At 37.7% G+C, this 72,089-nt stretch overlaps 1 protein-coding gene across 1 annotated transcript; it reads right to left on the bottom strand.

Annotated features, from left to right (window-relative positions):
• Positions 1-32,603: 32,603 nt before the first annotated feature.
• FAM241A (family with sequence similarity 241 member A) lies at positions 32,604-70,138 on the bottom strand (the record flags this gene model as incomplete). Its single annotated transcript, XM_082653732.1, has 2 exons — positions 32,604-35,282; positions 69,965-70,138. 2 exons carry the CDS (start codon positions 70,136-70,138, stop codon positions 35,037-35,039), a joined length of 420 nt encoding a protein of 139 aa, XP_082509858.1. The 3' UTR covers positions 32,604-35,036.
• Positions 70,139-72,089: the final 1,951 nt, after the last annotated feature.

Genomic DNA, 72,089 nt, shown 5'->3' with positions numbered 1-72,089 from the left:
TCTACCTTATCTACGCAGAGACAGCATCAGATTCCACAAGTCGAGGGCTCAGTTCCACAGTACTCCCTAATCCCTCCCTACTCCAGATGCCAACCGCAAGCCCAGGTTGTTACCTGTGCTTGTGACCAACCGGCTGTATATTGAAGGTTCCCATGAACTCTTCCTTTGGTTTGATTAATTTGCAAAGCACCCCACAGAACTCAGAGAAACATTTTGTTTACTAGATCACTGGTTCATTATGAACGGCTATAACTTAGGAATAGCCATTCCTAAGATGGAAGAGACGAATAGGGCAAGATATGGGAAAAGGGGTGGAGCATCTATGCTCTCTCTATAGTCACAGTCATATTTTTACATTTATTTATGGATTTAAAAAATAACCTAGGTGTATCTTTTATTCTCTTTTTCCTTTTATTCTTTTACTTTAAACTGTACATTAACATTAAAATATTTTTCCTACCAAATATTTGCCAGTTTTATTGAGGTATAATTGACATACATACACTGCACATATTTAAAGTACAATTTTATAAGCTTTGACATATGTATACAGCTGTAAAATATCACCACAATCAGGCCTATCAAAGTTTAAAGTAGACCTGCCTCCCATAGATCTCAAAGCCTCCAGAGGTTTTTGTTTTTGTTTTTTTATTGCCGGAGCACTTCTAGAAGTGTTTTCAAAGGTGGTCTTTATGTGATGAATGTTCTGATGCTTATGTGCATGAAAGAATCATTATTTCAGCCGCACACTTAGATAATAGTTTAGTTTTATGTAAAGCCCTAGATTTGAAGTTCTTTTCTTTCAGTACTTTGAAAATATTGCTTCATGTTCTTCTTATACCTTTTAAGTGATTATTTGACTCATGTCTTTTTCTACAACTATACTGTAAACTCCATGAAGGCAGAGGTCATGGGGTTTTTGCTCATCATTGTATCCCCTTGTGTATCCAGCACAGTGCCTTGGTACTTAATAGGTGCTCCTTCACTTTTGTTGAATGAATGAACAAAGGTTTAGGGTGAAGCAAGACTAGAAAGATATTTGGGATGTTTTGGATGGTCTTGAAAGCTAGTTGAAAAGTTTGTATTTAATTTGGCAAGCAATAGAGTTACACAGAGTTTTAAGATAGTGTTCCGTAGTGACATAATTAGAGCAGCCCTTTAGGAAGCGTATTCTGACAACAATATATTAGATACATTGGAGTGCTAGAAGCATGGAAACCAATTATAGTACTACAATAACAATGCAGGCTAAACAATGAAAGCCTGAACTCAGATGCTGGGTGTGGGAATTGCAAACTGGAGACATATTTGAGACAGGACAGGACTTGACAAGGGTAGTGAATGATTTTTAAACTTCAGGTCTGGATGACTGGGAGACAGTGTTCCATGAACAGAAATAGGAGATTTGAGACAAGCAAACAGTTTAGATGAGACACATGTTCTGAGTTAGGTTTGAAATGGTTTTGGTTTGAGGTGCTGATGGGATGTTCAGGAAAAAGCCGAAATTGTGGCTGTGGAGCTCAGGACATGGTTCACAACTAGAGATAAGATCTTAAACAGGGCTAGCCATCTATGAGCCAGGGATAGCCAACCTGCTACTGACTTTTGTATGGCCCACAAGTCAAGACTGTATTTTACATTTTTAAATGCTGAGAGAAAATTAAGAAAGAGTAATATTTTGTGACACATGAAAATTATGTGAAATTCAGATTTTAATGTTCATAGTTTTATTAGAACAGAGCCACACTTGTTTCTGTATTGTCTATGGTTGCTTTTGTACCACAAAAGCAGAGTCACATAGTTCCATCAGACTGTATGGCCTGCAAAGCCTGAAATATTTACTGTCTGGCCTTTTACTGAAAAAAATTGCCACTGTATACATACATTCCTGAGTTGTCAACTGTTGTCACTCTTTTGCAAAGCAGTTTGACTAGAACACAAAAAAATGATAACAGCTGTATTAAAATAACAAAGTTATGGACTTTTCTCTCCTTTTACAAGTTCAAGTATTTTAACAAGACATTGATAATTTTTCTTAAAATAAATTTTATAAAAAATCCATTCAAGTATTTCAGGCAAATGCAAATGTATTTACTGTTTGAATGAAGAGCAGAATTCTAGGCCTGTAATAAAAATTGGAACACTTCATTAGGTCATACCAAGCAGAATTTTACACAAATGAAGGTGACTGTAAGATGTGGCAGGGAAAGGGGAAACTAGATTCTCCTTGTTCAGCCCTAGGGAGGGGCTGTGTTATAAATGGATCAGTCACCTGTGGTTGAAGGCCCAGGTCTTAGCTTTAAGGCACAGGAATTCAATTTTTCAGTTATCTTGGAGTTGGTTTTTGATTGCATTTCTTCCCAATAAGAAGGACCATCTGGGCTTCCCTGGTGGTGCATTGGTTGAGAATCTGTCTGCCAATGAAGGGGACACGGGTTCGAGCCCTGGTCTGGGAAGATCCCACATGCCGCGGAGCAACTGGGCCCGTGAGCCACAATTACTGAGCCTGCGCGTCTGGAGCCTGTGCTCTGCAACAAGAGAGGCCACGTTAGTGAGAGGCCCATGCACCGCGATGAAGAGTGGCCCCCGCTTGCTGCAACTAGAGAAAGCCCTCGCATAGAAATGAAGACCCAACACAGCCAAAAATAAATACAAATAAATAAAAAATTTAAAAAAAAGACAAAGTGAATCTGATTCAAATGCTTGAATTGGTCAATCAAGTTACCTTCTGATATGAATAAAGTTGATAAATATTGACAAACATTGCTCTTTGGCTTTCTTATTTTAGACCCTATAATGATCATTACTCTTCAGTTACATAGCATGACACCATTATAGAAAACAATAAAAAATACCCAAAGTTATATTTATATTTATTCCCTTTGATAAAATTAAGGAGCAGTTAATTTGGGAGAACACTCTAACATTGTGAAAGTTAACTTAGAGAATGATTTTTATTAAGCTCTTCCCCCAAATTCTTGAGAGTTCATCCTTTTTAGGAATTACATTTTCATATTTTCAGCTTATAGTGAGTATTTAATATATTTTGTGATAATTCTTCAGCTATTTTGCCAAAAGGTAAGAGTTATTTCCCTTTTAGCATGGTCAATAACATAGATAAGGAATGTCACATCATTAAAAAATACAACTTTGTAGGATTTGAGGTATATAGAATTTTTTCAATATTTAGTGTGACTTGAAATATGTTTTAATATTTTCTGTGGTAATTTTTTAGCACATATTTTCTGGCATGATATAAAATGGCAGCTGGAATGGCATAAGTATTTCTATGTCAGACATATCAAGTTTGAGGGACAAGAGAGGACAATATGAAGAAGTCCATCTGTTGGGAATGTGGCCCTAGACCTGTGGACAAAGGGCAGACCTAGAGATGCTAGAATTGAGATTTGAGGCAGAGCAACAGATGAGGTCAACAAGAGAACCTGTAGAAATGGAGGAGAGGCTGTATGATGTGAAAGTAATATGTATAAAAGTATCTGCCACAGCGCCTGGCACATACTACGCACCTTATATATGGTCAGTGCTATAGAGTGGACTGGCAGTCAAGGAGCATTGGGGTTATGCAAAGAAAAAGAAGCCAGAGAGAGTGGTTTAAGAAATAGGAGAATCTTCAGCAAAGAAGCAGGATACAAGATTAACATTCAGAAACCAGTTGTATTTCTTTACACTAATAATGAAATATCAGAAAGGGAATGTAAAAAGCAAACCTTTTAAAATTGCACCAAAAAAAAAAAAAAAAAACAAACCTAGGAATAAACCTGGCCAAGGAGGTGGAAGACTTATACACTGAGAACTATAAAACATTAATAAAGGAAATTAAAGGGGATTCAGAGAAATGGAAAGATATCCCATGCTCTTGGAATGGGAGAATTAATACTGTTAAAATGGCAATACTACCCAAAGCAATCTACAGATTTAATGTGATCCCTATCAAATTACCCATGACATTTTTCACAGAACCAGAACAAATAATCCAAAAACTTATATGGAACCATAAAAGACCCAGAATTGCCAAAGCAATCATGAGGAAAAAAAAGCAGGAGGCATAACTCGCCCAGATTTCAGACAATACTACAAAGCTACAGTAATTAAAACAGTGTGGTATTGGTACAAAAACAGACATACAGATCAATGGAACAGAATAAAGAGTCCAGAACTAAACCCACATACCTACAGTCAATTAATCTTCAACAAAGGAGGCAAGACCATACAATGGGAAAAAAGCAGTCTCTTCAGCAAATGATACTGGGAAAGGTGGACAGCTGCATATAAATCAATGAAGTTAGAACACACCCTGACACCATGCACAAAAATAAACTCAAAATGGCCTAAAGACAAACATAAGACATGATACCATAAAACTCCTAGAAGGAAGCATAGCATAGGCAAAACATTCTCTGACATAGGTTGTATCAGTGTTTTATTAGGTCAGTCTCCCAAGGCAATAGAAATAAAAACAAAAATAAACAAATGGGACCTAATCAAACTTACAAGCTTTTGCACAGCAAAGGAAACCATAAAAAAACTAAAACTAAAACTAAAACTAAAACAAAAAGGCAACTTATGGAACAGGAGAAAATATTTGCAAATGATGCAACTGACAAGGGCTTAATCTTCAAAATATACAAACAGCTTATACAAGTCAACAACAAAAAAACCAACAACCCAATTGAAAAATGGGCAGAAGACCTTAATAGACATTTCTCCAAAGAAGACATACAGATGGCCAGTAGGAACATGAAAAGATGCTCAACATCACTAATTATTAGAAAAATGCAAATCAAAACTACAGTGAGGTACCACCTCACACTGGTCAGAATGGCCATCATTAAAAAGTCTGCAAATAACAAATGCTGGAGAGGGTGTGGAGAAAAGGGAACCCTCCTACACTGTTGGTAGGAATGTAAGTTGGTACAGACAACAATGGAAAACAGTATGGAGGTTCCTCCGAAAACTAAAAATAGATTTACCATATGATCCAGCAATCCCACTCCTGGGCATATACCTCCCAAAACTATAATTCAAAAAGATACATGCACCCCTATGTTCATAGCAGCACTATTCACAATAGCAAAAACATGGAAACAACCTAAATGTCCATCAACAGATGAATGAGGAAAGAAGATGCGGTACAAATATACAATGGAATACTACTTAGTCATAAAAAAGAATGAAATAATGCCATTTGCAGCAACATGGATGCAACTAGAGATTATCATACTAAGTGAAGTAAGTCAGAAAGAGAAAGACAAATAACATGATATCACTTATATGTGGAACCTAAAATATGGAAACAATGAACATATCTACAAAACAGAAACAGATTCACAGGCATAGAGAACAGCCTTGTGGTTGCCAAGGTGGGGGGAGGGAGAAGGATGGACTGGAAGTTTGGGGTTAGTAGATTCAAACTATTACATTTAGACTGGATAAACAACAAGGTCCTACTATATAGCACAGGGAACTATATCCAATCTCCTGGGATAAACCATAATGGAAAAGAATACAAAAAAAAGAATGTATATATGTGTATAACTGAGTCACTTTGCTGTACAGCAGAAATTAACACAACATCGTAAATCAACTATACTTCAATAAAAAAATAAAATTAGAAATAGAATCTTTTTATTAAGGGCTGGAGTATTTAATAAAATTTCTTCATCCTTGGGGTCTTTTCTCCCAGGATTGAAATCTAAACAAGTATCTGTAATAGCTGGTAATAAAAAGACTCAAAGTTCAGTTGACAAGAAAATTAACTTCTTTACACTGAGTGAAGTTAGCAACATTGGCAAACAAGAAGATTGCAGAGGTCATGGGATGGAAATGCAATAATCAGAGCTTCTGAGTTAATTATTAGGGCAAATTCCTCACCACTCTTTCTAACATCCTTCTGCTTTCAGAGGTGAAATCCTTTACTTTATAAATACAGTTTATCAAAGACTCTTCTATTTTAGAATAAATATTAATTATAAAGCAGTTTCTAGAATATGAAGCCTAATCTCTAAAGTGTTTCAATCTTCAGGCAATTATTCAAAAACTTTTTCTTCTGGAAAATTTCAAACATATACAGAATTAGAAAAGAAAATAATATTAATCTCCATCTGCCATCACTCATTTTGCCAGTCTTGTTTCATCTATCTCCTTGCACATCTCCCACGGCCAAAAAAAAAAAAAAAAAGTGTCACTTGCATCCTAACAATGAGAAAAAAGCCAGGTAATAACTTATCAAACCCATCAGAGAACTGAGGTTGCAAGGCAAACAGGTAAATTCTAAAGGGTGACAAGTCTCGCCATGGAGAAATGGCACAGACAACCTGTTTCACCTTTTGCAGAGCATAGACAGAAGAGGTTGTTGTCATAAAAGCAGAAAAAAGAAAACAGTTAAAGTTTTAACAAAACCTTAAAGCTGAGTGGGGGCTACCCTGACAGTTTAGGGTATATAGGAACTTTTGAGTCATTAATTTGTCAATTCTTGTCCATTGGTCTCTACCTGGTGTTCACAAAAAAGACTGTGGGTAAAATCTTGGGTACAGGCCAGGAGATCTAAGAGCATGCTCCTTGGTGAAAATCTGTCCACTTTCTAGACTTTTGTCACATGCAAAGTAAAAGCTGTAAACCTCTGGGGAATGGGCAGGAAACCATTCTACTCCCAGGGCCCAGGCATAGGTATAGTGCTGCTGAGGAAGGGACAGAAGCAAAAGCCATATGCCACAGTGAGAAGGACAGGAAACTCCTCTGCCCAACCACGAGTCTTGTACTGGGAAGAAGAGCTGTATGCTGCTGGAGAAGAGGCAGAAAACCTTCTCCAGCCTAAGACTCCCAAGAGTTTGATTCCTAGAGCTGGGAGGGACAGAAGAATTGGGAAAGCCTACACCTAAACACCTGGGTACACATGACCTGCCTAAGGCTGAGGATGGGCAGGAGAAATAAGAACCCTCTACATCCCACCATAAACTACCCATAAAGTAACAAACAATGACAGTCCACTGCTGGAGAAAAAGGAAAAAATAACAAGGTGGTAGGTTTAAATTCAGTCATATAAATAAGTACATTAACTATAAATGCTTCAAACATCCCAACTTGATGGCAGACATTGTTAGACTGAATTGAATTTGTAATTAAAACCCTCCCTACAAAGAAAACTCCATGCTCAGATAGCTTCACTGGTAAATTCTACCAAACATTTAAGGAAGAAATATACCAATTTTACTCAAATGTTTTTGGAAAATAGAAGAGAAAGGAATACTTCCCAACTCATTTTATGGGACTAGCATTCACTCTGATTCCAGATCAAAGACATTTCAAGAAAAGACAATTTAAGACTAATATATCACATAAACATGGATGTTTAAATATTAGCTAATAAAATCCAAAAATATATAAAAAGGATAAAACATCATAACTAAGTTGGATTATCCCAGGACTGTGGGGTTGGTTCATGTTCACTAATCAGTGTAATTCACCATATCAATAGACTAAAAAGAAAAACCATATGATCCTCTCAATAGATGCAGGAAAAAAAAGTATTTCATGCCACATTCACAGAAAGATAGACAAGATGAAAAGGCAGAGGGCTATATACCAGATGAAGGAACAAGATAAAACCACAGAAAAACAACTAAATGAAGTAGAGATAGGCAACCTTCCAGAAAAAGAATTCAGAATAATGGTAGTGAAGATGATCCAGGACCTCGGAAAAAGAATGGAGGCAAAGATCGAGAAGATGCAAGAAATGTTTAACAAAGACCTAGAAGAATTAAAGAACAAACAAACAGAGATGAACAATACAATAACTGAAATGAAACCTACATTAGAAGGAATCAATAGCAGAATAACTGAGGCAGAAGAACGGATAAGTGACCTGGAAGACAGAATGGTGGAATTCACTGCTGTGGAACAGAATAAAGAAAAAAGAATGAAAAGAAAGGAAGACAGCCTAAGAGACCTCTGGGACAACATTAAACACAACAACATTCACATTATAGGGGTCCCAGAAGGAGAAGAGAGAGAGAAAGGACCCGAGAAAATATTTAAAGAGATTATAGTCGAAAACTTCCCTAACTTGGGAAAGGCAGTAGCCACCCAAGTGCAGGAAGCGCAGCAAGTCCCATACAGGATAAACCCAAGGAGAAACACGCTGAGACACATAGTAATAAAACTGGCAAAAATTAAAGACAAAGAAAAATTCTTGAAAGCAGCAAGGGAAAAACAACAAATAACATACAAGGGAACTTGCATAAGGTTAACAGCTGATTTCTCAGCAGAAACTCTACAAGCCAGAAGGGAGTGGCATGATATACTTAAAGTGATGAAAGGGAAGAACATACAACCAAGATTACTCTACCTGGCAAGGATTTCATTCAGATTAGATGGAGAAATCAAAAGCTTTACAGACAAGCAAAAGCTAACGGAATTCAGCACCACCAAACCAGCTCTACAACAAATGCTTAAGGAACTTCTCTAAGTGGGAAACAAAAGAGAAGAAAAGGACCTACAAAAACAAACCCAAAACAATTAAGAAAATGGTCATAGGAACATACATATCGATAATTACTTTAAACGTGAATGGATTAAATGCTCCAACCAAAAGACACAGGCTTGCTGAATGGATACAAAAACAAGACCCATCTATATGCTGTCTACAAGAGACCCAATTCAGACCTAGGGGCACATACAGACTGAAAGTGAGGGGATGGAAAAAGATATTCCATGCAAATGGAAATCAAAAGAAAGCTGGAGTAGCAATACTCATATCAGGTAAAATAGACTTTAAAATAAGAACACTCTTTGACATAAATCACAGCAAGATCTTTTTTGATCCACCTCCTAGAGTAATGGAAATAAAAACAAAAATAAACAGATGGCACCTAATGAAAGTTCAAAGCTTTTGCACAGCAAAGGAAACCATAAACAAGATGAAAAGACAACCCTCAGAATGGGAGAAAATATTTGCAAATGAATCGATGGACAAAGGATTCATCTCCAAAATGTATAAACAGCTCATGTAGCTCAATATTAAAAGAGCAAAGAACCAATCCAACAATGGGCAGAAGACCCACATAGACATTTCTCCAAAGAAGACATACAGATGGCCAAGAAGCACATGAAAAGTTGCTCAACATCACTAATTATTAGAGAAATGCAAATCAAAACTACAGTGAGGTATCACCTCACACCAATTAGAATAGGCATCATGAGAAAATCTACAAACAACAAATGCTGGAGAGGGTGTGGAGAAAAGGGAACCATCTTGCACTGTTGGTGGAAATGTAAATTGATACAGCCACTATGGAGAACAGTATGGAGGTTCCTTAAAAAACTAAAAATAGAATTACCATATGATCCAGCAACCCCACTACCGGACATATACCCAGAGAAAAACATAATTCAAAAAGACACATGCACCCCAATGTTCGTTGCAGCACTCTTTACAATAGCCAGGACATGGAAGCAACCTAAATGCCCATCAACAGACGAATGGATAAAGAAGATGTGGTACATATATACAATGGAATATTACTCAGCCATAAAAAGGAACGAAATTGAGTCATTTGTTGAGACATGGATGGATCTAGAGACTGTCATACAGCGTGAAGTAAGTCAGAAAGAGGAAAAGAAATATCGTATATTAATGCATGTATGTGGAACCTAGAAAAATGGTACAGATGAACCAGTTTGCAGGGCAGAAGTTGAGACACAGATGTAGAGAACAAACGTATGGACGCCAAGGGGGGAGAACTGCGGTGGGGTGGGGATGGTGGTGTGCTGAATTGGGTGATTGGGATTGACATGTATACACTGATGTGTATAACATTGATGGCTAGTAAGAATGTGCAGTATAAAAAAAACAAAAAAACAACTAATACTAAACTTTCTTTGGGTTATTTGTATAGAAATATGTTAATGTAAATGTTTCAGACATTACATGAAATTTCTAAAAATCTTATAAGTTCTGGTATAATGTTATAAGTCATAATTCTAGTTATTACTTTAAAATGTATATCTCAGAAATAACTAAATTTCCTTGTCAATTGCATTATTATGAACTTTCATCAAATCTTTAACCGTGGTCATTTTTAAGTCTTCTGTCATTTACAGACAGTCGTGGGTGTACTCTGATGCTTTTGCAAAAATGTTGCCATAAAAGGGTTTAATCTTCAAGGAATTCATGGAAAAGACTCTGACAAGTACAGTTTTTTGGTAACTGACTATACTGCTGAACTGAATGAATAAGCATTTTCAGAACTCTAATGGAAAACTGATGAATTCATAAAAGTGCTAACAAAAGATCAAGATAAAAAAATTAATTATATGGGACTGAGTGAACTGATGAGGATGATTATAATTTTTGTGACTTTCTGTTTGAATAATAATAAAAAAAATCCCACAAGGACTCAGCGGCAAAAAATATACAAATCAATTTTCACTGCAAAGTAAAGGAGCTGCTACAGTGGAGGATTACTGGACTGAATGTCAATATTATGACATAGTATGAGTTTGTTTCGTGTTTGGTAATTGCAATCATTGTTGCTTCTGTTGTGGTCATCCATTTGCAATGCTTGGTGTCAGTTTATCTCTTGTAAAAAAAAAATACAGTGTGTGTGTGCGAAAAAAAAATTAAAAATAAAGTTAAAAGCAGAAAATAAATACTTAAGCCATTACTCCAACAACAACGACAACAACAAAAGTATTTCACCAATTTAACATCCATGCATTATAAAAATTTTCAGCAAACTAGGAAAAGAAGGAAACTTTCTCAACTTGATAAAGGAACTATAAAATACCTACAGCTATAATCACACTTAATGGTGAAAGAGTGAATGAATACTTTTTTGCTAAGATGAAGAACCAGGCAAGGATGTTGGCTTTCACCATTTCTATTAAACTGGAAGTCCTAGACAGTGAAATAGACAAAGAGGGGGAGAGAGAGAGAGAGAAATAATATATATGCATATTGGCCATAGGCATCCTTGTCTTTATTCGAAGATGACATGAACCTGTAGATAAAAAACCCAATGAATCTACAAAAAAATACTAATGTCAATAAGTGAATTTAGCAGAATTTCAGGATATAAGGTCAAAATACAAAAATCAACCATATTTCTGTATGTACTACAGCAAGCAATTGAAATTGTAATAAAAATATGCTATTTAGCAAAGTGACAAAAACCATGAAAGATTTTGAAAAATTCCTATTTTAGTACTGTATTAAGAAGTGACAGTAATACAATTTTGACTTCTTTTTTTTTTCTTTTTAAAGTGAGAGTCTAGGTTTAATTCTCAGGATTACCTACGTGAGGATAGTACAGAAATACTTTGGAATATCTGTTAACATTTAGCTAGAGCTGCCACCTGCAGGCAAAAAATAAAATAGCAATTCACTGGGCCTTTTTTCTTTTTGAATGGGATTGAATTCATCATCAGTACTCATTTTTTCTTTATTTAAAATAATAGGGTGGGACTTTGGGATTGACATGTACACACTGCAATATTTAAAGTATATAATCAACAAGAACCTACTGTAAATAAAATAAAATAATCTAGTTCCCTCTTCCAATGATTTACCAGTCTTTCCTGATTTTCCTTTGTTGTTAGTTTTTTTAATTCCCATTTTTTCACTTGTTCTTTTGTCAACATCATCCTCTTCACCTCCCTTGTTCAACTATCCTCCACACCAAAAGACACATGTGATAAGATTTCTAAACAATAATGATTGGATTTAGGAATTTAATTTTCGATTAGTTAGTATGTACATAACCCTAAGTCTTGCCATGTGTAAAACATTATTTATCTCAGATTTTAGCCTCCAAAGACTAGGAATGTGCAAATTTAGCTGTTTCTTTTTCTTGTTTCTTCCATGAATTATGTTTTAAGCCTTGGATTTAGCTTTAAGAAATATCAGTTTAGAGTGAATTTCACATAAAGTCATGAACGTCTTTTACTATTTCCCTTAATCTCTGGGTTTTTCTGAGATTAAATTGCCGCCATTAATTTTTCCTCATAGCTTCTTTGTTCTTGAGGCTATTTTTCTTTGATTCTACCCATTAGGTAATAATTAACTGGCATACAGTATGATGCTCCATTGACTGGATTTAAATATTCTAGTGTCAGTTGCTTTTATTTGTTCTTGAAAGGAAATATCTTAATTTCTAATAAGGATAAAAACATTTGTTTAGGACATAAAAAATTGTACTTTTAAATATTTAAAGTATTAGCAGTATGAATTAGTCACTTTATGCTCTGTTATGCTATGCTAGCTAACAAATTAATCCTCACACTTTAGTGGCCTAACAAAATAAATGTTTACTTTTCATTCACAATATAGTTCAATAATGATTGAGGTGTCTTCTTATAGAACTGGAACATGCACTATTCAAAGTTGCTTTGGGAGAGAAAAGAGGGCTTGAAAAGGCGACTCAGCTTTTAACTGTCTCGGCTTGAATATGACATCACTTCTGTTTACAATTTATTGGCTAGGACTTGATGTATGGCCCCAATCTAACTGTAGGGAAGGCTATGACGTATACAGAAGCACATGTATATTTTAGGAGAATTAATAGTCTCTGTCACATTGCTTTTATTGTTAAATCTTGACTTTTTTTCTTTTTTTTTTTTTACAGAAAAGTGATATATGAAATAGAGAAAAAAAAATCAAACAAAATAATTAGAATCCTAATATAGAACTTCCTTTACTTTAAAATGTATATCTCAGAAATAACTAAATTTCCTTGTGAATTGCATTATTATGAACTTTCATCAAATCTTTGACCGTTGGGCTTCCCTGGTGGCGCAGTGGTTGAGAGTCCGCCTGCCGATGCAGGGGACACAGGTTCGTGCCCCGGTCTGGGAGGATCCCACATGCCGCGGAGCGGCTGGACCCGTGAGCCATGGCCGCTGAGCCTGCGCGTCCGGAGCCTGTGCTCCTCAACGGGAGAGGCCACAGCAGTGAGAGGCCCGCGTAATGCAAAAAAAAAAAAAAGAAAAAAAGAAATCTTTAACCGTGGTCATTTTTAAGTCTTTTGTCATTTACAGACGGTCCTGGGTGTACTCTGATGCTTTTGCAAAAATGTTCCCATAAAAGGGTTTAATCTTCAAGGAATTCATGGAAAAGACTCTGACAAGTACAGGCTTCTGGTAACTGACTATACTGCTGAACTGAATGAATAAGCATTTTCAGAACTCTAATGGAAAACTGATATATTCATAAAAGTGCTAACAAAAGATCAAGATGAAAAAAAATTAATTACATGGGACTGAGTGAACTGATGAGGATGATTATAATTTTTGTGACTTTCTGTTTGAATAATAATAAAAAATCCCACAAGGACTCAGAGGCAAAAAATATACAAATCAATTTCCACTGCAAAGTAAAGGACCTGTTACAGTGGAGGATTACTGGAATGAATGTCAGTATTGCGACATAGTGTGAGTGTGTTTCTAATTGCAATCATTGTTGCTTTTGTTGTGGTCATCCATTTACAATACTTGGTGTCAGTTTATTTATCTCTTGTAAAAATAAAATACAGTGTGTGTGTGTGAAAAAACCAAAAAACAGATTCTAAGCCTACTCTGACATATATTCTATGACATAGTTAAATATATTTAGTCTTTATTTCTATTAGCGAAACATTTCCCTAAAGTGATTATGGTCAGCAACATTAGTCTATAAAATTTGCATGTGATAAGGTGCACAGAATGCCTGTTGACAAGTGATTCTCTTATTAGATCTCTTGATTTGAAATAAAGAAACCTTTCAAATCTACTGAAAAAATAAATTAATTAATTTTTAAAAAAAGAACTAAAATTAGTCAAGTGAAATTTGGAGCCAAATTAATACAACATGAAATTTATTTGTACTGCATTAACTATACACTCATGCTGATTGATTGATTTCAAAGATTTAAAAATATGTCTACAAATTCTTTGACATTCTTCTCTTCTAAAAGTGGAATCTAATTTCTAAGAGTGGGCTGGACTTAGAGATGCACTTCTAATGATAAAATACAGTGGATATTATGATGGTTGTGACTTCTAAAACTGTATCATAAGAAGTATCATGGCTGCCTCCATGCTTTCTCTCTTGGGTCACTGGCTTTGGGGGAATATACCAAACAGCTCTATGTACAGTGAGGAACTGAGGCCTCCTGCCAACAGCCATGTAGCAGAACTGGTGTAGAAATGGATCCTGTAGTCCCAGTCAAGCCTTCAGCTGAAGCTCCAGCAAACTCATGGGAACTCCTGAGCCAGACCACCCAGCTCTGAAACTCCAGACCCACGAAAACAGTGAGATAATAAATTTCTTTTTTTCTTTTTATTTATTTTCTTTTTATTTTTTTGCTGTATGCGGGCCTCTCACTGTTGTGGCCTCTCCCGTTGCAGAGAACAGGCTCCGGACGCACAGGCTCAGCGGCCATGGCTCACGGGCCCAGCCGCTCCGCGGCATGTGGGATCTTCTCGGACCGGGTCACGAACCCGCGTCCCCTGCATCGGCAGGCGGACTCTCAACCACTGCGCCACCAGGGAAGCCCTAAATTTCTTCTTTTAATTAAAAAATTTATTTATTTATTTTGGCTGCGTTGGGTCTTCGTTGCTGCACGCGGGCTTTCTCTAGTTGTGGCGAGCGGTGCGCGGGCTTCTCATTGCGGTGGCTTCTCGTTGCAGAGCAGGGGTTCTAGGTGCGCCGGCTCAGTAGTTGTGGCACACGGGCTTAGTTGCTCCATGGCATGTGGGATCTTCCTGGACCAGGGCTCGAACCCGTGTCCCCTGCATTGGCAGGCGGATTCTTAACCACTGCACCACAAGGGAAGCCCAATGTTTTTGTTTTTAATCACTATGATTTGGGGTAATTTGTTATGTAGCAGTAGATAACTAATTCAGTATTATAAGGTAAAATCAACTTTATTGGCATAAAAAATTTCCTAATGAAATGCTAAGTAAAAACATTTTAATTGGCACTAACACTTTTAAATAAAACTGTGAGTACTTCATGTGTGTAGGGGAGGAAGAGGGAAATGAGGGGTGGAGAACTGTTATTCATTAATTTTATTGTCCTCTTACAATATTATATTAACAAAATATTAACCAAATAATTCAGGAGAAAAACCAAGAGAATTTAGATGTTTTCATTTAAATATGTCAATAATACATAGAAATTTAATAACTGCAGTATACTCTCAACATGAAAAAGGATTCTAATTTAAAAATTAGTCATAATAATGTTTAGTTTACAGTAATTAAAATACGGATTCTGCATAATCTGTGTGTAAAATATACAAGATGTATTGATGAATATTAGAAGTCAGGCTATGGCCATATTCGTGTATACTGCCAGACACTTGCTTTATGAGTCAAATTAATATTTGAGGCCACATTGCTATCAATTTTCACTGTCATTGGTGATAAGAACTCTAAAAATAACCAGCACCCCTATGCTATTATAATGAAAGTCTGTGAAAAAGCATATTTGCTCTTGTTTGTGTGTCATATTACTTTTCTTTTGGTAATAAGTTCCAAAATAAAATTTAAGAACTAGCATATCCCTGAGGAGATTTTAAATATGGTCTGTATTGCATTAGTTTTAATATTCTATTTAATAAGTAACAATAACACCCTTGTCTCCCAAAGAATCAGCCCACATGATCCTTATGCCCGTGGGTCAATAAACTTGACCAGATTGATACCCTGACCTTGGGCATGCAGCTCATAATGAAATTTGAAAAAATCATTGAGATATAATTCGCATACCATAAAATTCACCCCTTTAAAATGTACAATTCAGTAGTTTCTATCATATTCACAAGGCAATGCAATCATCCACTAATTCCAGAACACTTTCATCACCCCCAAAAGGAGCTCTGTATCCATTAGCAGTCCTCATTTTCACTTCCTCTCAGCCCCTGGCAACCACTAATCTATTTTCTATCTTTGAACATCTCATATCTATGTTATCATACAACATATGGTCTTCTGTTTTTGGCTTCTTTAATTTAAGCACAATGTTTTCAAGGTTCATCCATGTTGTGACATGTGTTAGTACTTCATTCTTTTTTATGGCTGAATGACATTCCATTGTATGGGTGGATATACAACATTTTGTTTAGTTATTCATCAGCTGATGGGCATTTATGTTGTTTCCACTTTTTGGTTATTATGAATAATACTGCTTTGAACATTTGTGTACAGGTTTCTGTGTGGATGTGTGTTTTTATTTCTCTTGGGCATATATGTAGAAGTAGAACTCCCGGGTCATATGGAAATTCTATGTTTAAATTTTTGAGGAACTACCAAACTGTTTTCCAAAGCAGCTACACAATTTAAAATTCCCATCAGCAATCTATGAGTGTTCGTTTCTCCACATCCTTGCACAGGTGTTATTATCTGTTACTGATTATAGCCATCCTTGTGGGTGTGTACTAGTATCTTGTGATTTTCATTTTTATTTCCTAATGACTAATGATGTTGAGTATCATTTCAGGTACTTATTGGCCATTTGTATATTTTCTTTGGTGAAATATAATGAAAAATTTAAAAAACTTTCTCATGTCACCTATTTATCCAAGACATTAATAGATATAGGTATAAAAGTTTTAAAGATATTTTATGTATGAAATTATAATTTTTACATTACTCTTATATCAGCTACATCTGCTTCTCTAGGGCCAGCCTTGAGCACGTGATATATGGAAGTTAGCCATGGTAGAGCATGTTAGGAGTGCTGCTTATCCAGTTTTGTACTTCCTAGGTACCCAAATGTCCAGGGTAGGCACCACTTAATTCAGGTATCTGTACCTGATGAGTTCCTTAAGATGTGAAATTAATGAAGAAAAAAGAAGTTCATTGAAAGTGAATACTGTTTAATGACAACTGTATTTAGTTTTCTATACTGTTGACTTAAGTGAAATTATATGCAACAACTACTAATACTATACAGTAAGAATGTTGATATTATTAATTTTATTTATTTTGATTCATTGGTTACTCACTATTCTATGTTTTTAAAGACATTTAATGGTACATATTTTTGTGATTATAAGATTAATACACACTCATTGTAGAAAATTTGACAACTATAAAATACAAAAGAGAAAAGAAAAACAATCAGTCTGTATTTTTCAGAGATAACCACTATTAACATGCTGGTATGAATCCTTTTGGATATTATATATATGCATTTAAGATTATTTACTTTTTAAAAAACTAGTTAATACATTCACATGGAACACAGTGAAATGTTAAGTCTCTCTCTCCCCTGTGCCCCAGTTTCCCTACTCAGAAGCAACGTCTATTACCAGTGTCTGGTATAATCTTCCAGAGATGTTACACATACAGACACACACACACACACACACACACACACGCACACACACACACACACGTGTTTTAAAGTTCTCTTTATAGTATTTATTGGTGAAAATTATACATCATGGATGGTTTAAGACAATGGGTCCCTTTTCTGGTCTAATGTGGTTTCTTTTTCTTTTTGTTTGCTCCACTTCTGTTGATCCTATTCTTTGCCTATTATTTTGCAGAATTACCAGTCTCTTTGTGTATGTTCCATATTCTCTTGAAGTATTGAGTTTTTATAAATGGTATTCCTAAGAAAGTATACTTCTACAATATGCTCTGTAAAATATCTGTAGTAGTTACACAAAGAAAAGTTTTACCTTTCATAGTTTCCTTAAACTTGCTCTGAGTGCTCTAATTTATACCTCTATAGGGACTGGAGAAGGCATTTTAAATTCTGTTCCTTTTGGCAGAAAAAGTAATTTCTTGATTGAGCCTTAGCCAGTAATGGATTTCTCCATTGAGCAGAAGCGTGGGCATCTTTATCCTGACTGTGAAATACTATTAATACTTCCTAGGGGCATAAGGTTTAACTATTTCACTCTCAGTATCATGTATCTTACAAATATACAGAGAAGCTGGGAATGTTTCTGCGTTTGAATTGATAATAAATTTGGCTTTCTGGAATTTGTTGCTGATACTTTGCTGTGAAATCTTCCTGAAGCAGAGTTAAACCTTTTCTGAAATAAGCATTTTCTACTACTTTTTCTTTTTTTCTTCCTTCCTTCCACCATTGACTATTTCATCCTTCCTTTCATAAGAGGATGGGAATTTAGGGATTTTAGACATAAAATTAACTTTCTCATGGTACCATTTCCCTTACCTGTAGTTTAGTTCTGTAATATCTGATCATCTGTGATGGTGTCAGAGAAAATGTAATTTTTTGAGTAAATTACTATATATTGACTTTCTGGACTTAAGAAACTCCCACATTATTTACATACCCACTGCAATTTGAAAACTTTCATATTGGTTGTCTGTCTTATTAACAAAATATCCTCTTAATTAAAATGCATAAAGACACTCATACTTAATGTATCCTTGATCTTTATTATGTATATTAAGAAATAAAAAAAATTAAATGAACTCCCAAAGCATACCGTTGAATTGTAGACTTTTTTCTTTGGTGATTTTACTTCAGTTGTAATATGAAGACAGCAGGGAGGCTGGAACGACCATGTGACCAGACGCCTTGAGACCTGTGTGGTTATCCCAGGTCTGGAACAAAGAAGCTGGCTTCACTTGGGCAAATTACTAATCTGAGCCATAGTTTTCTCACTTCTAAAATGACACAGATGGACTTAGTATTCAGTGTCCCTCTCAACTTGTAAGGCCATGATTTTAGTTCAAAAAAATTGATAGAATGAAAAAGAAAGATCCCAGGGGAGAGACAGGATGACTAATGGCAAAGCGAAACAAAAGATGAAATTAAAGAAAGGGGCTGGCAGACAAACACTGAAGACAAATTCCAGTTCATCATAATTTCTTTGCCTACCTTTGTTACCTCAGTAGCATGTAGCTCAATAATACTGCCCAGTGGGTTTCTGTCTGCCTGTGACTCTGAAGTGGAAGGATTTGCCCTTAATCTCTCTCCCTGGCAGACTCAGTTCAGGACTGGTAGATAGGGAATCAAGACTGGGTCCTACTGAGCTGTAAGGAGCTAGCAAACATCACATCTAGTCAAATTCTGTTAACAGAGACCTAAGCAAGTAAGTCAAGGACTGAGAAAATAGTAACTGCGCTGTTGGGTATTTATAAGAAGCCAGACTCATTATCCCTAGCTGTCAGAACATCTCAACAAGGTACAGATGAGAAAATTGAGAGATCAGAAATTAGGAGGTAGGGAAGCTGAGATTTAGACCCAGGTCTGTTTTGTTCTAGAGTCCATGCTCTATCCTGATTTATGCAGCTCTCTGTATATGAGTGAGTCCAGGCTCACCTAAACCCAGATGTAGGAGTTCTGCATCTCCAGTCCAATCAAGGAAAGCAGTGGTTCTTCTTTCCAGAAGTGCATGGGAGAGCAGCTAAAACTATAATTTCTAACATTAGGGGAAGGAACTAAGGTTAGTGTCTCCAAGGAGGGAAAGGAGCAATTCCTAGTGGAGGGAGCTAATCTGGAGTCTAGGTCTGCAGAGTCTAGCTTGGTGCTGGAGAGGGCTGGGGGCCTGGGGCCGCGAGAGCCAGCCTGGTGCTGGGGTAGGTTGAAAGCCTGCGTCTGTGGTAATTGGCCTGGCCCGGGGCCCCGTTGGGAACCTGGGTTTGCAGGGGAGGAGTGGGGGCTGACTTGGAGCCTGGGGCTTGGGAGCTGTCCTGCACGGGGGTGAGCTGGGAGCCTGGTGCTGCAAGAGCTGCCTGGGGCCTCAGGAGTTACCTGCGGCTGCTGGAACCAGTAGACACTGGGGTGAGCCCGGGGCCTGGTTTCACAGAAGCCCACATGGAGCCAGCTAGGGCTGTGGGAGTCATCCTGGTGCTGGGGTCTGAGGTGAAGGCGGCTGGTCCCTTCACTCTCCTTCCACGGGGAGGGTCCTCTCTCCATGTTCGGGGGCCTGGGCTTGGGGGAGGAGTGATGGGGATAATGTGAATCTATCTTTCCTGTCTTCCTCACTGCATCTTTTCTTATTTCTATGCTTTACCCAGGTGCTGTAATCCCTCGCCTGGAATCCTTGGCTCTGTGAAGGTAAATATTTTCATGCATGGATAATTGTTCAATTTGATGGTTTGTTTTTTTGGTGGGGGGCAAGCACTAGAAATTCCTATGCCACGATTTTGCTGATGTCACTCCCCCATATAATAGTATTCTAACTTTATCATATTCAACCACAGAATTGGAACTATAACCTATTTTTATCTCTTGTTGCTATTAAAATTTTCACATTTATTTCTGATTTCTTCCAGCTAGATTATAAACTCTGTAACAGCTAATACCAGGCTTTATAATTTGAATTTCTTATAGCATGTCATGCCTGCATTGTTTTGCAGATTGTAGGTGTTTCATAAGTGTTTGCAGGTTGAGTGATTCAACAGAAAAAGCAGACCTACAAAATTTTTCCAAAATAAAACAAAACCCCAAAATCTCAGTACAGAAAGCAAATGCCAAGTGAAGGCGCAGACTGCTTTTCCAAAGGGTTCTCCTCCCTGCAAATGTCTGGATAACATATAGGTGAGAAATTTTTACTTTGCCCATTGTTTTGAGAAAATATTGAAGAAAGTAAGAAAATCTTCTAAAAATCTGTAACTGGGGCTTCCCTGGTGGCGCAGTGGTCGAGAGTCCGCCTGCCGATGCAGGGGACACGGGTTCATGCCCCGGTCCGGGAAGATCCCACATGCCGCGGAGAGGCGGGGCCCGTGAGCCATGGCCACTGAGCCTGCGCGTCCGGAGCCTGTGCTCCACAACGGGAGAGGCCACAGCAGTAAGAGGCCTGCGTACCGCCAAAAAAAAAAAAAAAAAAAAAAAAAAAATGTAACTGAACTTTTTTTTTTTACTTTTGCAATATTTAAATAAGTTCTGTACAATTTTACATGAAAGGAAATGAGGAAAGCAGTCATAATGTTTGGGAGATAGACACTTAGACTTGAGCAAATCACTTGAGAGCTGGGCCGTATTATTTAGTTTCAGCTACTACCTAACTCCCAGACTATCCAGAATGTGGCAAAGCCTGGTTAAGCAGGTCTGCAAGGCACTTTGATTATGTATAAGGGAAGAATTAAGATTTAAGAAATAAGAATTTTGGACTTGCTGTTTATTTGATTAGTTAGATTAAAATAGGCATTTTTGCCAACTTGAGGGAGAGAACAGGACTGCTCCAGCAGATGGTCCAAGTGGGCTTCAAAAGGAACTTGTCTTGGCCTTGTTTGGAATTATTCCCCTCTTTCCTAGCATTCTGTTACGATGGGAGTGGAAGAGCAGCAGAGGTAAGGAACTCCCTGAAAAATGTTTTCAGGGATTCCATAATTTAAACTTTCATTATTTGTCCTGGGTATGCAAACAGTTGAACAAAATAACTGTATAAAAATTACGTTCAGGGCTTCCCTGGTGGTGCAGTGGTTGAGAGTCTGCCTGCCGATGCAGGGGACACGGGTTTGTGCCCCGGTCCGGGAGGATCCCACATGCCGCGGAGCGGCTCGGCCCGTGAGCCATGGCCGCTGAGCCTGCGCGTCCGGAGCCTGTGCTCCGCAGCGGGAGAGGCCACAACAGTGAGAGGGCCGCGAACCGCAAAAAAAAAAAAAAAAAAAAAAAAAAAAAAAAAATTACGTTCAAAGTACAGTGATAAGAAGTTATTTCAAATGGTTTTCAGTGTTACGATTGACCTTTCTGTGACATTAAGCTCATTTTCCCAACAACCAATTACGACATCAGCTTTGGAGAACTTTGGGCTCCCATAGACCAGGTGCAGTGCAAAGAAAACAGCTCAGCATATGGGCCTTATTATCCTTTTTGTCATCTAGGCATCACCAAGTTTCCCCATCTGTGTTCAGGCCTGACCACTCATGCAATTTTTATAGTAGCAAGTGAAAACAGTTTGGAAATTTCCATCTTGAAGGCCAATACCTCATGGAAAACTTCGAGAAGCATTTTATTTATGAATAAAAACTCAGTTTATTAACATTGTTAGTATGTATTTTTGCAGCTTTTCTATTTCATTAAATAGAGTATCCTTTAAAAAAATCACTTTTCTGCCAGGCAGGGAGCAGATAGAAGGTAGAGAAATTTAATGTACTGAAGGCATAAATTAGCATAGATTAAAAACAATAGCCTTTTGCTACTAGTGTACATGGACTGCATTGTAGAAAATAAATTAAGCAAAAATGATTAAATAAAAACATGTCCACCACTGTTAACACCTTACTATGTCTTCTGGAAAATGTATATAAAAATTAAATAAGTATAATAAATATTCATAATAAATATATATATAACTGTAACACAATAATTTAAATTTAATATTTAACCAAAGTCAAGATGTTTTTTAAACCTTATCTGATACTGTTTTACCCCTTTGAGAGTTAGATTAAATTGACATTTACAAACAGGAAAACCAAAGCACAGCCTGCTTCCTCGAGGGCAGGAGTGAAGAATAGATTGCAAGTGAAATTCCTTCTTCTCTGTTATGTCACCTGTTCATTGTATAGATAGTCTCCATAATCACCATTGGATAGTTAGAATCGCTGACCTTCAAAAAATGATAGGGAATATACTGAAGATACTCAGGCAGAAATAGTTTCAAACGCTCAGAAAGCACAAGATCGCTTAATGAGAAGAAAACAGGTGTTGCTGTCAGAAGCAGTTATCAAACCTTGTAAAGCCTTACCCTATAGAGAGTACCCAGCACCTGTTATTCTCCCCTGAGAAGGCCTCTTAGTGACATGCAGATATGAGTGCAAAAGGAAGTTGGCAGGCTGCAGGACCCATCCTTGCATGCTTCCTCTCCAGGGTCCTTAAGGCTGCAGGGGCATATTGATATGAACCTTGGAGGCTGCCCTGGAAAGACTTTTAAAGATGTTTACAGCCTAGGAACTCTCTTCTGGGTAGGCTCTAAGATTAAGACTTTTCTTTGGGTGTTGGTGGGGGAAGGAGACGGCGTTCCAGTTTGGTGTGTCCTGAGCAGGTCAGAACACTCAACAGTGGTAAGGCTCGTCAGGACCTCTGAGCCAGCAGACTCTCTGTTGCATTCACAGTGTGTCCACTTCCAGGGCATTCTGGAAGCACACTCCACACCCAGAAGGAACATCTACAAGTACAGGAGTATATGTCAAACCCAAAGGCTCTCTTGGGTATGAGCTAATTGCTTTGTATCAGGACATTTAGATTCCTATTCTTTTCCCTTCCCCTGGAAATTTATTAAGCATTAATCAGATGCTCACATGGAAAGTTACAGGTCAATGATTTTTCAAAGAAGAGTGAATTAGCATGAATTTCATATTGCTGTTATAAAATAATATATAAAGAGGATGAAAGGAAATCATCAGAAACTCATGTTGTCTGATAACACAAATTAAATTTACAGTAAAGAGGATAATACACAGTTACTGACATGACTAAGGGTTTAGGTGGAATTCATTAAATTACTTTTTTAAAAATAAACTTTTAATTCTAGAATAGTTTTAGATTTGTGGAAAAGTTGCAAAGATTGTACATAGGGTTCCTATCTATCCAAGCATCCAGTTTCTCCTATTAACATCTTACATTTACATTTGTACTTATAGTATTGTACATTTGTCACAACTGATGAACCAATATTGATACATTATTATTAACTGAAGTCCATATATTATTCAGAATTCCTTAGTTTTACCTAATGTCCTTTTTCTGTTCCAGAATCCTTTCCAGGATACCACATTACATTCAACAGTCATGTCTCCTTAGCCTCCACTTGTCTGGAACATTAACTCAGAATTTCCTTGTTCTTAATGACCCTGACAGTTTTCAGGAGTACCAGTCAGATATTTTGTAGAAAGATACTCAATCTGGATTTGTCAGATGTTTTCCCCATGGTTAGCATGGCGATATGGTTTCTTGAGAGGAAGATCACAGATGTAAAGTAACATTCTTATCATATCCCATCAAGGGTACGTGCTGTTAACATGACTTACCACAGATGAAACTGAGCTTGATAACGTGGCTGAGGTAATCAGGCTTCTCGACTATAAAGTTACTTCCCCATCTCCCTTTCATACAGTAATCTTTGGAAAGTAAAAGCCCATACTTAAGGGGTGAGGAGTTATGCTCCATCTTCTTGAGGGGGCAGTATCTATATTAATTATTCTGAATTCTTCTGTACAGGAGATTTGTCTGTTCTCCCACAGTTATTTATTTATATCAGGATGAACTCATGGGTATTTATATTATACTTTGTGTTACAATACAATACTACTTCATATATTTTCTTGTTCAAATTGTTCCAGCTTTGGTCACTGGGAACTCTTTCAGTTGTCTCTTATACCCCTTCTCTGTGTGTGTGTGTGTGTGTGTGTGTGTGTATGTGTGTGTTTGAGAGACAGAGACAGAGACAGAAAGAGACAGAGAGAAACATAGAGAGAGACACACACACAGAGAATAGAGAGAGAGACACACACAGAGACACAGAGAGAGAAAGAGAGAGACTGACTGATTTTAGCCCTTACTTTCTGGCACTGTTAGATATCCCAGGCTCATCTTGTATATTCCCTGCCCAGGCTAGAATCGGCCATTTCTTCAGGAAGCCTGGGTTCCTTTTATTAGAGAATGGTATTAGAAACAAAGGTCTGGGTGCTGGTGTACTGATTACCACTGGGGTGTTTTTACTTCTAGGTGCTCTCAGTTTGGAAATATATGAGTGTGTGCTGCAGGGAAGCAAAGACTTCCCCTCTATCCTCCTGGATTGGATAGCTGTGTCTTTGAAATAAACTGACGACAGGCAGATTAATAGGAGACAAGGTATACAAATTCATTAAATTTTAATATTTCATGCATGGGAGCATCACAGGAAAAAAAACGAATTAACCCTCACCCCGCCAATCGGTGAGATTTGAGAACTTATATACCATCTTAATAGGGGAAGGGGAGTGGGGATGTAGGCAATTTAGAAAATTATTTTTAGGAAGGTTGAATGGGCTCTTAGAAGAATGGGAGATGGGAGGTATGATGGTTTGTGACAAAGTGTATCTGGCTGTGGTGTCCACTAGTCATCTCCCCTGTGATAGGTGTCAATGTTCCCTGGTTGATGAAACTCATGTCAAGAGGATTTATGACTGAGTTCCTTTTAGAGGATCTGTCTTTAGGCAGATAAGGGGAGTTCAGAGAAAGCCTCCTCTGCATTTGCGGCTTTTCAGGTGCTTTCAGCTCAAAATAATCAATGTACCAAAGTGGTATATTTTGGGGTGGCATGTCCTGAACTCTTTCAATACTAAGCCATTGCATATACTCATATCTATACTTATTTCTGTCTTTATTTATCTGTATCTATATTAGGCTAAACATGAGTTCATACTGATGTTCCTTGTTCCGTAAAGAAAAAAGTTGGCAACAGATGGTGTCTCACAGCAAGTTTCCTTTCAGTCTTGCTATGATTATATGTGCCAAATCTATGAAAAAAAATTATTGTCCATTCTCTAGGCCTCCTCTGAAGATTAGATTGTATTGAAAAACATGGTTCTATGAGGCACAAAGCCCTGCATAGAACTGGAAGCTCGGTCAACATTAGAGGAAATAGAAGAGTCGGGAAGGTGGGGCAACAACCTTGCTCTTTGACTAGATGGCAATGAAGAGATGAAGTACGGAGTTTAGAAATACTTTGAGGATTCACTAGGATCATTTTTTCCTGATGTGACCACTTCCACTAGGCACTGATGGAGAGAAGTGACTCACCTAGTAAAGAGGTAGTTTTCACAGCAGTTTGTCTTACTTGCTTTGGCAGAGGTGAAGCAGCAGCACCTAGCACTAGTAAATGATATCAGTAAAGCACCTGCAATTTAAAACAGGCATGGAAGTTCAGGCCTTTTTGTGTCTAAACCTTTCTGCATAACAAAAATAATGTCTTCTTTGTTACCCTAGGTCTTTTGCAAGTCAGGCTGGTGGAAAAAAAGCCTGTCATTGACTTGAGTGTCAGTGATATGGCAGGGGAAGGAAAAGCACAGTATCTTTCCATTACAGAGGAAGGAGATTGTGATGATTAGGTAGCTAGGCATGGAGCTCTCAAGAAATGTTTCTTACAAGTTGAAAAAGGAAGAAATGCCTGAGGAGAGCTCTATTTTGCCAACATTAGCTCTATCTGAGCATCTTATAAAAATATCTGAAAGCATAAACTGACAGTTAAGGAAAATGTGGGAGAACCAGTTTTGAAGTGCGCTAGGAGATGGCACTAAAGATATGCCATAGTTTATTATAAAACATTCATATCCATAAACATCTGATTTGAGGAACTTTCACTTTTCAGGTAGGGAGAATACTTAAAAGAAAAGGAAGTATGAAAGAGAAACCCAGGGTGGAGCGATGTAATTGAAGATTTACTACAATAGAAATTAAGATCATAATATGCTTTTAGCATGTTTTTACAGACTAAAAAGATAAGACTTCATGAACAAATTAATAAAACTCTTTTAAACACTATATATTAATAATCTTTACTGGCTTATACTATCTACCTGTGTACAGAATGTATCCATGTATGTAACGGATTTTTTATGTGAGAGTACTAGTGTTCAATTACATATATCTTGGTGATAACATTTCTAGTGCACATTGAAAATGTAATATAACATATAAACCAACAGATTAGTCTGAAATTTCACTTTGGAATCAAAGCAAGATACCGTTTGCAATTCTATAAACATAACATAGTATTCTTGGCCTATGCAATGGAGTAAAACTTAGAAAAGTATTTTCAGAATTGATTTCATTTTATAAACTGTGCAAATCCACAGCAGAATTGTGTATGCATTGGTGAGTGTGATTCTGCACCTAAGTTTACTAAGGCAAAGGAGCAGTAGAAAGTGCATGGTATTGTGGTAAGCAGGTGTTTCGAGAAAACAACATCTCGTTAAGGAAGGTGTGGTTGTACAGAGGATAGTTCATTTCTATTCAAGTCTTTAGGCTCTTGAGTCCTTATTTCTTTTTTTTTGATTCCTTATTTTTATGACCATTTTGATTCATGAAGCACTAATAGTTGAAATTAATAAGACAATTCACAGAAGTTTCAATCATGAAGAATTGTGAACCATAGCATTGTAATAGAATTCGCTTGTATTTATCTATCTTTTGGCAACAATAAAATACTCACCTTTTATGGCTCTGAATGTATCCATGGATAATGAAGAATGTCCTCTCTTATGTGTGAATGTTTATATTTAATGACTGTCGTTTATTGAAAGCTGGCTATGTGTAAGGCACTACGATAAGATATGCGATAATTTATTCAGCCTTACATAAAATTACCCCATTTTACAGGTGAGAATCTTGGAGTTTAAAGAGATGTGAGTGTGACTTATACAAATTATACAGTTAGTAAGTGCAGAACCAAGTCTTAAATTCATGTCTAACATACAGAGATCTTTTTATCCGATCTTTTTATCTGTACGTTTTTCTAAAATTTTTCTATAACCAAAGAGAGAAATCATGCCTAAACAGTGCTATAGCTTTAGTATATAACTGGCTTGAGGCCACTGTCTTGCTTGATCTTGCTCACTCCTAAAATTCCAGGGATAAAAATAGTAAGTAAAATTACTCTTAGGGGCCCCCAAAATATTCTGGGCCAAGACTGGAGAAAGTTCAAGTGCCTACTGAATTACCAAATTCAGCTGCTGAGACTTTTGTGCTAAAAATAAATAGAAAAGCCATGATTCGGGCCAAATCTCCACAAGTCATAAATCAGTTGCAGTAGTGTGTTGGGGGCAAGGGGAATATGGTTTCTTTACAAGTGAGTTCTGCTCTGCCATTGAAAATTTTATTTTAAACATGCTCCAAAAGTTTGAGGATTAAAACTGCTTTGGAACTTGGGAAAGGGGCCAGAAAGCACAAGACACTTACCTACGTCTAGGCTTGAACCTACCTAGCTCCCAAGACACGCCCTGATGGTTTGTCCTGATGTCTTGTAGGCACTATCTGAGGGACTTATTAGCATAAATTTTGGCGTAAGCAGTTTACATATACAAAATTTCATAGATTTCCTACTCCTGATTTTAAGTAATGGGCCTTTCTGTCAATCATTTGCCCACCTGTTTGTAATAACTTCAAGCCGTTTTTGAACTCTGGGCATAGTGTTTAGTCAACTAAAACTTTTATCATAATTGGAGACCTGAATCTCATAATAGAAGCAGGCAACACAACAGAATAAAGGTTGTACCCGTTTTAAAATTTTTTAACCTACCTTGACCAATGAGTTTATTACTTAAGTTAGTCATCTTCATTCTGTACTCTGAAGAGTGAGGTTTTTGGAAGCGGCTCAGGGATCATGGAAGATGAGGTGAGAAAAGAATAGAGTCTACGTGGATGCTGTGTTGTGCTGCTCAGACCCTTCCTTCAGAACCAAAGGTTCTCTGATGGCTGCTGGAATGCTGCTAGATGACAACCCCCAGCTGTCAGTCCTCTCTGGCGGTTACTTTTGGCTGAAGAGGGCTCCCTTGTCCCAACTATAGGTCAATCCCTAAGGGTCATCCCTGTTTGGGAGCACCCGGTAGAGTCACTGAGGGCTTGCTGTGACTGTATTGAACTGCCCAATCCTGCTTCTTTTACTTCCTTCACAGGTGTTGATCCCAGAGCACTCCCTAATAAATTTCTCGCATGCTAATGTCTTCCCAGAGTCTGCCGCCCAGGGAACTGGGACCTACAGCAAAATCAATTATAGCAGCTCTGCTTTTATCATTTATAAATATTGGATATTTATGTAAGATTTCACTTAAAGCAAAACAAACTAAAACCTTTGAAGGCCACTGATCCAACAATTAAACAATGTTTCACCTTATATGAAAAATCATCATTATGGTTTTGTGCAAGATTAATTTATGTAGGTTCATCTTTCCAAACCAACATCTAAGGAGTGTAATTGTTTCTTCTTGATCTTTATTTGTATGTTACGTTTACACATATACTCTTGTGCCTTTTAAAAAGCTGAAAATACATTAAATAATAGACATGAATATTTTTTATATTACATATGTAAAACCAGGAAAATATATAACAAGTTATCATGACAGACCAGAGGAGGGCATTCAGTAGATGGCACATATTCTCAAATATTGAGTCTTTACATATCTCACTCCCCTAGCCCCACAAAAATAATTCTTAAGATTTTGTCTTAAAGCAGCTATGGTATAACTAACTATATTGTATATAGAGTTTTCATTCTTCCCTTTAAAAAAAATCTCACATTAAAAAATATACCATCAGCTAGCCTCTTGTAATACAGGGGTAAACCCGTAACAAAAAAGGTCCATAGTCTTGTAGTAAAAGTCACTATATTCTATGGTGCTTTGGAAAACTAGCAAAGAAATTTCCAACTGATTAACTTGATGAAAGGTTAAATGATAAAACTTTAGCTGCTGATGTGTATAAAATGGATGACTAATAAGACCTGCTGTATAAAAAAATATATAAAATTCAAAAATTCCAAAAAAAAAAAAAGTCCAAGATGGTACCTGTTAAAACTATACTGTGGTCCCACCTTTGAACTCGGCTCCCCTCAAAAAAAAAAAAACAAAAAACTTTAGCTGCTGAAAAGATAACAATTCAAATTTAATAAGCATACGAATGACCAAGTTCTGAATCTTAGCAGGCTCCTGCTAAGCTCATTCAATAATTCTAATTTACACAGTAGTCAACAGAAAGAAGAAATACAATTTGGTTGTTATTGATCTAGATTTTCCCACTACTCTATTGCCTGGGAAGCTATACACATATCAGGCCTTGGCTTTCTGCTCCAGCAATATGGATGAGGAAAATAAGCTGTTTTCACTCTCAGGTGACAATTTCCAAACTTGATGTGGCAGCAGTTAACTGACAAGTAGAACACAATATAAGGAGTCAGAAGGGAGACTCAGAATGCAGGGGTGTGAAAGAGTATTATTTATTAGAAAGAATAACAAAGTATTTATTCTGGAGCCCAAAATACCAAGCTTACATACTTGAGAATTCCTGCTCACAATTCTGAGAGTTTTAGAAAATTAAAGTTTAGTAAATAAAGGTCTATTGAAAAATACTGGAAAAATATGAAATATTTTTTATATGTTACTCAGGTAACATGAGTGACCCTATGCATTTTGGAGAAACAGTGATTCCACCAAGCACAGCACTGAAAATACATTTTCTCCTAAAAAAGGCAAGCATATAGTAGCAATACTGTATATGTATGCAAATAACAGCAATATTCTTCCATCAAAAGCGAATAAACTTTATAAATGATAACATATACATCAATCACTCTATGCACAATAAGTACATTTTTGGAGTCAAAAAACTCTAAAGTACAACCAACTCTAGATCTTCTGTTAATGTACTCTGGGGAGAGCATGAATAAATGAAGGTGATTTATTCATTTGACAAAGATTTTGAACACATACTGTATGCCAGGCAGTGTTAGACAGTGCAGTTATGAACACGAGAGACATGTTTTCTGCGGTGTGAAGCCTATTGTTTAATGGAAGAAGCTGACCATAAGCTTTTACAATATGTCAATAGCATGATAAATGCTGATAGGGGAAATACAGGGTTCTCTGAAAGCACGTGAAGTACCAAAACTGGATTTAAAAGAGTCAGAGAAGTTTTCCCCGGGGACACGATGTCTAAATTGCGGCCTTACAGTCGTGGATATGTTGGTCAGTTTGGTAGGGAGGAGTTAAAGAAAGAAGGTAAAGTATGCACAGAGTCATGGAAGGGAGAAACACATCACTCAACTGAAAACAAAATAGTGAATCTTGGAAAGAGAAAGTGGAAGTATAGAGAGGTGAGGTCTGTAAGAACCAGTTCATGAAGGACCTTGTAAAACATATTAAGGAGTAAGGATTTTATCATAATGGTAACAGGAAGCCATTGAAGAGATTTAGGCCAAGGAGATAAGAGTCACATTTTAGAAAGATTATTCTGATTATAAAGTGGAAAAACGAAGGCAGGAGACCAATGAGGATTCTGAGATAGCAATCTATGGATGATGGCATGGACTAAGTGATACTGGGAATGGAGAGAAGTGGAAAGGTTAAAGATACTTTTAGGAAGTAAAAGAGCAGGGCTTGGTGACTGGTTACAATGTGGGCAGTGTAGGAGGGGATTTTGTCATTTGCTGAGACTGGAAACAGGAAGAGGAAAAAGTTTGGGAGAAAGATGTTGAGTTCCTTTTTGGACATATTAAATTTGGGGTATTAAGGGCTAAGCAAGTACAAATGTTGGGCAAGCAACTGAATGTATGAATCTTATATTCTGTATGGAACTCTCTGAACTGGAGATGTAGACTGGAGAGCTGTTAGTATGAAATGGTAACTGAAGCCATGGGAGTGGTGATACTGCCCAGGGCAAGGTGTAGAGAGATGAGAGAACCGTCAAAACACCAAAAATTAAGGGTTGGGCAGAGAAATATGACTTACAAAATACACTTAAGTCCAGCAATAATACGAAGCCGTAATTTGTACATTAGTTTATATTCTCCTTGGTCAAGTCCAGTACTAGAAGTCCTAATAGGTATGAAAGTCTTATTTGATTTTTTTCTCTTCTTTGACCTTGTAAAGCCATTAGTTTGCAATGAAAACATTTAAAATAAAGTGAAATCAATAAACTTTTGTAAAATAACTCAAAATAATCACAAACCAAACAAACAGTCCTTTATTGCTCAATACCTAGCTTTGATTATTTTGAGGTTAATACTTTACAACAGACCTTTACTTAGGCTGTAATTTGCCCTCTATCAGTTCTGTAACTGTTTCTTATTTCCTGATCATCTGGATAGTCTTTAATGGATTTGCAGATTAGTGATAGCCCGGAGAGATTTTCTCTGATCAAAATGTGATTAAACAGAGATATATGTGGTCAGAAGACACCCATGGTCCATAGTTCCCACATGGAAAAGATTCAAATACAGTTTCTGGATGGGTCCATGGGGATTTCCCTTAATATGCTTCCTTTATATTTGTAGGAGTAGAAATGGAAATGGGGCCTCTAGAGTGGCTAATCAGTGATGTGCTGGCATATGTTTAACAACTGGCTTGCTGGGAAAAAAGAGCCCTGATTTGTTGTGTTTGCCAGTTTTTATAGTGTAAATACTGCCCCCATACTCAATGACAAGCCACCAACTTGATGTCACTAAAGGCAGAGTAGGGATAAAATGTATGCAGTTGGCTCTTGCAAGCCAGTGAATGCTGGCTCCAGCACACTACTGGACCAAGAATGATCTGACTGGTGCCTAGGAACGGAAGAATGCCTTGTATATGACAGCTTAACATATGAGACAACTGAATTCTACAAAACTGAGTTTTTCCCTTAATGAAAATTGATTTATTCAACTATAGTCAGTTTACTTGTAGGTCTTGACCGTTTCCCTTTGAATCGAGGGCTGGTGGTATGAGTGATATATACACTAATCTAGTAATGCAGCCTTGTAACTTTTATCTCTTTATTCATAGCAGTACTGGTTTCTAAAACTGGCTCGTATCTGAGATTGAAATGATGGAGAGTCATTTTTTCTCCTCCCCCTCACTTTTTTTTGGCCTCATTGCGCGTCATGTGGGATTGAACCTGGGCCCCCTGCAGTGGAAGCACGGAGTCTTAACCACTGGACCACCAGGGAAGTCCCTGAGAACCATTTTTGAACAAATTCCTTATACCAGTGGTCCCCAACCTTTTTGGCGCCAGAGACCGGTTTTGTGAAAGCCTTTTCTTCCATGGACAGGGTGAGACGGGTGGCAATGGTTCAGGCGGTAATGTGAGCGATGGTTCAGGCGGTAGTGCGTCGCGGCAGACGAAGCTTCGCTCGCTCGCCCGCTGCTCGCCTCCTGCTGTTCCTAACAGGCCCCCGACTGTACCGGTCTGTGGCCCATGGGTTGGGGACCCCTGCCTTATATCATGAAGCAAAGAAATGACCAGTTTCTTTTCATTTCAAGATATCAGTATAATTTGCATTCTATTATATTTCATAAGAGAAAATATTTTATTTCCATCAAATGAGCAAAGTTTGTTTTTTCCCTATAAAAGCAAATAATTTGATGGTATACTGCTCTAATAATATATGCCAAAAGAATAGCAGCAAAATATCTCATTTCTTTATAGAATTTAATATATATTCTATTAACAGCAGTGTGTAGATGCATAGTATTTGACCGTATACTAAATAATTACAATTAAAACTTACTTTTAAAATATTTTCAATATTAGGCACTGGTGGAACCAGAGCTTTTATTATGCATACTATATCTTTTTACATTCCAAAAGGAAATTAAAATTCTTAGTAGTATTAGAAAAGAATACACTTTTTAATATTGAATGCAGATATACAAAATCTCATGACTTCTATTAAAAACCTCTCAATTCTACTGGACACAAATAAAGACACCTTTTCAAATAACTCGCACTTATGCCAGGTTCTATAAAATATTCTATAAAAATATTACAAATCCAATAAAAACACAATAATATAGTACAAAGTCTTTTTTTTAAGTCAAACTTCAAAAGTTCTGTATTTATACAAATGCACAATACTTTTTAGTGCCCTCTGACTGGTATTGTTGGTTCAGGATGATCTAATTTTAGAAATCTAAATTGAACATTTTCATCATTTTTCTGCTTCGGAATGGAAGACACTGAGAACTTATAGAATAAATTTTAAAACTAGGATTGGATAAAAACTTTATAAAGTAGAATAGTAAACACATTACACACTTTAGTTATTGCCCTGCCAGAGATAAAAATGCTCCATTGTTCCATTTTTCCTCTATTTAACTTAAATGTCTAGATAATTATCTTAACTACCTATCGTTTGTCTACATAGAAAGTCTTTCAGATGAAAGTGTAAAGATTTTAGATTCTCTAACAAAATCCAAAATATCAGTAAGCCATTTTCATTTTCTAAGTATATTGAAAGAAATGCTTATTTCAATATAAAACCCCAAAGTGCTGAATTAAGACACATTAATAACATGCCTGGCCAATTACTATCTTGGCTTTAGCCTTAGAGGAATATTATACAATTGGCTGCTGAGTTCCAAATTTAAGCATTTGGTTTTATACTGTAATACTGTACTTTCTAGTACAGATATCAAAGAAAATGAGATGATTTTTTTTTAAAGAAATAGTAAATAATTTCAGCCATAATACAAATCAATTTTTGGGGGAAAAATATCCATGTCAAGATAGGAAATAGATTTTTAAAATCTTAGAATAATTGCTATAAAAGAACTAAAAAATATAAATTTCTGAAAAAAATACACTGAAAATGCCTCTCTAGGAAAAAAATACACGACTGGTTAGATACAAGAAAATATTCATTACCATGGGGTACAGCCAACTATGAACCTGGCTTATGAGACTTTAAAAATTCACAAAAAGTAATTAGCACCAAAACTGTCTAAAACTCCAAATGACATACTGAAGTGATTCTAAGCCCAAATATTACATTATAAAAAAGTTACATTTAACTTGGGAAGTTTCCCCAGCAATAATAAATATATTTCTTTTCAATCTTTAGAAAATGTGCTAGCTTTACTGATTTTCATCAAAATATTAAGTTAGTATATAGAAGTTATCATTTATATTGGTTTGGGCTAAGCAGGGACAATGGAAGTTCAAATTATTTCCCAGATAATATGGGTTTATTTGGTGGGGGTAGGTGGGGAGCAGTTCTCCAATTACAACTTATTTTTAGCTGCTTGTTTCATCCTTTTTCTTCTAAAATGTTTTAGAACATTTAGAAGAGTGAACAGGGGAACATTCCCTGCTCACTTTTTGGTGTTATTCAAGATTTGGCATGGGAATAGGAGTGTTTAAAAGTGGGCACAGATCACAGTAGTTAAACAAGAGTTATGAATAAGCTACAAAATATATATTCAACCCTGTTATAATCGAGTTGAGTTTAATTTTATAACAACATCAACTTATAAATTTAATTACAAAACAGCACACAATTTGAAACAAGGCAAAATTTTTAGCCTTTATGTGGTGAAATACATAACTTCACTAATTATATATATGGCTGCCAAATGTCAGTAGTTCATTCGGCCATATTTTACTGTTGCACATAAATAATGACAAGGCAAAGAATAGCAACTAGTCCAAGGGCTGGTAGGCCAAGGAACCACAGCATAAGCCAAAAGAAAATGACTATTACTGGTTCTACAATTTGGTCTCCAAAATACATCCTTGTAAAGCCCATGTTGATGAGGTTTTTGTTCAGTTCACCAAAAAGTGTTCCCATCTTTTTGTAGTCATCTCCAACAGGCTCGCCAGTGGGGTTTTGTGATTCTTCAATATCCTTAAAAAAACAGAACAAGACAAAACAAAACATAAACATAAAATGAGAAATAGGTGAAGGTCTTTAAGAATAATGACTATCTCACAGTTCTTCTTTATCTTCCAAAGTATGTACTGGGCACACTTCTGATAATTATTCAATAACACTTGGGGATGTTCCTTTTGATTGTCATCAAAAACAGAGGCAGGCTCTGATTGCTCTGTCCTGGTAAATAAGCCTCTTTTTTAGTCCATTCCTTTGACACTAAGACTTTAAGGAACCCAGCCTCAGCTGACTGGAGCAGGGCTTGCTGCTACTATTGAGCCATCCTCAGCTATTACAGCTGTGATCTTTCAGTTTTAGCTGGGGAGCTAAGAACACTTCAGTGTAGGTCCTTGCGTAGTTTCCTGTCCAGATTCTATAGATGTCCTAAATGTTTCTTATTAATCTCATCAGGAGAAACATATAGTCTCCAAATAGGAATCATTTTGTAATATAAGCCCAAAAATCTACCTAGATATCAGTCGCCTAGAAAATGTCCATCTGTACCCAATTATAGATACCAAAAATTAAGTACTATTTCTATTACCTCTCAGTCTTACTACAATTATGGTCTTTATGTCAGTTAATTAAGCTACTATCTCTCAGCTTCAATCCCACCCTTTGGAATTCTGGAAACAATCTGTCTCCCTGTTAGGCTCTGCCAATAGAGGAACTAGAGAGACACTGCACAGCTGGAGGAGGAAGGGATTTGCTCTTTCCTTGTTTGCCTCTCATGGGTTTCTTGATCCTGTCAGTCTCTAGTCATAGTTCACTCTGGCAGTAGTAGGTCCTTCCGGTAGCAGCCACTGATCTCAATTTAGTGGCTTCCCAACACTTGCAGAACCAATCTCAATGTGCCTTCTTGAGACACCAGATCAAACTTGTGGGTTCCTTTTCCTCAGATATCTGGTTCCCAAGGCCTATGGTGTCTCTCCTTTGAGCTCAGAAACACCAGCACCAGGTGAGCAGTGATCAGTTCTTGGAGGTCTGAGTTTCAGCTGCATGGGATGGGGCCGTCCCCAGTCTTCTCAGTTTTAGTATTCTACCTCTCTTCTTTACTCCCTCAGGCCCAGGAGTGGTTGCTGCTTCCTGCTGTTACTGTCTGTGGCCCTCTAGCCTACTTTAGTGCAGTGGTTTTTAAAATTTAGTATAAGTTACGATCCCTTGGAGGGCTTTTAAAGCATGGACTGCTGGCCCACTGCCAGGGTTTCTGATTTAGTAAGCCATGAGTGGGGTTTGGAGTCTGAGAATTTGTACTTCTAGCAAGTTCCAGGGGATGCTTATGATGCTGTCTTTTTACCATCTTTTGAATATCACTGCCTTAATGTTTTTGCCTTTTCTATTCTTCAATGCCTACTTAACAATTCTTTTTTACATTTTTATTGGAGTATAATTGGTTTACAATGGTGTGTTAGTTTCTGCTTTATAACAAAGTGAATCAGTTATACATATGTTCCCATATCTCTTCCCTCTTGCGTCTCCCTCCCTCCCACCCTCCCTATCCCACCCCTCTAGGCGGTCACAAAGCACTGAGCTGATCTCCCTGTGCTATGCGGCTGCTTCCCACTAGCTATCTATTTTACGTTTGGTACTGTATGTATGTCCATTCCACTCTCTCGCTTTGTCACAGCTTACCCTTCCCCCTTCCCATATCCTCAAGTCCATTCTCTAGTAGGTCTGTGTCTTTATTCCTGTCTTACCCCTAGGTTCTTCATGACATTTTTTTCTCTTAAATTCCATATATATGTGTTAGCATACGGCATTTGTCTTTCTCTTTCTGACTTACTTCACTCTGTATGACAGACTCTACGTCCATCCACCTCATTACAAATAGCTCAATTTCGTTTCTTTTTATGGCTGAGTAATATTCCGTTGTACATATGTGCCACATCTTCTTTATCCATTCATCCGATGATGGACACTTAGGTTGTTTCCAACAATTCTTTATATTAGATTATCTTTGTTAAAATAATTGGTATAGTTTCCCTCTCTTCACTAGCCCCTAATGCAGTCACAAAAGAAAAACTGTCATGTAGATGACATAGTTGTAATTATAATTTATTAAACCTAATTTCTTTTAGGAGTGATGATTCAAATCAGTAATTATTTATTGAACATATACTTGCTCATAGTAGGTGCAAGGTAGAAAATTACTCATGTGTAAAAAGAAGACTTTAGGTATAGGGTTTCACATAATAACAGGTAAGTATTAAATGCCATTAATTTTGCTGTCTATGCCAAAAATAGTTAATTATCTTAACTTGAGGCACTCTTCAAACACATGAATCAAACTTAGATTCCTTTAGTAGAAACCAAAGCTTAACCATTTCAGTAATCAGTACGTAAATAACTAAAAATATTTTTTCGTTTAAAAAAATGCCTTATTTTCTGTTCTACATATACAGTTTAAGGAAAGAGAGTGAAAAAATCTAACTTTATTCGCCATAGTCAGAAAAAATGATTTTCAATATGATTTTAAGGTGGTGTTTTCCCATATAACAGTAATTTGTGTAGCACACAGTGTCATTGGTGTTGTGGAAAAATGAGACTCAAAGGGGCATCACTGTTAAGTCTATATTTTAAGTTTAAGCCAGAATTATTTTTGAGTTAACAAGTACATATAATTTAATAAATCACTTTTGGATTTCCATTTCCACCAAAAAAAGAGAAAAACCAAATGTTGTAGAGATATCTGGAGAGTTCAGATTTAGTCTCCCAACACTTCAAGTGAATGACCTTGACCAAGTTACTTCATTTTCCTGAGCTTCAGTTTTCTAATCCATAAAATGGGATTTATATGAACCCCTTTTGATACTGATAATACCCTCTTGAATTATAATTTGTTAACCTTTCCTTATTTTTTGTATTTTAACTTCTAAGTTATCTTTTCCTTCACTGATGTGCTGTAATCAATTTTATGTTTCTCAGCTTCTCATACTTTTCTATGTGTTCCATGATAATATACTATATTAAAAAAGAAAAACAAAAATCTTGTTCTTTCCTGAGATTAAGGCTTTCTTTTCTTTAGGACAGAACTTGAACAGTTCTTGATTTAGTTTGTAATTCTTCTGGTCCCTCAACTCTCTCTTCTACTCCAGTGTCTAGCATTGCTGGTATCATTTTTGGCCTCTTTTTTTTAATTAAAGTTTTTTTTTCTTTTTTACCACCTCTAATTTCTTTTAATCTATGCACTTATTGTACTTTGGGGTTTTCTGTTGTTACTGAAGCTTTTTAAGACTTTTTCAGTATTTTTGTGGTTTTAGTACAAAGCAAGTACCCTAATCTGAAATGGTTCTTTCTGAAGATTTCTTTGAATTCTTTTACAAACTGCTTGTGGGTTTTTCAGGGGAAGAGGCAGGTGTTGCAATGCTTAGTTAACTCCTAGAGGCCAGGTGGGGAGGCAGCAGTTAATCATATCATCTCAGATCCTGGGAGCAGCTGGGGGGACTGAGAAGGGAAGTAGAAGGCCTAATAAGGACTGGCCTAGGCGTGCTGTGGCAGCCTGCCGCTTCTTTTTTTAATATGAAAAATTTCAAACACGCAAAATTAGAGAAAATAGTACAATGAACCCCTAAATACCTATCAACCAGATTAAATAATTACTAAAAATTTGCCACTTTACTGAAGCACTTCTTAATCTGGGCAATCTAAAGGAGAGGAAAAAAGTAAAGTCACTAGAAGAATGCCTAAAAGCGGCATATGTTCACAAATGAAGTTCTGTGGAAACATCAAAGATATCCAGCAATGAACTGGATGGGGGTTTGAATAATCCTAGAGGAAAGACACTTAAAAACATGGAAAAGAAAATAGGCAGCATTCTTAAATCACTGGCATTACAGTTAATCTCATTACAGTATTTTCTGTATCAGTAAATATTTGTTGAATAGATGGAGAGAATTTATCATGTGTCTGGCAAGCATTAAAGCAATATCTTGATAGGTTTTCTACCTGCTCCACTTTTTGCCAAACAAAAGATGGTCTCATTTTTCCAAAGTATTATTTATTATAGTAATCTCAAAACAATGTATCAATTTTTATGAAATTAGCAGTCCTTTTTGGTTGTGGATATTAATAAGCATCCATTCACTCTTTCCTCTTTCCTATTCGAACCTTAATCCAGTCTGCATTCTTTATGTGAGGAAAATCCCATCTACAGCTTCAGAGGTGATGGGTCTAAGAGTAATCCCCTTCCCTTCACTAGAAGCTGGCTTTTGGAAAGGCCATGTGATCTACTTTGGAATGATGACTTTTGTGGGTTTTCTGGGAAAATTCTTCCTAGCTCTTCTGATACAACTTTGGAAAGTGATCCTTATTCTATTTCTCCACATACAGAGCTTAGGTAGAGAGAATTTACTGTATTTGTATTAATTTTCTATTGGTGCCATACAAAATTACTACAAATTTAGTGGCTTAAAACAACACAAATGTATCACTTTATAGTTCTGCAGGTTAGAAGTTATGTCATCAGGATTGTGTTTCTTTCTGAAGGCTCTAGGAGAGGATCTATTTCTCTACCTTTTCTAGCTGCTAGAGGAGGTCCATATTGCTTGGCTCCTCGTCCCCTTCCTCTGTCTTCAAAGCCAGCAATGTTGCAGCTCTCAGACCATCCTTCTGTAGTTAACTTTTCCCTCTGACCACAGCAGGGGAAGGTTCTCTGTTTTTAAGAACTCATGTGATTAGGTCTAGTCCAGTTAGATAATCCAGGATCATTTCCCCATCTCAAAGTCCTTAAATTTGATCACATCTACAAAAATCTCTTTTGCCATGTAAGGTATCATATTCATAGGTACTAAGGATTAAGATGTGGACATCTTTGGGGGGGGTGGGGAGAAACCGTTATTCCGTGCACCACAATATTTAATTTTAAAATTATTTCTTTTTATATCTATTCTTACTATCTTTGATAGGAAAGGTCACGTCGTTCAAGGCAAAAACCATATCATATAGTACTAACATGAGTACTTAGTATAGTGCATTGTGCCTGGCCCATTGTAGGCTCATAATAAATATTAGTTGAATAAACAATAGAAATATTCTATAATAACATATCAGGTAAAAAACAACTCAAAAAATAAAAACAAACTTTACATGTAACATAAATTATTTTATTTTCCCCATGAGTACAGTTGTGAATTTGTTCAAATATTTGTAAATAAGTTCTAGATTTAGATTATAAGGTATGGGAGCTGTTAGCTAAAATTCACATGCTCAGTTCAATTCCTAAACCACTGCATTTTAAGAGCAGAGGCTAATATGAACGGATGAGTTCTTGAGTCCTTGGCTCACTCTCAGATGTGTGTAATTTTCAGAGTAATAGTAGTGGTGGTACTATTGTTAACGGTATAGTAGAAAAGCTAACACTCAGTGCTTACTATATGGCAGGGACTGTGTTGTGCATGTATTCTCTTGTTTAGTCTTTCCAACAGGCTGTGAGGGAGGCACTGTTATTTTCACCATCTGCAGATAAGGCAACTAACTTGCAGCAGAGTTAAATGTCTGGCCATTGACTTATACTTAGTAACTGAAGGAGCTATGATATGAACTCAGACATTCTTACTCCAGAGACAACACCATTAATCCCTATGTTATACTCTCTCCAGTTATTATTATATTATTAATAGCTAGCAGCTGTCTAATGCTGCAGAGAGAAATATTGATCTCTGAAAAAAGACAAGCTATGTAAGCACATTTTCATTTTTCATAGAAAGAGTACACTTAACATAGTGAAATCAACATCAGTATCTTTTTTGCATTACATCTTTTTTCAGTTTACACTTGAAGGTGAGTTTATCAAGCACAAAACTTGCTCAAACTTTAATTTTCATCTTATATAAAAATTTAAACAAGGTAAAGCTATTTGCAGCAGTTTAGCAAATTTTTCATAGCCTTTTCAGTATTGATTAGAATTCAGATTCAAATGTGAGAAAAAAAAAAAAAAGACTCCAAGCAAGAATGAGGAGATAGGCTTGGCCGAGTTGCAATTAGGCAAAAATCCAACCAACCAACCAAACACACACACACAAACACTTCACACATAAAATAAACCAATGCAAAGTGCAGATGGCATTTCCCCCCTGTTCTAACATTAGTCACTTTGTGTCTTTGCCAAATTTTATTCTTTGTATGTGAGGTCCCAATGGAAGAATATTTGTCAAATGTACAGTTTCCTTCATGATCATATGATAGTACTGACTATGACATACACATTAAAAAGTGTTCTCAGCAAAATAGTGATATTATTTTTGTCCATAATTAATGACATAGGGGTGTTATAATTGATTGAAAATCCTTCTTTAAAAATATGCAAAATTAGTGATGAGAAATTAAAGGTGGGGACTTCCCTGGTGGTGCAGTGGTTAAGAATCCGCCTGCCAAGGCAGGGGACACGGGTTCCATCCCTAGTCCGGGAAGATCCCACAGGCCACACAGCAACTAAGCCCATGTGCCACAACTACTGAGCCTGCGCTCTAGGGCCTGCGAGCCACAACTACTGAGCCCTCGTGCCACAACCACTGAAGCCTGCGTGCCTAGAGCCTGTGCTCTGCAACAAGAGAAGCCACCGCAATGAGAAGCTGGTACACCGAAATGAAGAGTAGCCCCTGCTCGCTGCAACTAGAGAAAGCCCGTGTGCAGCAACGAAGACTCAACGCAGCCAAAAATAAATAAATAAATTTATTTTTAAAAAAAGAAATTAAAGGTGAACCCTTAAATAATCATAGGATTATTAAGAGCAAAGGGTCCTTAAAGATAATTTAAACAAAGCCTCTTACTTCAGAAACAAGAAATAAGAGGTTAAGTCACACAGCTTATTAACAAAAAACAAAGGCTTTGGAAGCAAGGTGGACAGATTCAAATCTTTCTCTGTCACTTATACAAGGCAAATTACTTAACCGCTGACCCTCAGTTTCCCCAGGTATGAAAGGAGCATATTAATATCTACCTCATAGGGTTGTGATAATAAAATGAGGAAGCAGATAAAAAGCTTTTAGAATAGATACAACAGTCATTCAGTATATGGTAACTAATATTATTACTACAGTTTTGGTAGAATTTATGTCTTGTGATTTTAACTTCTATTTTCTTTCTATTGTAACATGCTGCCTGAGACAATTAATACCTTATGATCACCTTTCTTGTGATAATTAAATTCAGTTGTATTTCTCTTCAAGTGTTAACGACAATTTCATTATATAGAAGTTGAGGTGGGATGTTTTCTATGGCACATCCTTACCTGTGGAACAATCTGCACATTAGTATGGCAGAGCCTCTTATTTACTTTAAGAAGAGTACAAGCTACATTCTATAAACAGGCTTTCACTGAGTGGGTGACAATTTAAGATTCACTTTCAGCTGTTTTCCCGAGTGCAGTATTGGAAGTCTGCTGTTTTTGCCTGTCTGATTTTTATGCTACTTTCTTCTGCAGGTATCACCTTGATTTAACTTTGGGAAAACCCTCCCCCACCCACTCTTGGTTCATGTGTTTTGGTTGAATGTGTGCCCATTCCCCAGTTCCAGGCCTGAACAATCAGAACATTTCATTTCCTTGGGCATATGATTAGTTAAGGAATGAGCATGTGACCCAAGACAGGCCAATGAAAGCTCTACCTGAGACTTTTGCTGCAACTATTGAAAAAGTGACATTTTTCCCCCCCGCTGATATTGGTTAGCTGGCAAAATGGAGGGCATCTTATTGGGTTGGCCAAAAAGTTCATTTGGTTTTAAGTAAAAATAAAAGACACATTTTTCATTTTTACCAAGAACTTTATTGAACAACATACTCATTAACCAAACTTTTTGGCCAACCCACTATTACAATGAGGAGAAAGCTGGCTATGAATGAAGCTAATATAAAGTAAAGCCAAGAAATTACATAGTTGATGTTGTTTGAATACTTGAATCCAGCTAGGGCATCTACCTGTTTTTTTTTTTTGTTGTTGTTGTTGTTGTTTTTTAATAACATGAGCCAGTAAATTCCTATTTTGCAAAACCTAGTAAAAGTTGAATTTTTGTTGCTTGGAACTAAGAGTTCGGACTATAGATGATGATGATTATGATGATAAAAAGTAGTAATAGCTACCATTAGGGACTTCCCTGGCAGGCCAGTGGTTAAGACTCTACACTTCCAATGCAGGGCATGCGGGTTCAATCCCTGGTCAGGGAACTAAGGTCCCACATGCTGCACAGTGCAGGCAAAAAAAAGGGCCTGAAACTTGGAGGCAGAAGTAGAGTTTGGGACTTCCCTGGTGGTCCAGTGGTTATGACTCCATGCTCCCAGTGCAGAGGGCATGGGTTCGATCCCTGGTTGGGGAACTAAGTTCCCACATGCCATGCAGCCAAAAAAAAAAAAAAAAAAAAAAGTAGTAATAACTACCATTAACTGAATGTTTTCTACTGCTAGATATTGTGTTAAGCACTTTACATTCATTATGCCATCTAATTATTATTTATTATAATAAGTATTACTAGTTAATTTCGAAGCCTGTGTTTTTAACTATAGTGCTCAAGAACTTCCTCATTAATTTGGTCTTATTGCTACTAGCAATAATTAACATGAAGAATGTATTAATAATATTAAAAATAATAATGGGGGTTATGCAAGTAGAAATTTTTAGATATAACTTTCTAAAAGTGTTTAAAAACTACGTAAGAATACATGGATAAATGGTTATTGTATTCAGATAACACGAATACAGAGTAAAGACTAAGATGCTGATTTCTCCTTGCCACTTTAGGTTAACCTTCCCTAGCTATCAAGCAGAGCCAGCCTCAGTAACCCAAGCCCATGGAAATCATAACTGGGAAGGTAAATTTATTTTGGTATACATTTCAAGATGTGCATACTGAGCAAAAGTATTTTTGGATAGCACATAGTAGTCTGTGAACTGAGGTTTATTAAATGAATGAAGAAACAAATGAATGAATGAACAACTCCTAAATCTTCTTGCTGCAACCTCTTCTCCTTTCAACTTGTTCACTCAACTGTAGGTTTCCCCTGCTATCCAAAAGTAAAGTGTTCCTATAAAAGCTTTCGTAAACCGAAATGGTGTAAAGCAAAGAAGCAATTATCTTAGGGCACGTCTTGCTAATGGATACACAAAACAAAATGACAAAAAGCACAGATGCTCACAGACACAGTTCAAAACTATGGTGGCCTGATGCTGAGATGCTGAGTGTAGTTATTGGGGAAGGAGCTTGATGTTGTCACTCTAGCTACTTGGGATGTGTGCTGCCTCTCTAACTTGCTACAAAACAAATGCTGAATGCTATTTTTGCTTTACACCTTTTTTTCTTAAAAGCAAAAATCCTCTTTGGATTTCTTTTGCTTATCGAAAACAGGTACAAACTAATGTAGGTCTTTCATAAAAGTGAAGTGGCAGAAAGCAAATTTTCGAAAGCAGGGAATACCTGTACTCCCACTGTTTTTCAACTTCACTGGGATTGTAGTCCCATCTCTAACTTCTCTCAATCCACTAGCCCTCTTCTTCACTTTTCACATTCAGCTTGATTTCTATGATGCAAAGTTTAAAAAACTTTAATAAAACTCCTTTGTCTAATAGGGGAAACCCTAATCTTAGAGTAACAACTATTTTCTATGTCTGCACCTGAGTACCTGTGGTGCTAGAGAAAGTCACACCATAGGGTGCCAAGAGTTTATGACAACCCCAAACAGATCTTCAAGTACATTCCTACTTCATTTCTCTGCTCTACTCTTTTTGTTTTGGGGTTTTTTTTTTGCTCTCTACACAGGGCTGTTTCAAATCTCTTCTTTTAAAAATCTTGACCTGCCTCCTACTCCTCTCTTTATCCCTCTCCTCCAGCAAATTACCTGACCTCCTATTTCTCAGGAAAAAGAGAAGCAGTCAGAAGAGTTTCCTTAACTTTGTGATACTAAATGTATCAACTACCGAAGTTTACATCCAACTTCTCTTCATTCTCTTTTGTTACAAATAAAGAAATAAGGACGTATTCCTCTTTCTATGTCCAATTTCTCTTACCTATGCTTAGGCTCGCATCCTTTCCTACCTTATATTATACCTTTTCCATTATCCCTCTGTCTCATATATATTCAACCTTCCCCTTTCAGTTGGCTGCTTCTCATCAGTGTTTATACATGCTTAGATTTTTCCTCCTTAATGCCACTAGCTCTGCCTTGCCTTTTCTTCTCCTTCATAACCAAACTGTTTGAAACAATTCACTCTGCTTGTTTCCATATTTTCATCTTTGTCAGGAACTGTGAAGGGGCTGATGTTTTATCCTACTTGCAAGTTAACAAGTTAGCCTGTCTTGGTTTCATGGATACTGGCAGGAGACACAAGCCTCCTCGGTCAGAGACAAAGGACTTTATTCCTCATGCCACAGGAAGCAGCCTGAGTTTCATGTTGATGTTGGTCCCCTTTACCTCCTAAGTCCCACAGGGTGACAGAGTGGCACAGGTAGATGCTGCATGCAGTGGGCTTATGTCTCAGCTGAAGAACTCTGAGCTTAGGGAACTCTCATCTTTTACAATGGGCTATAAGCAAATCTGCCTGATGTTTGTCCCAGAGGGAGACATCATTTTTATTACACTGGGTAGCAGACAATCTGCCCTCTGCTCCAAAAGGAGACAATATTCTGATCTTCCAAGTCTGTTCATTTAACAAACATCCTTGAAAAACAGTCCTAAACAAAAGTTCTCAATGCAAGAGATCCATGGAGAATTGCTCCCCACAATCTTCCAGTCAGACCTCAACTTACTCCAATGTGGCCTCTGTTCCTATTACACCACCAAAACAGTTCTTGAAAAGGTTACCAGTAAACTGCCGTATCAGTAAATTAGAGGGTTTCTTTTGGTGGCAGGGGGGAGGGGCACTCCCTGGCGGTGCAGTGGTTAGGACTCCACGCTCTCACTGCCAAGGGCCCACATTCAATCCCTGGTCGGGGAACTAGGATCCCACAAGCCATGCAGCGGGGCCAAAAAAAAAAGAAAAAAAAAATTAGAGTTTTTCAGTTCTAATTTTATTCAAACCCTAAGCAGAATTAATAACCATTTTTTTCTTTTCTTTTGAATTATATGGTATTACATTCTCCTGGTTCTACTTGTTCTATTTTCATCCCTCTGGCTATGCCTTTCTCAGTCTGCTTTGTGGGTTCACCATCCTCAACCTAGCTATTAAATATTGATCCTCAACCTCTGGTCTTAAGGCCTTATCTCTCTCTCTCTTTTTTTTTAATAAATTTATTTGTTTATTTACTTATTGCTTTTTGGCTGCATTGGGTCTTCGTTGCTGTGTGCGGGCTTTCTCTAGTTGCGTCGAGCGGGGGCTACTCTTCCTGGCGGTGCACGGGCTTCTCATTGCGGTGGCTTCTCTTGCTGCGGAGCACGGGCTCTAGGAGCACGGGCTTTAGGAGCACGGGCTTCAGTAGTTGTGGCTCGCGGGCTCTAGAGCGCAGGAGCAGTTGTTGTGGTGCACAGGCTTATTTGCTCTGCGGCATGTGGGATCTTCCCAGACCAAGGCTCGAACCCGTGTCCCCTGCATTGGCAGGTGGATTCCTAACCACTGTGACACCAGGGAAGTCCCCAGCCCTTATCTCTTTTCTTTCCATATTCTCTTCCCAAATAAGCTCATCTAAACTTTACAGTTTCAATTACCACCAGTAAATCAGTTATTTAAGTATTATAGCCAGCTCAGACCTTTCTTCTGCACTCTAGACCCATATATTCAACTTCCTTCTCGACATTTACACTTGGATATCTTGAATATACTTCAATATTCGACACACCCAAGGCCAAACCCATGATTTTCCTCCTCAAAACTGGTCTTCATTCAGTGAACAGATTCTCAGGAATAAAATCCATCCTTAATTTCTGCAAGTAAGAAACTCAGGAATGATCTGCAAAACCTTCTTTTCCCTAATTTCCTATTATCCAAATTATCAGTGGGTTCTGTTGAGTTTAAATCCTAAATATCTCAGGCATTTATAGTTTTCTAATCTTTCTTGTTTGTTGTCTGGTATACAATCTGTCTTCTCAACACCTTCCTTTCTGGTTCTTTTTATTCCTTCCTGTGGATGTGAGTCACTATTTGGTGTCATTTCCTTACTCCAATACAACTTTGTTTCCACCTTTGTATTTTGTGCTGATATTGTCAAATATATTATATTTCAGTATGTTATAGGCCCAACAATATAATTATATATACATATTGTTTTATGCAACTGCTTTTAAATCAGTCAAGAGAAGATGGTGCGATTATACTATCCTTTGTAATTATCTACATTATTGCCTTTACCAGTGCTTTTTGTTTTTTTGTGTGGATTCAAAGTAGTGTCTGATATCAGATGCTTTCATCCTTATAATTTCCTTTGATCATTCTTGTAAGACAGGTGTGCTGGCAAAAAATTCTGTTTTTATCTGGGAATGTGTTTTACGTTTATTATTATTATTATTATTTTTGCGGTACGCAGGCCTCTCACTGTTGTGGCCTCTCCCGTCGCGGAGCACAGGCTCCGGATGCGCAGGCTCAGCAGCCATGGCCCACGGGCCTAGCCGCTCCGCGGCATGTGGGATCCTCCCGGACCAGGGCACGAACCCGTGTCCCCTGCATTGGCAGGCGGACTCTCAACCACTGCGCCACCAGGGAAGCCGCTACCTTTATTTTTGAAAAGTAATTTTGCTGGATATAAGACTGTGGACAGGTTTTTACTTTCAGCGCTTTGAATGTGTTGTCCAATTGCCTCTGTCCTCCAAGTCTCTGATGAGAAATCAACTATTGATCTTACTGGGGTTTCCTTTTATGTGATTTGTTTTTCCTTTGCTGCTTTCAAGATTTTCTTTTTCTTATTCAACATTTTGACCATAATGTGTCTAGATGTGGATCACTCTGTTTATCCTCCTTGAATTTCATCAAATTTCTTGTATGTGTAGCTTAATGCTTTTCATTAAGTTTGAAACATTTTCAGCCATATATATCTTAGAATATTTCTTCTGTCCCTTTCTCTCCTCTCCTCATAGTCCCATTATTTGTGTGCTGATGTGTTTAGTCATGTCCTACAGTTCTCTGAGGCTCTGTTCATTTTTTTCCATTCTTTTTTCTCTCTGTTCTTCAGATTGCATAGTTTCTATTGCTCTATCTACAAGTTCACTGATTTTTATCTTCTGCCCACTCAATTTTCATTTGGGTTACTGTACTTTCAACTCCAGAATTTCCACTTAATTCAAAAGAAAAACAATTTCTCTTAATTAATATTCTCTATTTGATGAGACACTGTCATCATACTTTAACTCTTTAAGCATGTTTCCTTTAGTTTTTTGAATATATTTGTAAGAGCTCTTTTGAAGTCTTTGTCTGCTAAGTATATCACTGGGCCCCATCAAAGACATTTTCTATTGTCTGATTTTTTTCCTACTTATGGATCATACTTTCCTGTTTCTTTCCATGTTTCATCATTTTTTTCGTCAGTAACTGGACATTTTAGATATATTTTTGCAACACTATATACTGATCCCCTACCACTACTCTGGGGGTGGCGGTGGTTGTTATTCTCATGATTATTTGTTTAGTGACTTGGCTGAACTAATTCTGCAAAGTCTATTGCTTTGCAGTGTGCAGCCTCTGATGTTCCTACTCGCATTTTTTCCCCTTATTTTCATCTTTTAGTCTCATTACCTAGGGGTTGTCCCTGGGCTAGTATAGCCATTTCTTGGTTAGCGGTTGTGCTTACGGTCCCTTAGCCAGTTATTTTCATGCTTTACCATTGGCTGTATCTGTAGCTTGGAAACTGCTATCATAGTTCAGAGATTTTACTTCTTTGCCCCACATTCAGCGAGGGACTAGTAGCTTGGAGGGTCCTACTCTTACTACCCCTGAGAGGGTATAGCCTTGGGCATGTATACAATTTTCCGACTGTCACAGGTGATTGTGATATTTTGGAGCCCTGCTTCCTAGGAGTTATCCCTGGGTCAGAGTAGCATATTGTTCAATCAGTGTTTGGTCACAGGTTGTATTTAAGCCCCTTGTTCTTTGTAAGGCTTCTTCCCTGTGTTGATGGGTCTGTGTGCAGCTTAGGGAATGCTTTCAAGTCTGCCCCACATCCTGCTACAATTGTTCCTGAGTGGGTGCAGCCTAACACATGCACACTTGCCTTCCTGATCCTCACAGGTGACTATGATCCCAAGAAGGTTCTTCATGGCCGACTCTTTCCCTGGTTCTTTCTTTAAAACCTCTGGCTGCTCTGGTGTTTTGATGTATTATGGAGCTACCAGCCTCCTCTTAATTGCTCTTCATCAAGATCTGTACTGTTTTCAACAACACCTTTAGGCATGGAGTTCTCCATTCCTTCTTCCAGTTGAAGTCAGTCTTCTCAGGCAGATCCAAAGAGCTCTTTACTTCTGTGGTCTGCCTTTTCTCCTGGGCAGAACACCTGCACCACTGCACTGGAGTTGGGGTCAGGGACCCTATTTTCCTAGAGTGACAATCTGGCTCTATAAGGAGGTCCTGGGGGTGGGGAGCAGCTCTTGGTCGTGGCTTGCCTCTCTTGGTGTGGAATCTCTACATTATAGTGAGTTGGGATGGGTAATTCGGCCTCAGTGTTCTCAGCTTGCTGTGCCTAGGGTGGGGGTTGCTTGGGGGGAGGGAGACTTGGTCCTTTTAGCCATGCTTGCCTGGAATAGACTTCCTGTAACGTGGAGCTGAGGGGGAAGGGAGGAAAGGGATGAGAAGGCCTACCCTTGCAGGTGAAACTGTAGCCCTAGACTGGGAGTTAGCGGGAGAGGGGAATTTCAGCTTCTTGGCTACATATGCTGGGGTTGCAGCTTCTATAACACAGCACTGTGATGGGGAGGTAATGGGTTAGGTTGTGGCTCAAATGCCACAAATACTCACTGTTCTTACCTAGATTTTGTAGATTTTCTTTAATGAATGTTCCTTCATTTGCTGTATGCTCTTAGGGTGATTCCCAAAGATTTTAAATGATATTTTATTTTTAAATAATTTTCACCAGTTAAATTGTTGTTTTGCTGGGATAAAATCTACTGAGTTCCTTACTTCATTGTTCTGGAAGTCCTGCCATGTTGTTTCTGGACACTAATTACTTCTGATGGTGAACTGAAGGATAATTCCTGTAAGGATGAACCAGGGGATCCTGGGTAGTACTCAGGTAGTTTTCTGGAATCATCCATAGAACCTTAAGCACTTTGAAGAGTATTTATTTTATTTTATTTTAAACAAAGTGAAATTTGAGGGTTTTTTTTGGCTGCATTGGGTCTTCGTTGCTGTGCGTGGGCTTTTCTCTAGTTGCGGCGAGCAGGGGCTACTCTTGTTGTGGAGCACAGGCTCTAGGCGTGCAGGCTTCAGTAGTTGTGGCCAGCTAACATATTTGCTAGACTCTGCTAAGCAAAGAAGGAAAACTGCCTCTTTAATGGTTGGTATGAAAGGAAATGAGAAAGAAGGAAAAGAAACCCATTGTTTTTTATTCATTTAAGCTTTAAATATAAGTAAATATTTAAAGATTTTTTTCAAAAAAGGGTTAGTAGAAGAACCATATGATTAAATGGAACTTCAAAAGTTGAACTTCAGCTGGTAATTAACTCATTTTTAAAAAATTAAGTCTAAGGAAAGTTAACTGGAAATTCTAGTCTCAGAATAGTCCTGATTTTCCCTTTAGTTGCATCTAATACATTAAATTTTACACCCAAGTCTGTATTTTAAAATAATTTTTAGCATAGTAAAATACTTTTTATCGGTATTTATAACTCTCTGGAAAAGTTTCTAAGAGTTGCAGAAATGTCAGAAGTAAATCAAGAATGCTTTGTGAGCATTAAAATCATCTCCACCTTCCTAACTCCCCATATTAAATATCTGGCAGCCCAGAAAGAAAATAATAAACGAAGAAATAAATATACTAATACATATAAGAACAAATAAAACTATCTTAAGCTATCATATATATTCAGTAAAATATTTAAGATTATTTTACTGTAAAAACACTTCTGCTTTATAGAGCCAATTAAATTCAACAAAATTTTCGTGATACCTAAAATGTGTTAGATAAATAAGACTATATCCTTAACTTCAAGAAGCTAAGAATTTAATAAAAAGGTTAACATTTATAAAAAAGTAAGTATATTTTAAGGCAAAAATATGATGTGTTGCAAAATGCTTGGCATTTAGTTCAAAAAGCGTCAGTATAGTCAAAAAATTAAATCAGGAGAGCTGGCAAAAAAAAGTTAATGCAATGCTTTCAAATATTTAGATGATGTTTTAAAAAATGATATGGCATGTTTAACTGCTTTTGTCTTATCATATAACAGAATAGTGGTTTATAGCACTAATGTACTGCAAATTGATTCTGTGGTTAAAACATCTTTACTTCAAAAACAAAAACGATCTTTACTTCAGCATTTAGTTACCTAAAAAGACTCATTTTTTGCTTTTTATTCCTCTTCATTGCAAAGGCTGGCTCTTTGTGGAGATGCTCTGATATATAAGCCTTAAATACAATAAATAATGTTAAAATGAAGTTTTTAATGAATTTCACAATATATTAATTTTAAAAGCCCTAATACTTATTGCATATCTATTATGTGTTGGATAGTGTCTTAAGTACTTTGACCTTCAAAACATAAAGAAAACTGAAGAAGAAGGATTATGTAATTTAGTCAAGATCACCTAATAACTGGTGAAGACACATATTCAGGCATTCTGCCCTAAAACCCATGTTCTAAAACCCTATACTATATGCTTTCTTATAAATATAAAATCACTCTGTAATCACTCACATTCTATTTATTTTAAAAAATATTTATTTATTTATTTGGTTGCATGGGGTCTTAGTTGCAGCAGGCGGGCTCCTTAGTTGTGGCATGCATGTGGAATCTAGTTCCCTGGCCAGGGATTGAACCCGGGGCCCCTGCATTGGGAGCACGGAGTCCTAACCACTGCAGCACCAGGAAAGTCCCTCCTTCTATTTATTTTAATATATCAGTTTCTAACAGCAGTTCAAACAGTTACACTTGTCTTGATTAATTTATATTCAGTAAAAATAATGTCATTTAAAAATGGTTTTGTGATGGTTACATTTGACTCACTGTACAATATAGCAACTGGTTTAATTGTGATACAGTTTGACCGGATTTAAAATTTTTCTTTCTTTAAAACTAAAAACCAAACCAACATCGAATTCTTAATTCCACCACTTCTCCCCAGAAGAAAAGCAACATAAACTGGCATAAAGACTAAGCACATAGAACACTATTGAAGCAGATTTTTGGTTTCATTTTTTTAACTACATCCAGTTAAGAGAGAAACATATATTTTATTTGGACATAAAATAAACTTTTCTTTCCCTTTGAAATTTTCTTGCCTTCATAGTATGAACAATGAACTTGTAACATAGTAGAATGTGCTCCAATGATCATAGAAAGGCTGCCTTTATAAATAACGTAATTTTTGATTGAATATAATTATGGAGAGACAAAAATGAAAGATGAAGGACCACAATAGAAACAAGCTGGGAATCAGTTTCAGAGGGATTTTAGACTGAAAGTCTTCCCCTCAAAAAAATACTGTAATTTTGTTTCTCTCAATCCATCTCACCAGTCCACTGGACCTCTCAAAAGAAAGACCTGTTTTGAAAAAGATCTTGTTGCTTTCTTTTAAAAGGGCAGGAGTCTCACATTTGCAAAACATCAAGAGACAGTATCATACTGTGATAAACAACTTTGTGAAAATAGATATTAAGAAAGAAGTAGTTATAAAATTTAAAAGCCTCTGGATTTGTTATAGATTTAGCTCTTTATTTTCTCCTTGCAGTTTAGAACCCACAGTCTACCATTTCAACCACGAATTCATAGCCACATATTCTCCCGTACTTTCTGACTTTCAGCAGCCTCCGATTTCCCTGCTGCTTCTTCTAGGCTGCTAAGTGTTGTTGTTGGTAAAAACTGTGCTGAGATGACTCGTTATAAAATCATGTTCTCTCAGTGTTCTTGGTACTACTTCTATACTCTTAAGTGGAGAGAGTCACCTCTCGGTAACTATCCATCCAATTCCAAATATTTATTGTTCCACATCTTTCCCACTCTATCATCTCCTTCTTAGAGGTGTTGCTGTTTGTTTTTAAGGTTAACCAAGATTCATAATCCCAAATTCTCACATCCATACATTTAAGTACAAAAATGGATTTTATACTGTAACATACTTTCATTCCTAAAGCAAAAGAAGCAAAACAGAGATCCTGATTGAAACTGGAACATTTGTGCATTAGGCAAGTCACACTTCCTTTTAAGACAAAACCAAGAAAGGCAAAGATATTACAAAATCAAAGACACTGGTCAGAATCTGAGGCATTAAGTAGGTGAGGACTGATTCTCAAAAGCACTGGGTCTGTCACTGCTGTTCCAGTTGCTTGACCATATCTATTGAAAGAATCATCAACATTTGTGACTTTGTGAATGCCCTCTTTTAAAATTAAATTTTATCATAGGAGTTTTAAGGTTGCAAAGGAAGTATTTAGCTTTATGAAAGTTGAAAATTCTACTTGCTTATGCTGTTAAATATCTTTTCCGTATTATATTTGAAGAGTTAAAGATAAATATGGCTGGTATGTCTAATAGAACTAGGCAAAAATATGATCCATCCTTGTTAGAATTAAGTTGCCTTTAAAGTTAGCTTTTTATCATTAATTTGTTACTAAGATCCATAATGGGATTTTGTCTCAAAGAAAATTTAACAGTACTTATGAGTGGGACAATTTTTAAGAAAGCTATGAAAATGCCACTCACATAACAATGTTTGGGAGTTGTTTATTGTGTTCTGTACAATAACAGCTTCTTGTTTTATATACTGCACTTTTTGTCCAATCCAGTGACTTGGCTGATATTTTTCTTTGTGTTCTGAAATAACCACTGCAGTGCAATTCTTATGAAATGAAATGCCTGTTGAGTTATTAATCAACCATTTGGACTAAGTGGGGAAAAATTTTAATTGCTTCTCATTATTTATGACATTAAAGAATCTGTAGGAATCTAGTTTTGTAAATAAAAGTATGTGGATTTATAAAATTACTTATGGAAGAAATTCTTTGACGAACAGTATATCTATATAAAGCCACCTTATTTTATAATGGAATATATTAGTTATTTAAATTTTGGGTGAATAGTGATATAGTGAAAATGACAAGTTTTCTGCCTACTGTAATGAAGTCTGTAGTCATGTTCTGAAGTTATGATCCTCTCCTCTCAGCATGTTTTACACCTGCATTTTATGCAAGATGTGTTGTGTGCTACTTGTGGCAAGCCTGCACAGACCTGACTGATTTGCCAGACTGACAGCTGCTTACTTTCAGGAAACCGCACTCTGGTTCTTAGTGTGTGTCACGTCCTCCCTGAGTATCACTAATCTTTGATTACTAAACTCCAACTCTGATAATCACAGCCCTTGACTCATAGAATAGTCTGGCTTGCAAAATAAATCCTTTAGGCAATTTAGTTCAATTCAATAAATAATAATAGGATGCCTACCATGAACAAGGCAAGTGCTGTGAGGTACAGAAAGCAAATAACCTATACTCCTTGCCATTAAGCTGCTTAATATATAAGGAAAGATATGTACTCAAATCACCATATTCAAATCCCCTAACAATTAAAATGACCCATACTTTTATAAAAGATTCATAGTTTCCTTCTGATCTTTCTCAGCTCAGGCAGTTTTTCAGATTTCCAGACTTGTATGCTCAATTGCATGTTCAGTATTTCCCAGATGTCTTAGAGGACCTCAGACTCAACATGCCCTCAACTCATAATGATCTGCCTTAAAATTGGTCTTCCTCCATGCGTCCCTTACCTCAGTGAATGGCACAACCCAGAAGTACAAGCAAGAAGCCTGCTAGTCATTCTAGATGTCTTTACCTCCTTTGTCTTGCTTGGTCGACTTTTGCGGGCTCATCTCCCTCTGAGTCTGTGTTGGAACTTCTTAGGGACTTACCTATAGGCCTTCTTCTCTTCTTACTCTACAGTCTCTCTTCATGGAGCTTTCATGTACTCTAATGATTTTATTAATTCTTAGATGGTTTATATGTTGAAGACTCTCACTTTTTAAATCACACCCAGGCCAAGAGAAAATTATTAGTGAAATGTTTTTAATTTCTTCAGGAAAAATATTCCTGTAGTTTTGATTCTCCCCTCACCATTTTTTAAAAATAAATTTATTTATTTTATTTATTTTTATTTTTGGCTGCGTTGGGTCTTCGTTGCTGTGCTCGGGCTTTCTCTGGTTGTGACGAGCGGGGGCTACTCTTCGTTGTGGTGCGCAGGCTTCTCATTGCGGTGGCTTCTCTTACTGCGGAACACCGGCTCTAGGCGTGCGGGCTTCAGTAGTTGTGGCTTGCGTGCATCAGTGGTTGTGGCTTATAGGCTCTAGAGCGCAGGCTCAGTAGTTGTGGTGCATGGGCTTCATTGCTCCGTGGCATGTGGGATCTTACCAGGCCAGGGCTCGAACCTGTGTCCCCTGCATTGGCAGGCAGATTCTTAACCACTGTGCCACCAGGGAAGCCCTCCCCCCAACCATTTTTTAAATGGAATCCTCTCCCCATTTTATTTGCTTACTAGTCATTTGTTCAATAAACTTATTAAATACACATACTCCAAGCATTTGCTCCTCACAAAAATACCGTAAGGTGGGTATTTCTAGACTCTAGAGGTCAAGTGACTTCCCCAGAATCAGACAACCAGCCAGAATTTGAGCACAGGAGTCTTCTGACTATAAATTCTGAGCTCTTTCCAATAAACTGCACTGCAGACCTCTAAATCCCTTAGTACAAAGGAACTAAACCAGGTATTAAGAAGAAAGCAAAATAGTTAAACAAATTCATTATAAGGTATGATTATATAATATTCCTTAAGAAATATACCTTTTTTTTTTTTTTTTTTTTGCGGTACGCGGGCCTCTCACTGTTGTGGCCTCTTCCGTTGCGGAGCACAGGCTCCAGATGCTCCGGCTCAGCGGCCATGGCTCACGGACCCAGCCGCTCCGCGGCATGTGGGATCTTCCTGGACCGGGGCACGAACCCGTGTGCCCTGCATCGGTAGGCGGACTCTCAACCACTGCGCCACCAGGGAAGCCCAAGAAATATACTTTTTAAAAGATGAAGTCTTTAGTTAATTTACTTAAGTCCATAATTAATTTGGTTTTTCCTCTCATCTTTCCACAAGGGATTTGAATTTGCTTGTAGTAGGAATAAATGAATAAAATAGTAATAAAATATAGAAAACTGGAAGGGGGGATGGATGAGAGATAATTGAGAGTCTAGACTGGGGAAAGATACGTTACCATGATTACTTCGACTGAGCCTCAAATTTGGCTCTACCCGCCATGGAGTCAAAGTAAAACGAGGGGGCAAACCAGTAATTCTCACTTCCTTAAGACTCTGCTCATATTTACCTTAGTGAGCACTTACATGATCATCTTATTTAAAAAAGCACCCCTACCCTATACACATACTCCCCATCCACCTTCCCTACTTTATTTTTTTTTTCCATAGCATTTATAACCCACTGATGTACTTGTTTATTTATTCGTAGTCTCTCACTACTACAATGCAAGATTAATGAGAGGAGAGATTTGGCCTGTTTCTGTTTGTTTCTTTGTGTCCCGGTGCCTACAGCACTGCCCAGGAAATAGTAGGAGCTCAGTAAATGTTTTGAGTGAATGAATTAAAAGCTATCAAGAAAATAAGGAACAAACAAATAACAAATAATAACTGATAAATAATAATAAATAATGAATACAAATAATAAATACAGAAAACCATCCATAATACAATGACTGTTATCAGTTGTTAAAGCAATTGATGTTCCATATGACACAAATGGATAAGGAAAATATCTTTAGTATATGGCCGGGTTGTTAGCACAACTGAAGTCTTAAATTAGTAGCCTAACATAGCATACTCAAAGACTGATTTCCAAATACTTAGTCATTTAAACTCCAAAGAGAAAATACTATCATCCAGAAATGGCACAATCATTATACCATTTTTATGATATTACTGTTAAATAAACTTTACATACTGAATAATAAAGAAAGAAGTTTAGTATTTAATTTTTTCTTCATATATTTATTCTCAAGTGTTCTACACTGAGTATTTTTATTGATATCAAAAATGGTTATAACTAACTGGTTAATTCTCTATGAAGAAATCACTTCATTCTTGCCCTCCTTTAAATTTAAAAGCTTAAACCAAATGTGCTTCTACACTCCCATGAAACTCCTTAGTAGACAAAGTTGTCTGTGAAACCAGTAACCATTCAACACGTGGAGAAAGTATGCTAGGATGCTAGGAACAAGCAATTGGGATTTGTGTGCTGAATAAAAAATAGACATGAATATGGAATCCTTGGAGCAGCCATCTTGTTCTTATCAAAATTTGTTTTTAGTAGTTATCTGACCATCAGGTTAATTTTAGTTATAACTCAACAGAAAGAACTTCAAATATAACTCAATCCTTGCTTTTCACATGCATACAAATCATACATTTCCACGTGTACATTGAATGTATGTATACAGTACTGCCATGGAAGAAGACTAGAATAGAATTAATCTTTTCTAGCAGCATGAGACATTGTAAAGGGAGAGATCAAGTACCCTCACTATCCACAAATTAATCTACTCTGTGTAGCAAATTTTAGAAATTACTTTTTTTCTTTATTACTATAAGAAAATTAAGAATAAGCAAAAAAAAATTATGGGTGTCTCCATGGAAAACTGCATTGTTTATAATACTACTGTTTGGTCTTTATGGCTTTTGAGATATTTTACAAGTCTGTAAATTACAGATAACCAATAGCAATGCAAATAATTCATATCTATAGACAAGCAAACAAATTCTGTTCCAGTAGAGGTTCAATTGTCTTTCCTCCCTGCCTATGGAAAAAGCCAGTCTCGTGGCCATTTGTAAATTCATTTCAACATACCTTTTCCACACATACATTTCTGACTGATTTCTCCTTTGAAGCAGTTGTAACATTTGCCTGGTTCCCTCTTTAATGACGAGTTAAATAAACTCCTTAACATGTGTTCATTTTATATTTAATAAGCACTATAATTTTACCTCTTTTTGAAAATTATCCTTTAACATTTTGCCATTATTGAAATGGCTGATCTGAATTTAAATCTATGTTAGCTTTGGGTTTCATTTACTGTCTTTCCTATGTTTAGTTTAAGAAAAATTAAAAACAAAATTGCAAGTTTTTACCAATTACATAAATTAATGCCAGTTAGTATTCCAAGATTCTGTTTGTCAGCCTTTCACCTTCTTGATATTGTGGTGGTTTTTAAACACATCACATCAAGGAACACAATCCTTGCCTAAATTCTTACAAATGTTTTACAGGGACCTTTAGCTCAATGCACAAACTAACACCACTCGTTTCTTTTCTGTTGATTCTGACAATAGAGTATGTTCCTGTTACACACAAAGTCCTTTCTCTCTTCAAAACTAAATTTTGTTATGAAAGTTTCCCCTGGGAAACCACATTGCTTCAGCAAAAACATCAATTGAGTTTTTACCAGCAGTGTCATTTTAGATTGAAATTTTTATAGACTCTGTACTACCTCAGAGATGCCAAAATAAATGTCCGAAGCATTTGCCTTATGCAATCTCTGCTCTCATAGAGATGATGTTTTAGTGTTAGCCTGTGAAGGAGAGAGTGGGAAGTGGCAGAGAATAAACATGTTAGCAAACAAATAAATAAAATACTTTCAAATAGTGTGAGAGCTATGAAGAAAATAAAAGAGTAATGGAAGAGAGGAAGAGGGTGTAGACTGGAGGTTCTTTCTATATATTAGAGCTGAGCTGAGATCTCAGAAAGGTTATAGTTAAGCTGATGATATGAAGATCTGCCAAGGGAAGATTTGGGGAAAAGAGTCTAGGCAGAGGCCTTGAGACAGAATTGAGCTTCCTGGGCTAGTGCAGTGATCTTGATTGTGGTCCACAATAAAATATTTTGTTTCTTGGCCCAGTACATATAAATTTCCACGAAATGACATTCATACCATGTGTGATGCATTCTAACAATTTCTGTCCTATCCTATCCTGTTCACAATCCACTAAATTGATTTCATGGACCAACACTAGCTTGGTTGTTAAGAACTCGGGCTTCAAGCATGGGTTTGAATCTTAACTCAGCAACTTACTAGCTGTGATACTTTCAATATGTTACTTAACATCCCTGTGCTGCAGTTTGTACACCTTTAGAGTGAGGGGCAACAGCAGTCTCTACCCATGAGGGTTGAAACCAGATTTCCCTCCAGAAAGACTGAATCAATTTTACTTCTAACTTTAGTGTATTCTTATTTCATACACTGTTTCTTTAAACCCACACCATTCACCATTTTAATCTTTATCATCTTGATAGATGAAATATTATCCCTAATAGTTTTAATTTGAATTTCTTTTATTTCTAGTGAGGCTGGACATGTTTTCCTCCTCATTGGATACTAAATGTAGTTGCAGTTTTTATTTCCTACAAAATGTACAAAAATAATATGTTAAATATAAAATTTTACTAGGTATTGTATTTATAACTTGTTTGTTATTTTTTAATTAAATGCAAAGTTATAACATTTATTTACACATATCTTCCACTAAACTACATATAACCAATAAAGGAAAAAAACTTTTGGGGGGATGGATACAAATCAATGAGAACATCAGCTAGTTCTTGAATAAGTCTTTGAAATGATTATAAATGGAGAAATACTAAAATTTGTATTCATTTTCATTTTAACCAATAGAATTCAATATTTTAAATCATAGTTACAAACGTAGACAGATGGAACCATCTTCAGGCATACCTACCAAAAATATTAAAAGAGTTGCCTATTGTAGTAGAAGAGAATGGTTCTGCAATGAAAATATAAATTAATTAAAATTTATTGATGTGCATGAACTAATGATAGATAATAATAGGCCATGAAGTGAAGAATATGATTAATTCAAGCTGCAAATTAAAAATTTCTACATTTTGTACTTTCTCTAAAATCTACTTTTTATTTTTTAAAGAAATGAAGTTTCTGGTGACATTACTGAGTACCTTGTATGCTGGCTGCTACCACAGGTGGAATCGCTTGTTTATTTAAAGTAGCCAAAACCAAACATTTTTCCTTAAAAATGACTTTCCTTCTCAATTCTCAATTTGTGACAGTGACAATAGCTTCTGTTATATTTTATTACCTCTGAAAACCATGGAATAAGGAATTCTGAATTCAATCAAACTGATGAAATTTGCCAGCCATGGGAAATCAAACTTAAATTCCCTGCCTCTGTAGATGGTCTGCATACATCCCAGTAAAATTTTGATCAAGAGGATAAAAGACAAATTAATTGGATTAATTGGAAGAGGGGATAAAAAAAATTTCACAGATGTTAGAAAAAATTATATCAAATGGAATATAGTAAAAACCACAAATGGAAATTTAATTTTCTTAACACTGTTTTAAAAAAAATTTAGATATTAAGTATTAAGAGATATTAGATGTTAAGTATTAATATTGTTTAGATATTAAGTATTAATAATTAGTTTATCCTTTATTTCCCGTAAAGTTCAAAATATTTGCACCATGCTTTCTCTTTGATCAGAAATCTGATAAGATCAAGTTGTTGCTATAAGAAAACAGCAATAACAAATAAAGCCAACTGTTTCCTCTTCCTTAGCCAAGATAAGGCACAGCTGACAATGATGTTAAATGGAAAAAAAAAAACCCAAAACACTGGATATGGGAAAAATTAGATCAGCAGATAGAAAGTAACTTCTGCATTAAGTTAATTAGAAATTCAGTTTCTCTGCTCGGATGAAACTACTCTTTGATTATCTTATTAATTGCCTTACACACACGCACATGCACACGAACACAGCACACACTTAATGAACCAAAACATGACTAGTGGAGACTCTTAAGGGTTTTTGAAGATATGTGGCTGTTACTGCAAGACAAGACTCCAGAGAAGACAACGATGGGAGCCAAAGCTAGTGTGGCTGGGGCTTAAAGAAGGCCTGGGAAAGATACAGTTTCTACTTAGGTCTCTTAGGGCAAGGTTAATGTCATGGTACTACTTTAAGTTTTACCCTTTAACCTTGCTTTACCACTTCTCTTGAATAGTAAATTGAGAATAACTTGTACAGAGGAGGGTGGGTATTTTTCTCATCAAGGGTCAGTGATCCACAACAGAAAAAAAAAATCAACTGGCGATCTATACAAAAAGCAACATATTAATAATTTAGGTTGGTGGGTTAAATTTTTTTAAAGAAATACCTGATTTTTAGATGAGTAAATCTTAATACTTTGTTCAATAAATAATATTTATTCTATAAATCTGAAAATTACATGTACTGAAAATAGTTCTATGATGTGGTTAGTTAAGAAGAAGAAGAAAAAGGGAACCAGAAAAAAAAGATGGAAGAGAAGATCAGGGCAAAATAGGGAGCTAGGGGCTTTCCTGGTGGCGCAGTGGTTGAGAGTCCGCCTGCCTATCCAGGGACACGCGTTCGTGCCCCGGTCCTGGAGGATCCCACATGCCGCGGAGCGGCTAGGCCCGTGAGCCATGGCCGCTGAGCCTGCGCGTCCAGAGCCTGTGCTCCGCAGCGGGAGGGGCCGCAGCGGTGAGAGGCCCGCGTACAGCAAAAAAAAAAAAAAAAAAAAAAAAATAGGGAGCTAATATTCACTGAGGACCTACTGTATGCTAGGCATTTCATACACAAAATGTTACTGAATCCTCATAAGAACTTTAAGTGGATAGCATTATACCCATTACAATGAGGAAACTGAGTCTCTGAGGGATTAAGTTATTAGGATGACAAGGCTCAAACTTAGAACTGTCATTACCCAAAACCTTTTTCATTGCTCCATAATGCTCAGCTTCTATGGAAGAAGGAGGCAGTGGGGTGGAGAAGACGTATAGAAAAAAAGAGAAAGTGGCTGAGATGGGAGGTGGGGAAGAATAACAGACAATGGGAGAATGAGACACAGTAGGGCGAGATGAAAAAACGATGGATAGTAGGACAGAGGAGCAGAAAAAGAATATGAGAGTATATGGCCGTTAGCATAACTGATGCCATCCTGGGCCCATACAGTTCCTCTTGTCCTTCCACTGATCCCACCCAGAACAGTATTGTGAGGTAAATCACATCTCTGTTGTCAAGGGCTTTGTAGCTAATAGATATTGTTTAATAATCGTTGGGACCAGGTTGGCCTCTTTGCTCTGTAATCCTCAAACAGTGATGAAAACCTTTGCTGACTTATTCCCTGTGTCCACAACAGGGGTCCCCAACTCCCGGTCCTAGGCCTGTTAGGAACCGGGCCGCAGAGCAGGAGATGAGCTGTGGGTGAGCGAGTGAAGCTTCATCTGCCGCTCCCCATGGCTCCCCATGGCCCCCCATCCCTCCCCATCCCTCCCCATCGCTCCCCATCCCTCCCCATCGCTCCCCATCGCTCCCCATCCCTCACCATCGCTCCCCATCCCTCACCATCGCTCCCCATCCCTCCCCATCCCTCCCCATCGCTCCCCATCGCTCCCCATCCCTCCCCATCGCTCCCCATCCCTCCCCATCACTCCCCATCCCTCCCCTTCGCCCCCCATCACTCCCCATCGCTCCGCATCCCTCCCCATCGCTGGCATTACCGCCTGAACCATCCCCCAACCTCCGTGGAAAAACCGTCTTCCTCGAAACAGGTCCCTGGTGCCAAAATGGTTGGGGACTGCTGGTCCACAAGACTAGTTACCCATTCATAAATATTGACTTAGGAATGCATTTCCTGTTTCCAAGCACATACCCCTATACCCTATGTTAACTATAAAATTGTCTCAGTGGCCCCTTGGCAGTGTGGAGTGCAGCTGCAAACGCTTACAGATCATCTGCCTGATCCCACCCTGTGAGCAAGTTATCCTGTAATATACTGATCCATTGATTATATGGAGCTGCCTGCCTTGTTTTTCAATCTCAAGATAACTTCTCAGTTTGGTGGGCACTTTTTGTTCCCTCTGTTCTCCAACAAAGAGGGAAAGCAAAATAGAGAAAGTTGCATATAAGGAGTTGCTAGAAGAAGAGATGCAAGAAAAGATCTGTAGGGAGACTACCTGTTTGGAATGTAGGTGTCAAAAAAATAAACAATTATTACCTATCCATTGGAATATCTATCAACAGAGTAATTATTCTTGACAACTCAAACCACTATAATCCTAATACATTTTGAGCAGAGTTTCTCAACGTCAGCACTACTGACATTTTGGGTCAGGCAATGCTTTGCTGTAGGTGACTGTTCTGCACATTATAGGATGTTTAGCAGTAACCCTGGACTATTCCTATTAGATGCTGACGGTACTGTACCCCCTTCGTCTTAATATTCAAAAATGTCTCCAGACATTGCCAAATGTCCCCCATGAGCAAAACTGCCCCCAATTAAGAACCACTGATTTAGAAGTTCCATTCTTGAAATAATGATAAAAAATGGACAAAAGATATCTACCATATACAAAATTATTCCCTGAGTTAGTGACTAGATGCCCATTGGAAAAAAATTAGATTTAAGTTTAGGGCTGAGTTCATCTAAACTCAAAGCACTTGCTACAGTATTGCTTGCAAACTGCTTTTAAAAGATGTGAAAGGAAGTGGGTATAAACAGATATCTATTTTTGAACTATACAATCTAAGGGGGAGCAGCAGATTTATCAGACTGTTCTCCCATCATAGGTGAGGGCTCTTTGCATTTCTGAAACAAAAACAAAGCCGGCTTTGGAGTTTGGAGACCTGGGTTCTGGTGTGCTCTAGTACTAGCTAATTGTAAGCCCTAGGGCAAATCACTTGGCCTGGAGAAGCAAGGCTTGTTGGCTTCTTACACTTTACCAAGAGTTCTAATATACCCTTCTAGGGAAATAGTAAAATAACTTCCTTATGTATATATATCTATTACTGATACTATGTCGAAGGGCAAGTTTGTTGAATACTGTGGATTGGTTTGCTTATTATTCTCTTGCCACTCAAAGTGTGGTCCTTGGGCATAGCATCAGCATCACTTTAGGAGCTTGTTAGAGATGCAAAATCTTGGGCCTCACCCCAGAACAACAAAATCACAACCTGCAAGAGATAATTTGTCTACACATTAAAACTGAGGAGCACTGTTCTATTCCACCTTCCTCCTAGGGTGGCTTTCTAACTGCAGAGTCTGGAAAACTTAAAAATAACATTTCTCAGATATCTTTTCACTTAGGTTCTAGTTGAAAATTAGGTCCAAAAGCTAACCCTTACACGCTTATTATATGCTAAGTACTGCTCTAACACTTTACATATATTACATACATACATATAACAGTTCTATGGTGTTGATACAACTATTATTCCCTTGTTATTTCTTCAGATGAAGAAACTGAAGGCCAAGGAGGTTAATTAACTTGCCCAAAGTTACAGTTAGTAAGTGGCAGAGTTAGGATTCAAACCTAGGTATTCTGGATCTAGAATATGTACTGCTAATCATATCTTTGATGATAGATCAAAAAGGAGGTATAAGGCTTCCCTCTGGTATCATTTTTTTTTTTTTTACAGATGATCTCATGGAACATTATTTGATAAATGCCATTATACAGGTTCCTTCATTTATTTACTTAAATATCTATAAGCCAGCATTTATCTGAAAGTTCCAGCATTGCAAAAGGCAAGAAATAGAAATGAAGCATTACCATCTGAAAGGAAACAAAATCAACCTTATCTATAGAGTGGATGATTATATACCTAGAAGATGCAAAAGAATCAAGTCTAAGAGATACTAGTATATATTAGTATTAGAATTAACAAAAGAATTCAGAAAGGTAGCTAGTTTAAAAAGAACTAAATAAAAACCAATAGCTAGAAACCAGCAGCAAAAACATGATGTGGAAAAAGAAATCCCTTTCACAATGCCAACAGAAACATAAAAGCTTGATATAGACTTCAGTATTTATAACTACTATAAAGGATTGCAAAGCCAGGGAGAAAGTGGATTATTCAATGATTAGGAAAAACAAAAAAGATCAGCTCCATACCTCACACAATACATAAAGTCATTCTAAAGAGATTAAATATATAGAGTAAAAAAAAGAAAAACTATAAACACACATAAGAAAATATTGGTGGATAGTTTAAGTGTAGGATTAGAAAGAATTTTCTAAACAAATATAATAGATATATGTATGTATGTGTGGGGGGTGTGTGTGTGCATGTATAAGGGTGTGAGATGTGTGTGTATGAAACTAACAAAAAAATTCCTTTGGCTAATAAAAATTTAAAGCATTTCTAAGTCAAAAACATCATAAACAAAATTATAAAGTAAACAGCAAGCAGGGAAAATAATTATAATCATTGTGAAATATGAGTTTAATATCTTATAATAATGCCAAAAGAAAAAATGGTCAAAGAACACAATTAAAAAGAAATACAAATGCTCAATAAATATACGAATGGTTTAGTAAACCTCTCCAGCAGTATCTTACGACAATAAGATAATTTTTGCCTATTAAGTTGGCAAAGATTAAACTATAAATTATACTGTTTGTTGCTGGAATGGATGGTTTCCAACTGGCACTCTTACATACTAATGCCAGAAGAGCACAATGGTGCAACCTTTTCTGAATGCAGTTTTTTAGGATGTTTCAAGAGGATTCAAAGAGTTTGACTTATTGACCTAGTTCTTCCAGTTCTAGGAATTTATTCCAAGGTGGAACTGTGAGAAAAAGGTAGAACTTTATAAGCAAAGATTTTCATTACAGCATTATCTATAAAAGAAGGTTTGAAGCAACTTAAATATGTAGTATTAGGGGAATGATTATTAGGCAACCCTAAAAATAATTTTTACAAAGAATTTTTGATAACATGGGAAAATGATACAACATGCTAAGTAGATAAAAACAAGATACCAAATCCAAATATTACATTAAAACATGTTAAAAAATATGTGTGTATATATGCATATACACATACAGAGAGATATATGAATGTAGTAACATCAAATGTTTCATATTTTATAGCACAATATTACTTAGTGAGATATCAAATGCTTTTGTTTTCTTCTTTAGATTGTTTTTTTGTTTTTTTTTTTGCGGTACGCGGGCCGCTCACTGTTGTGGCCTCTCCCATTGCGGAGCACAGGCTCTGGACGCGCAGGCTCAGCGGCCATGGCTCACAGGCCTAGCCGCTCCGCGGCATGTGGGATCTTCCCGGACTGGGGCACAAACCCGTGTCTCCTGCATCGGCAGGCATACTCTTAACCACTGCACCACCAGGGAAGCCCCCAGATTGTTTTATAGTTCTACATTTTCCGAAGTACACATTACTTTTATAATCATAAAGAAAGACCTTAAAGCTAAAAATAATGATTCTAAAGTCAATCCAAGGACGGTGGGACCTTTCTATCCCACCTAAGGCAGGGCCATCTTAGGTTATTCAGGTTGTAAAATGCCACATACATACATAAATGTAATAAAAGGACTGGAGATATTTAACCTTCCAGGTATGCAGCAGGGCAGAGACTCTCTTACCTAAAGGGACCTGGCATTCACAGTCATGAACATACTTGGATCACCTCTCATGCACACAATTACCAACACACATGTAGGACAGCTATGCCCTGTCCCTTCAGTTCCTTGGGCGTTTTGCCTCTCTCCCTGGCTTATCTTTCTTAGAGGCCAAACTCCTACTTCAGACTTGACAGTTCTTTCATCTAGGGAACCTGGTCCAGTCTATCAAGTCCTCCTTTCCTAGGATAGAGGCTGCCTTGTCAATCATGTACCTGGAAAGATTTAGGCCAGAAAGACAGAGGAACCTTAGTTTTCTCTCAGATGGAGTAGTACTTAAGGATAAATAGTAAAAAAAAAAAAAAAAAAAAATGATGCTTATCTTAGTTATTAAGAAAACACCTATATAAATACTGGTATTTTGGTATTACAGGAAATAAATACCATTTTGATCTGGTATCATAATAACAATGAGCCAAAGATACGTTTTGTAAAGTCAAAGCTGATGCAAGAGGCTTCCAGGTAGAGGGAAGGGCATGAGTCTTTCAGACAGGAATAGAAAGAAAAATCAGTGAAGGTAAGGATATATGTAGAGGAGACTTTAGGCTGGGGAATAGCCAAAGGAAGAAAGCTCCTTCATCAAATGATCAGCTAAGGGCAAACTGTGAAGGAACTAGAAATAGAAAGGGATTTAATACAGCAAATTAGGGGCTGACAAAAATCTTTGAAAGAGCTGGAGGAGCAAAAGTCAGGTGCCTTCTGGAGCTGTTGCATTCAAGAGCACACCACCTGTAACCCTGATCCAGATATAAAGGAGCCTCTGCTATTACTGCTGCCGCTGCCACTACTACCAATTCTCTCTTAACATCCGCGACGCTACTCAGATTCTGGAACATTAAGTGAGTGTGCTAAGCAGAAAGGACAGCAGGGAGATGGCCTCTGTCTCATTTCCAGCTAATTAGTTTTGGTTCTGTTTCTGTTTATATCACTGTTTCTATGGAAAAGCTCACTTTAAGTTCTAAGCAACAAGTTTACAAACCAAGTTTTCAAAAATACTCTGTTTGTAATTTGGAGTCCATGTGTCCTTAAAACAACAAAACAAACACACACCATCTGCCTAAAGAAAAACAAAATAAAACAAATCCTTAGACTATGTTTTATAGTTGTTAATTTCATTTACCTCTCCCTCAAATATCTTTATATCTCTACCATCATTGCAAGGCAGTGCATACAAATTTTAAATTTCATTTTCAGGACTTGAAAAAAAAGCTACACTTATTACCAAGAAATGACTTATCACAAAAGCTTGCTTTTTACACCAATGAGTTGGGTTGTATCAATTTTTTGTTCATTTTTGACTTCTTTATAAGAAGTTCTTCTTTGGTGCTGATATAGGAGAAAATGCATATCTCAGGTGTAATTTTCAAGTATTGTGTATGTGGACTTAGAGTACATAAATAAATCATGTGATAAAAATAAATGATAACATTTTCAAAGGAGTACAGGAAAATAAATTTACATGACATGCAATGAAAGAAGCAGGTATGCAAAGTATATCTGTTTTCTAGGCTATATGTTTCATTCTTTTTTCGTTTCATCCCTTGTCGTTGTATCATAAACAATTTTGTTAAGACCAGAGCTACTGATGATGAAAAATCCACAGAAGCTTAAATGAAATATTTTACATGCTCCCTTAAAACCACTTGAAAATTACTTTGGGTCCTTTAGCTCAAATACATCCGCCCCCTGCTCCCCGCCAGGGAGTTCCTGTTGCTGTTTTCTTCACTTTTCCAGTTGAACAACTAAAGTAAGAGGAAACAGTCCTTTAGCTACTGAGTCATGGTACAGTTAATGGGGTAAAACTACCAGGAAAGCAGTCAGGAAGATCTCCTAGCTACCAATTATTTGCTTCAGTCACCATCTCTTACATTGTCAAAAGAATGAAAAATTACACTTCCACATGGTGAGCAAACCTAATGCTAAGGCATATTTTGTATGTGCCACACAATTATTTCTGTTTTCTAAACAATGCTGAGACACTAGAACTTATACTTTATCTATTAATGCATTTACTGATGATGTTGGAGTTTGTGAAATGTGACAAAAAGAACAGATGCAGAAGGATAATGAGAGGAGACAGGTATCAACTGATCTCAACAGTATACACTGTAATAAAGGCAAATAATCATTTTAATTCTTGGTCTTTACTGTGATTCTGAAGGCTAGCTTATCTTGGTTATTTTTGAAGGTCTAATTACTGTATTTGCTGGTGAAAATTCATCCCACATATAATTCAATTTCTTTTATTAAACTTCTTGCCTAATCTTGAAGATAAATGATGTGTTATAATGCCTATTATCACATACTTAACTTAGTGAAAGCAAATTCTGAGAGTTTCAAAAACTACCCAACTTCTCTTTTCCCTTATTATGGCTGGACTCATACTTTTTTCCCCTTTGGTACCAACTGAAAGCAATTTTCTTGCCTTTTCAGTTTTTTTTCTTTCTGCCTTAGGCATTATTTTTTTAACTTAATTATTACTCAGCTTTTTCAGTTTTTAAATGAAGTTTAGATCCCCTTTGGGTTCATGTGAAAAACTTGCTCTCGGAGAGTCCCTGTCAAGACACTTATTGTAATACTCGCTCCTACACGTCTTCAGATACTGATTGCATGTCTAGAGAAATACACCCACACCTTACAAGAGGCGCTAGGTGTGAGTTCAGAAATGACAAGATGGAAGTCGAGAGGGGAGCCACTGGCCCCTAAAACACAGCACCGGGGTATGAACTCGAAGTTGAAGAATGTTTACATGTAAGGCTTTTAGATAAGTGACCGTTATGGAGGGCACTTCCACAGACCCCCGGGCTCCGGCCTGAGAAGCCTCTGCCCGACGGGTGGGTAAGGGCGGCGCTGACCCCGCCAGGCACGCGACTCCTGGCCGGCACTTGGCAGCGCACACGCGACCCCGCGGCCCGGCCCCGAGGGCTCCGTCCAAACGCTCTCCGGGGCCGCTTTCCAGAACGCCGCGGCGACCAGCGCCCCACGCCGAGCACAGCCCCGGCGCCGCCCGCCCTCCGGGCCACTTCCCTCTGCCGCCGCGTGGGGCTCGGGAAACCGGCCGGACCGCGCCGCCCCTCCTGGATCACCTGCTCTTGCTCCTCCTGCGGCCGCCGGTCGCGCCGCCGCGGGCTCGCCCCGTGATCCGGCTCGGTCCCCGCCGCCGCCCGCTCCGCCAGCGCGTCCCTGTCCTCGTCGCGCTCTCCGCCGCCGCCGCTGCCGCCGCCGCCGCCGCCGCCAAGCAGCTCCCCGGCCGAGCACATCCCGCCGCCAACTCCTGCCGCCCGGGACGGCCGCCGGAGGGGCCAAGCCACGAAGCCGGAGGCAGCGATCGCCGCCCGAGGGCCGCCCTGGGATCGGCCACACTCGCCGCTGACAGGAGCCTACGGAGCGCGCCCCGGCGGCCTGGGCGCCGCAAGTACCAGCCCGGCCCGGCCTCTCCTGTCACCGGCTCGCCCCGCCCTCGGCCGCCGGGGCGGAGCCCACCCGGGGAAGGGAGGGGCCAGGGCAGAGGCGGGGCCAACGGGGCGCGCGCGCTCGCCTGTGTGTGTGTGTGTGTGTGTGTGTGTGTGTGTGTGTGTGTGTGTGTGTGTGTGTGTGTGTGTGTGTGTGTTCGCGCGCACGCGTTTGTGAGAGAATATGAGTGTGTGACTATGTACATTACAGACTGTGTGTGAGAGATTGTGAGAGAGAGGCTCTGTGTGTGTGTGTGTGAGAGACTATGAGAGAGAGTGTGTATATGAGAGACTACGTACGTAAAGACTGTGAGAGATTGTGTATAAGAAATTGTATGTGCATGAGACTGTGTGTGTGAGAGCTCGTGTGTGTGAGAGCCTGATAGGCACTGTGTTGAGAGAGACTGTGAAAGACGCGGTGTATGCGTTTGTGAGGGAGAGAGGAGAGCGTGTGTTGGTAGGTGTGTGAGAGAGGGAAACACACGCAGACACAGAGCTCCACACTCCAGCGGAGCCCCTCTGTGCTTGCCTGGCACTGGCAGTGTGCCTGGGTGTGATGCCGGCTGCCTGTCCTGAGTAGCTGTCCATCCTTTACAAGTAATACACATTCTCCGTCTATTTTGTTCCTTTTGCCTCCTCTCTGTGTCTCTCTGAAGGTCTGAAGGTCTCTGTTGAGTGCTTCCCTGGTGTGTGTTGGTTGTTGGAGCCTTGGGAGCATTTGGTGGTGTATCTGCCTTTGTGTATATTTCTATAAATGGGTAAGAATATGTCACTCAGTGTGTGGTAAGGGAGACATCTTAGTTTATAATTCTTTTTCATGCTACCTGTGGTATCGCAATTTATAATAAGTAACATATATATATATATATATATAGCCTTTGTCCCCATTCCTGGCACAGAGCTCCTAAAACCTTGGAGTTTCCTAAGTGGTGAAAGGGATAAAGATGTCTTTTGTTATGTTAATGAGGCAACTTTTTGATAGCCCCTAGGTAACTTAAGGGTGGGGCCTGGTTGTCAGAAGAACCAGCCTTGTGATTAGAGGATTGGAACTTTCAGTCCCCCCTCTGATCTCCTGGGAGGGGAGCGGGGCTGGAGGTTGAATTGACCACCAACGGTCAGTAGTTTAGTCAATCATGCCTTTGTAATGAAGACTCCATAGAAACCCAAAGGATAGGGCTTTAGAGAACTTCCGGGTTGGTGAACACGTGGAGATGGGGGGAGAGTGGCAGCTTAGAAAGGGCATGGAAGCTCTGCGCCCCTTACTGCATACCTCGCCCTATGTACCTTTTCATCTGACTGTGCCTCTGTATTCTTTGTAATATCCTTTATAATAAACTCCTAAAAGTAAGTAAACGTTTCTCTGAGTTCTGTGAGCAGCTCTAAGCAAATTAGTGGAACCCATAGAGGGGATCGTGGGAACCTTCAATATATAGGTGGCTGGTAGAAGCACAGGTAACAGCCCGGGGTTGCAATTGGCAGCTGACGTGTGTGTGGTGGGTGGAGTTGGAGCGAGGGGGAGGTGGGGGGGGAGGGGCAGCCTTGCGGAACTGAGTCCTTGGCCTGTAAGATCTGTGAACTTATCCCCAGATAGGTAGTGCCAGAACTGAGTTAACTGCTTAGTGGTGTTGAAAAACACACATCAGACTACCCTACCCATTTTGTTAAAGGGAAGTTGAGGGCACTTAAATAATGTATCAAATTTTGTATATCTCTTATCTGTATTTTGAAAAGATAATAGACTATTGTATAGATAAAATAT

Source organism: Grampus griseus (assembly GCF_964374135.1).
Source record: "Grampus griseus genome assembly, chromosome: 4".
Classification (NCBI taxonomy): domain Eukaryota; kingdom Metazoa; phylum Chordata; class Mammalia; order Artiodactyla; family Delphinidae; genus Grampus; species Grampus griseus.
This window is presented reverse-complemented; position numbering and strand designations above follow the sequence as displayed.